This window comes from Chroicocephalus ridibundus, chromosome 3 (genome assembly GCF_963924245.1).
Source record: "Chroicocephalus ridibundus chromosome 3, bChrRid1.1, whole genome shotgun sequence".
NCBI classification, from domain to species: Eukaryota; Metazoa; Chordata; class Aves; order Charadriiformes; family Laridae; genus Chroicocephalus; species Chroicocephalus ridibundus.
Genome location: NC_086286.1, coordinates 23,848,788 through 23,920,876, shown reverse-complemented (window position 1 = coordinate 23,920,876; position 72,089 = coordinate 23,848,788). Strand labels below are relative to the sequence as shown.

The following is a 72,089-nucleotide window of genomic DNA, read 5'->3' as shown; positions in this document are numbered from 1 at the left end:
GTAACACATTCTCCATATAAAAATGCAGTGACATGCCCTATGTACAGAGATCACCTAATACAGTCTTTGAAGATCCTGCATGAGATCAGGAATAACTACAAACAAACACGTGTTCAATACTTAAATGCCTTAAGAGCATGAAGAGAAAGGTGCAGCCTAGATGAGAGAAGCGGTATAAGAATCTGCTTTTATGGGATCACTGAATGCCTACAGGGAAAGAGGGGTGATCTATACCATCTTCTGCTGCTATATCTTCGTACCAAAGCTCGATGTCTAGAAAGGGGGATAGAGAGTTGTTTTTTTAAAGGAAGTGACTTTTTTAGGGGAAAAGCAGTAACTTTCACATTCTATTATATTAATTTTTTGCCTCTGACAAAATACGGTATATTAACGATGCAAAAATTCTGTGGGTTCAGAATCAGAATCTGAGAATCAGAATTAAGACAGTCTAAGGAACAGAAGATTGCCCTACAGTCCTTTAAGAAACTAATCTTGACCTTAAATCATTGTTTATCTCTTGCATAACTTATTTATTCCATAGAATCGGAATTACTCCATTGAATTGTGCCCTGCAATCACAATGAGAAGGGTGATTGCAAACTTTATCAAAACATTTACAAAGGGCCCATTTGTTCTTTAGTTTCTGTCAGACTCTCCAGCCTTCTCTAATGTGAGTGTATCATGACCTGTTATGTCACTAAGAGAAGGCAACCGTCGTTGTGCTATCTTGACTACTCCATCCCTGAAACGGTTATTTTATGTAATTGAGAACTGACCAGGACTGTATTGTTCAGAGCTCATGAAAACTTCCTCCTTGAGGCCACTCCCCAGTTCACATCTAGTCCAGGCAGATCCTGACTGATATTTGAAAGCCCAATGCCAATGGAGGGTCTGACATATGATCTTCAAAGAACTGATAATGGCAAAACTCATCACAAATGCAACATTGGCTACAAGGCAGTCCCATTCCTTCAGGAGATCCGTTTCCACAGATCAGATTCAACTTGCTCAAACACAGAACACAGGGTTTATCAGCACTGCTAGATTTCGTGTCTCTGCCATGTTCCCCTGTGTGGAGTGGGGATCTCTAGAGTTGTATGAGAACATCAGCCAAATATCCCATGCCAGGAAACATGGAATAATTTTGTAAGTATCGTAATGCAAAGTGAATAGTTTTGCTAATCACTCCCCTTACTTGGCTTTCTTGAGGGTGCATTTGGAGTACTATGTCTAATTTTGTTCCTTCCTCCATTCAAGAAAGACATTGACAAACTGAAGTGCAATGGAGAGACACCAAGACAGTTAGACTGGAGCACATGAAGAAAAAGGAGAAACCGAGGGTGTCGGGTTTGTTCAGCCTGGAGAAAAAGAGGCCCAGGGTGGGATTTAACTCCTGCCTGCCACTCTCTTATGAAAGGGTGATCACAGAGGAGACAGAGGCAGACTCTTCTCAAGGTGCACAGCAAAAGGAGAAGAGGTAACACTCCCAGGTCACAGGAAACAAAATTCCGTCTGGACCTTAGAAAAAAAAAAACACAGTGAAGGTAGTGCAGCACTGGAAGAGTCCGCAGGTGTAAAATTAGACACTTTCACCATCGTGAGGGCAGCCCAATCACGTTCACCAGCAGAGATTCTGGTCTGCAGGCCCTGATTTTCTCAGAGGGAGTAAACATCAGCTGTTTCCACTGAAGTCTATAATATTAATGTCACTCTATTACTTTGAGGAAATTAAAGGTAGGTCACTGAAGATTCAATTACCAGATTTTTAAAACTCCTTTATGCAAGGTACTGAACATTGAGGACAATTGCAGACACATCTATCTGTTTAGTGCCCTAAAGCTGTGAATAAAACTCCACAGAAAATTAGGCACTCATTGTTTTACATGTCTCTCTTGTTAGTTACACCGGTCAGATTTCTTTTGCTATCCCACAGTGCTGTGTTTATTTTCCAGGTCAAGTAGTTTCACGCACTGGAAATTTAACTTTGAAGAAATAATGAGGGAAAAAAAAAAAGATAATCTCAAATCTACCAAGTTTAAAGGGAAGAGAAAAAACTTTGGTTCACATGATTAACTGTCATAAGCACAGTTACATACCATCAGAGGTGCCAAAGCCCGACTTGAAAGGTTTTAAATATTTCAAGCTGTGCAAGCATGCGTTTCTTCAAACAGGCAGAACTGATTATGATGATTACAGGCAAAACCTTAGTTAAACAGAGGATGTGCAATTTTTGTAAATCGTTATACAGGGATTACTAACCATTGAAATAAACGGCTTGAATGTTTATTAGCATTAGTCTTTTTTCTCCCCTCTGTATCCCTGGGAAGGATAAGGAATTTTGCAGGTGATGAAGACAATTTTCATCATCACCAAAGGACAGGCAACAAGTTTGGAGAAAATCAAACTTGATCAAGAATTCTTTAGATTTCAAAAAGTTTGGTAAACTCTGGGATAGTTTTAATTTCCGAATAATTCTTTTCTAACAGTTAAGGTCAAATTACTACAAAAATTCTATATTTTTAGGGGTTTTTTTACCCCTTTATTACTTAAAGTATATACATTCTGGTCATACCAAGAAGCTGAATGAACGTCTGTTCCCCACTGTGTCAGGAGCTGTACACACTCCTGTACACTCAACATTTTAGATGAATGAATGGAAAGAAGCACAGGAAATGTTGAAAGTAAGGATAAGGTCACGAAATCCATATTATATTTTACTGTTCATATTTCTAACTCTAAACAAAACCTTACTCAGCTGAGCTATATATACTTTTAAAAAACCATCTTATTTAAACTGGCACAGATCTTTGTTTGGACACTCCTAAATCTTATTTAACTCGTACAAGAGACTGAATTGACAAAAAGGTATGAAGCAAGCTTAGAGTTTAAACAGAGCTTTGCAAGGGATCAATTTTGTCAATTCAAAACTTAAGCTGAACCGGCATAGCTTTAAGACTGCAAAGGTGTATATTATTCTAGCTATGTTGTGCTTGCAAAACCGCTAAATGCTCCCAGCTCACCTCCAAAACACCATCTTCACCATTCACCAGCAGATCAGACAGATAAAAACATCTGGAGGTGGATGACGAAAACACCTGAATAAGGAAAAACTTTACCTAGAAGATGATGTGAGTTTACATCTTTAATTTAGGCCAAGGCTACTTCTCCTCTTCACTGGCAACCTCCTCCCATCACACGGACAAATGAATCAGTAGTTCCCAGGAGCAGAAAGGTCTGCCTGGGCAGATCAGGCTGCAAACTGAGGCTTAAACACGTGCTTGCTATCTTGTGTATGTCAGAGACAGAAAATTTAGGAGCAACATTGTGAACTTCAACCTACCAAAACAACAAACGATCGTTACAATTTACTTTCCAGAGAAAGCTGAGATTTTTTTCCAAAGGGTCTAGTTTTACTGTCCTACCATTTGCTCTTCTAGCTGGAGACACCTGAAAGAGGTCCAATTTTCAATAAATGGTGAGTGCCTGCACTTCTTTTTAAAATGTTGCAGCCATTGCCCTTCTGGATTACAATGCAGCACTCAGGTTGTGATTCACAGAACTGTTCCTTGTTAGGATGGGCCATGCTTAAATCCACAGAAACAAGGAGGTGTTCAAACATTATCCTCATGAAACTACGTTTAATGTTTTCCTGGTGGGGGTTCCTGCCCAGTTAGATTTAGAGTACCTTGAATAAACTGGAATAATTTGCTCCATTTTTTTGAATACTAGCAAATATGATTTGTTCAGGGTGACAAAACATCCTGACCCCTATGCCTGGCTCTTAGTCATAGTTTCTCCTTTCTTTCATTTTATGATTTATTTCGTGAAGTAAGATCTGTAACCAGCAATAAAAGATTGGGTTTGCTTCTTTGTGTAGACTGAGCATCTCATAATGAACCGATGCACCAGTTTGCCAGCATCTCACTGTCTCTCTAAATACAGCCATACACTTTCATCTATCTATACTCAGCTCTTTGTCACAGATGTACCTTTTACAAATATGTATCAATTTCTGCATACGTTATTCAGAAGAATAATATACAACGTATAGTATATTGAGGTTGTTGTTCTACAATATCCTGAAATTTGTAATGGAAAAAGCCAGATCCAAAGGGAAATCTAAGAGGCTGATTAATACCAGAGGAGGAGTAAATAAGATTGGAAACAGAGTGGATGCCTGAAAATCTTACTTGTTTCTACCTAGGGTCACTAATTTAATTTTCTCCTACCGTCCATGTGGTTTTTGTTTTTTCATTTCCAGGAATTCCTGACTGTTTATTCTATAGCAAACCAATGGGATTTTGAGGCCATGGTATGTTGTGGAAAATGTCCCAGTAGTATGTGTTCTTTGTTAAAAGTTTCCGAGGAGCTGCCTTGTGTAATTGAATAAACACTAACTATCCCACTTTTAAAAGGGAGCATAATCTGCACATCAATTAAAGCCAAATGTCTGCTTAATGGCTAAGACCCTGCTATGTATCATCCTCCCAATATTCGGCAAAGAACTGTTCTGTAAGTGCCTTGAAATCAAATTGCCAGCGTTAAAAAAAATCTTCAAATAGATGTGTGAAGGCAGATGGCTTATTTATATACAATTTTAATAAGAATAGTGTTTTTCTAATAAAATCTTGTGTGATTCATCCAACATGTAAAGCACAACAAAGGAAAACAAGGAGTGGGCTATACGCACACACATACCAGGTTCTGATTGTGCAAAGTGCTCCAGCGCCTGCCCCAAGCCTGGCCAGCAACATGCTCCCTCCCTCCATCCCACCCCAACACTCGGGCTGGCTGGAGGAGACGGGGGAGCTGGGGCTTCAGCCCAGCACCTGGTAAGACAATGGCCACCCTACTCAGTTTCCCCTTCCCATATCCTTCTCCACTTCTAACAAAACCTTGACGTTCAATATAGATGTAATCATGAAAGAAATGAGAGGTTCTGACACTGGCAGTTCGTAGATGTCTGTCCCTGGTCTAAGTCCAACCTCACTTGTCCTTCCTTGCCTTCTCCCATTGCTAATATTCCTCCCAGTGATTCACAGATGTTTTCTTATCATGCTACTGAGTAGTTATTTTTCAAGTGATTCTCAGAGCAGATGTTCTACGTGCACGTGCTCTTTAGCCTTCTGTTGACATTATTTCTCTTATAAAAGCGTTACTGCCACGCTACTTTTTAAAAAAGGAAAAATAAACCCCAGAGCTTCAAATAAACAAAAGAATCACTGGTGGTTTTAAATACCTGCTGATAATATTATAAGACATCACTGATGAGCCTGGATGCTGTAGTTACTATTGCACATTTCACAAAGCAGCTCTTTCAAAATGCCTCTTGCGCAGAAAGCTCTAGTCTCGACCTAGTTGCAGGACAACTCCTTTAACACTTAGCAAAAGGCTACATGAGAAATAAAATGTGGCACGCACACATTTACTCTTTAGACATGCATTATTTCACTACTATATTTTTGATTGTTTGCTTTATCAGAAAAGTCTCCAAATAAAATATGCATCATTTGGTTTTATGTAAGCAGGTGAATTAATTCACTCTTAGTGAATCCTGCCTCTGCCCCCTCCACCAAGTTCATACATTGGGGCGTGTTCTGTTATTTACTTGGTCCTAGCATCTTTCTTTCATTCCAGTTACTAACGCAGACGTATTTACTAGCTGCAGTTGTGCTCAGGTTTTCACAGGGTGTTTGGAGGTGCTGCACTTACACCCAGCTAGTTCTCAGGTCAACACTTCAAAACTAGCGAGGAAGAACTCATTGCAGAGAAGTATCGTTGGAGGATGTGTTTCAAAGAAATGTACAACAAAGCAGTCACGTGGAAATTAAACTGGGTTGGAGGCACTATCTGGGTGGAGAAAATAAACAAATATTGTATGAGTTTGGGAGCTACAACCAGTGGCCAGGTTTCCCCCTGTGAGTATAAAACTGGAACTGCTCCATGAATTAAAACTTGGTTTCATGGGAGCTGTGCCAGTTAAAACCAACGCAAGAGGCAGCCCACAGCCCACAGCTTTTGGCTTTGACCAAACTGCACATCCCACTACATGCCCTTGATGTGGAAGCATGGCCTTGAAGAATGAGCACAAGAGCAAAAAATCCTGAGCCACTTCATGCCTCTGCTCCAGTTGGCTTTTCTACACAACCAGTTCATTAAACAATACTTCAAGTGCTTTATTCATCCTCTTTTATGCCAATGAAATTGTTGGATCCAAAACAGCACAAAACTGGAGCCGCACAGGGCTCAATTAAGCCCAAGGATTTTGAAAGGATTGATTAGCTAATGTTTTTTCAGTTCTTGTTAGTATAAAGCACCGAATGTGTTTCTCTTGCAGAGACTTTTTTGACTTCCAGAAACTTAGGACATGAGGCTGGGGGAGAGCGGCAGTGTGACAGTGCCAGGTATCAGGGAATGGGTTTTTGAGACAGTCTATCTACCAGGTAGCCTTCTGTAACTCTGAGACTTCTGCTCTGAAAGGCAGCGTCAGTCCTGCACTCATCAGTTCAGGAAAAATGAATCCAACTTTTTCTGTTTACAGTCTCTCCCTCCTTAGCCTAACATCACTCCTTTCTCACTGTCCTACAAACCACCAAAACATCTGGAGTGGTGGCCCATGCCAGAACTCACACCAAGTTCTCCAGTTGGTTGGATGTTCCCAAGGATACTACAAATGCCTCATATCAGATGTCTCTCCATCCCACTAATAGTTTTGCTACACTAAGAAAATAGTGCAATGGTTTAAAAAAGAAAAAAAAAACAGCAACACCACCCCAAAATACAACAGTGGGATATAAGCGGTTTGGGAGCCAAGGTGAGGAGAGAAAGAAAAAAGCCTAAATACAGTTGTGTGTGTGCATGCATGCGTGCATCTACTCACACGTACACTATATATCGCATTCTCTCAAAATATATAAGATGGCCGAGAAATTTCAAGGGTGAGCACAGAATATTACCAGAAAGCATAAGAGAAATAAAGCAGTTGACTCTGAAAAGAGTGGAAAGTACTTCTGATTGAATTCCTACTAACTGTGGGAAAGCTACTAGGGGAAAAGTGGCAACTGTTGGAAAGAGTGCAGTTGAAATTCTTCCCACTTCAATCTAAACAGGGAAAAGTGCAACATAGGCCATTGTGGTTAGGTAAGGAATGAAATGCAAAGAGTTTTACAAGCAGAGAGCTGAAAGCTTTTAAAAAAGATAAACAAATCTGGTGCAGAGGATTTGGAGGCACTGTATGTAAAAATAAGCAGAAGTAAGTTAAAGGATAAAATTAAAGGAGCAAATGGAATTACTGAATGCTAAACTACATAAATAGTTCAACTGACAACAATGGGCTCTTTAGACATATTCACATTAAAGAAAAGGGAAAATATAATAGTGGGCTCCTAAAAATGCATAAAAATGAGAAACAGGGACAAAGGAAATGGTCTAATAATAATATAGAGAAGGAAGGGAAAAAACAAGGATTGTATTACTGTTCCTGATTTAGAGCCCAGTCCTACAGGAATTGAAATGCATCTCTTTACTCTTTTAGGGGCAGATCTTCATCTGCACCAAGTGGAGGCCAAGACAAACTGTGTCACTTTTTCCACCTTTTCTCCCAGTCATGACTATGGGGCTGGTTCAGGCTGCCGTGCTTGTACAAAGAGGCATGAAACACCTGCAAATTTTGCCTGGCTGCAGTGATCCTAGAAGCACCTTTCTGCTATTTGTGAATCACTGGGAGTCAGCTGTTTTCTGATCGCTCCAGCCAGATAGTCAGCGACCTACATTTTCCGGACCTAGAAGGCTTGCTTTACGTGGCTCTCTTCTGTCATACGGACCTTCAAAGCTGGGCACTTACGCAGAGGAGAATTTACAGGGGGAGTGGGCTAGGAAGGCTATACCCCTCTTTGCTCATCTATGCTCATGCTGTTTGATGGAGAGAGACCTCTGCACTGCTCTGCGGTGGATAAACAAGTATTTTTCTTTCAAGCTCTCTCTCCCCATCTGGCTCCACACCTGTTATGTGTTAAGCTTATTTTCAGTGACGATGAAAAACATTTAGGATGACCTAATAGATGTGTACAAAATAATGAAGGAAGTGATAATGATGCACATGGTAAAACATCCTCCCATCCAAGAGGCCCAACAGCCATGAAATGTGGCAGAAGCATTCTAAATATAAACATGAATAAAATCCAGTAAGAACCTTTCTCATGAACATAAATAAACACCTGGAATAAGTGGTCACACTGGGCAATAAAAACAAATTGCAACAGTGATTTAAGTATTTTCATACTGCAAATAAAAACATAAAACACTGGGAAAGGGAATGAGATAAATAGAACAAGAAAATAAAAAGAAGACACTTGGACGTGTCCATGTGCAGACCGCGTATGGAATAAAAGCAACCATAAAAGAGCAACTGTTTATTATTATTAGAGTTATCATTACTTTGTTCATTCTTCTGACACCAAATGTATGTGAAGCCAAAGTCATATACTTACAGTGTAATTGTAAGTACATACATGCTTACAAGGTTTACAAGAACAAATCCTCATTTCTTATTTTGAGCAATCACTGTTGAAAAAGTTGGCACTGATGTGTTATGCCTGACCACTCACAAAGGATGTTAACCTTTCAGAAGTAAGAAAGACCACTGTTACCAAGAATATTTTCTGCTTTTAAAAACCCACCTGACCTCTCAAACCGATTTGCTCTATTTCAAGTTAGCCCTGAACCTGAACCACAAATTCAAAACCTTAAAGATATGGATCTGTCCCTAAATTTGAAACTTGGACCCTTCTCTGGGCCTGGTTCTCAATAGCTTTATTGGTGACACATTGATTTACATTTGCTGACTATGGGGTTCTCTATGTTTATTCCCTGAAGACGAACTGAAAAAGTACATATACCCTGTGCCCAAAGTATGTATGTTTTGACACAGCCTTTGAAAGTGTAAAAGGGTAGTGTTAAATCCTTAATGTCATTGAAAATATGGAAGTACATTCAATTTCTTCTTCAACAGCTCTGCTCTCTCTCAGTTCTGCCAATTTTTGCCCTGAGGCACAATGCTCACATGTTCAGATATTGCCCAAACACTCTGGATGACAACCCTCTGTTTATACACAGGACAGCTCTCAGCCCAAGTCCCTCTTCTCAGGCTTCAGAAGATGTTTTCATGTTGTTCTCAACAGTGTCCTGGGGCAAGAAGCAACATGGTTTTGTTATTGCTTTGCTTGGATGATTGCTGAATACCGCCCGCTATGAATGTGGGGGTTTCCCCCGTGTATTGGCTCACGTGTGCTGGAGGTCTTGCCCCGTGTCCCATGGCTAAACCAGCAGAAGACGGTGATGACTGTCACTCCCCATTGCCCTCTGCCAGCTTGGAAACCAGACACTGCGAAGCTGCATCTCATTACTGCCGCTGGACAGTGCTGAGCTGCGTTTGCGTACAGTGATTAATTCAATATATTTGGCATGCAGAAAAGACGTGTCTCAAAATTGCATTATTCCAGTGAAAACACCTGGATACCCTTAGGAAACAAATATAATAACACTAGCATTGAGAAAAAAAGAATCACTAGGAATTTTAAAAGGGGGAAATAATTTGAAGTCACAGCTTTTATGTATCAGAACCAGCTTGGTAAAACATCCTTTTGTAGTTTTATCAAATGCTCTGGCACATGGATGACATGCAAACTGCAGGCTTCCCGTTCTGCTAAAGTACTAGGGCAGGACTTCATTCACTGAAGGTTTTGCTTTACTATTAAAAACTTTGATAGGTGCTTTCTATGCTGCTATGAAGCAAAACCATATCAAAAGGAGTTATATTTTTATGCCCCATAAATTAGACCAAAATCTACAACTTTGACTCACAGACAGTAATGTCTCTCTCCTCCTTCCTCCCCTAGCTTTTTGACAAGAGAAGGCATGGGAGAATTTGAGGTTCACTGGTCTTCTTCCTTCTCCCTTAATAAAATATAGTGAAATTGAAAGCTTTAGTAAATCCACACACCCTGTCCTCATGTATCAAAAGGCTGAAAGGTACTGGTAAAACTCAGAAGTCAGGGTGTTTAAACCAGCAACTTTTCTACATCGTTACAACAAAGGCTCTAATATTAAAACACTTCAGCTGATTAAAAAGTGTCGTAGTGGCACAACTTTTTGGAGTCTTTCTGAAACTGAAGTTCAGAATTACAAATGGTCATACAATGCAAGAATCAGCAAAAAAGCTTTGTCTAACCGTTGTCATTTAGTATTTCAAATAGTCACCAAACAGAATCGCAGTGACCAGGACAGAGAAGAGTAGAAGAGAATTTCAGCCCCAAATCTACTCAACAGGATTTTATTTGTTGTTTTAATTAAAAAAATAAAACTCTGCATTCCTGAGCATTGGCACCAGATACATAACAATTGATTGATACTATGTATCTCTCAGTTACCCATTTGTGGACAATATAATCTAATTTCAGTACTATGAGCTAATCAAGAGGGGCGAGTGTTTCCAGTACTTTTCTGAGGAAATCTCCTGTGGACAATTCTGTTAAAAAAATAGAGATTCCTTTTAAAACTATAATTTCTGTATTCGGTCAGTAGAGCTAAGTTCATATATGACCTCATGGAACAAAAGAAAGGGAATGTGATGATGTGACAAAGGTATTTATTTCCCATGTTCCATTGCTATGAAGACCTATCTGTTCAAGATCACTGCCTATAACATCAATTTAAATGAGGTATAACAGGACAATTCAGTCTTGTTCTGCAGCTTTCACCTAGCTTGCAAAATCCTTTCAGTAATTACGATTCCTTATTTACTTTTCAGAACTATTTTTTTCAATTCACCGGTGTGATGAGTAAAGCATCTTCTTCACACCAATGGTCTCTAGAACATTTCTCTATGCTCATAACTTAATTAGGACCAACCATATTCAATAAAAATTCCTGGGTTCAAAACCCACAGGGTTTCTTTAACTGAAGTACAAGAACCATTTCTGCTTACAGTCACTGTGACAGCATACCCAAAGGTGTTATGTGTACATACAAAATACACCATAATCTGAGTTGCACTAGTCTTGCCCACACAATTGTACCTACGCGTATAGATGATAAATGCTTGCCCCATGTTACGGACTTTTACATTCTCTGTATCTGAATAGCAAAATGTGATATAAAAGCAATATCATAATTTGTAACCAAAGCTAAGCTGAAATCCTTACACATTCAAACTGTTGTTTGAGCCCCTGTAAACTAGCATTTTCTTGATTGAGATCTTACTGCAGTATTTTGGATGAGACTCTTCCGTATAAAATACTGATTTTGTTCATTATAAAACAAGAGACCATGACAGAAATCCCTTACCTCATCCTGTACTGAACTTTTGCTTAACTTAAAACTTAGATAGCAGCCACATTTGCTTCCACAGTATCTCTAATAAATAAATACACTCATTTGAAAAAACTTCACCCCAAGTTCGCCTTGGTCCTCTTCTTAAAGAAAAGGCCTATTTTTTCACTCTGACCTCTTTCCTAGCAAAGATAGATAGATTGCGTACAGAGTTTATTACAAGATCGATCAAGATAATTGAGGTATAATTTTCTCAGCTATTTCTGTCATCATTTTTAAAGGCAGAGATGATTATGTTTCTCTTTCACCCATCTGGGAAAACACACTGTGTTCTCATTTAATTTGAACATTTCAGCAAGGATGTGAGACCATCTTTTTGGATGTAGCTAATAGCTCTGCCATTAGGCCATCCTCTCTCAAGACTTCATTTTTCTTATTAATAATTGCCAACACTATCTCTTTTTCAGAAACAACCAACCACGCCTAAGTCTTCTCTTCCTCTCTGGCATGCCACCAGCTAATATTAAGTCCAAAACGTGGCTATGGCTCTGAAGCTCCTTAAAGATTCGCTTGCTCCTTATGAAAAGACATTTCATAGACAATCCCTTTTCTACAGCACACTTTTTCTTTTTAACAATGATTATTGAACATTTATGTGAAAACAAGCTTCTTTTTTTTTAAGGTCACATCAAAATTAAACTCCAAGCTTCATATTTTTGCTGAAGTGGCCATACACAAAATTCTCTTCTCGTTCATGCCAATCTTCCAGTGCCATAATTTAAATGAATTACTCTTAATTGCACCTAACCTTTCAGAGAACAAGATCCTGATTGTTTGCTTTGTTGTTTTTCACTCAGTCCTTTTTTTTTTCCCCTCTGTGCCGTTCTATTTCTGGTAACTGTGATATCAGTTACCACAAGAAGCATTCCTGTTCTGAAATACATTTTTTTTGATTCAATATTAGATAATTTTCAGGATCTGCAATGAGAACACTCTGTTTCACTATGGTCACTTATATTTCAATCTATTTTAACCACCAGTTTTCTACCCAGGAATTTTGTATCAGTCACCTTCAGTCCGTAACACTTGAAAAGGTTAAGACCTCAAGTGAAGGTTTTTGCCTCTGCTTTCCAGTAACAAAAAAACAAGGCATCAAATATGTTAACAACACATGCGTAAGAGTATATTACTGTGTATATCAGTGGTTTGAACCCCGACTTAGTTATTTTTCTAGAACTGGCAAAGATAAAACATTCGTACTGGATTTAAAGCCAGTAAGTTCCAAGCATGTTTGTGACATTAGCATATCTAAGCTTCAGTGTCCACGCCATACCTAAGCACCTGTGCCCAGATTAAACATTCTTGTATATATATATACATATATATACACATATATGTATATCTTTGATGTACCTTCTGCACCAAATCCAGTCATTTTATAAACATAAGCAAATATAGCTGCTTGCTCTACAGTTGGCTTAGAGAAATAATAGTAATAATTAATCCATACTGTTCCAGCTTATCCTTTAACAAGTTTTTTTCTCTACTACCAAAAATAAGGCACCTGAACTAAACAGTTTTGTGAAAATAACTACAAAACTGAAAAATCAAATCAAATCCAATAGTAACCTTTGAATACTGGCTTTTAGCTCAGCAGGACTTTTTTCAGAACTGTCAAAATCTCCTTTAAAATGAACCGCAAATTATTCACTATCTGGAAAGTTCAAAGCACATCAACACTGTAAAATTACCATTACCCACGAGTTTGCCTGTTCTGACTGGCAGCAAAATAAATATGATGGGTGGTCTGTTTAAGGCACCTGTCCAAGTCCAATCACATTACATTTTCATAGCATCAACATTTGAAAACACTATAGCTGTTGCGTTAACAAAAGTGCATGGGAATATCTCCAAAGCAGATGGCAACTAGCACATCACAAAAACATGCAGATTCCTCAGCCAATTTATATAGCAAAACAGCATCTACCACAGAGCAAAGGGAAGAATAATTAGCATATTCAAACGTTCTGAACTTCCCAACATCACATGGTTTATACTAAGGACCATGAAAAGTAATTGCTCTCACGTAATACTGGCTTTCATTTGGACAGGACCAACTTACAGCAGGGTTTATTCAACTGAGTAATTCCCTTTGAATCTGAAAGAATAGACAATTAATTTGAAAATATTGTCTAAATTTTGCATAACAGAAAGCACAGAAATCCAGACAAGGATCGTCTTAATTCAAGCACTTAAGTATTTTGCTGTCAGTTCTTTTAAAGCAATATGTTTCTAATGTCGTTAATGTATCAAATTTTATTTAATTCACAGGTATCTAATAAAGGTCACATTTCAAAACAACAGCGAGCAGTTCGCCGCTATATAATGCATAATGCTTCATGCTGGATTTTCTCACGTAACACATGCTTAGGTCTCCTTGCAATTGTTTCTGAAAACACTCATTACATTACATTAATGCAATGTACATGTTGCACATTGTCTGAAAATCTAATTATTTAATATTCTACATAATTCTCTCTGTGCTAATGGAGAATGGAGTCATCCAGTTATCCACAGGTGGCCCAGTTTTGCAGTTTTCAAAGGTATGAGAATTCATTCAGATATGTAATGGAAAAACTGCTCTACACCCAGGCTTAGAGCAGATCCAACACCCTGGTGGGTAAGCTTTCTACAGTGACCTGTTCATATTTTTCATACTCTAATTCCATAGTTCCTCTACTTCAGGAAACAAAACAAAACCTTGCTATTGCTAGCTTGATGGTGCCGATTTTAAAAATGTAGGTACATTTCAGATGTGACAGAACTGGGTCACAATTAATTTGCTGTCGCACAGCCATCACACTCCAATAAGAGTTAAGAGATCCAAACTGAGACCCAATTACATTTCTCAGAGACATCATTTTCAGAGGCCTGCTAATAATGGTACAGCCATGACCTGCAATCCAACAACACAAAACCAAAGTAGAAATTTAGGATGTGCTTAATCTCACCTAACTTGAGATGTCCAGACTTCAGATGGATATAGCTGAGCTCATCACCACAGGCACCCTTTACTATAGACCATACAGAAGACCCACTGCCTCTACTGACTACAGAAAAGGGCCAGTGTTACTGAACCAGAAAAAGATACCTAATGCCCTTAAAGCCCACTTAAACAAATTAGTAAGGACCAGCTATAGATTTCTTCCTCAGCACATGGGAAAAATAGCACATCCAGAACTTATTATCAGAGATTACGGAACTACTCTTTTTGGGACATATTATCTTTAAGAAAAATAAATAAAACATAGCAAATGGATATATGATAGTCACTCTGCATATTGGTTTTATAGTCAACCATAAATGTTCATGTAGGAAAAATGTATTGATGTATCGTATGTCCGTACGCTATATCTGGTCTCTGATGAAAAAGACACACCACAGCGGTTCAACTTAAGGCATCACAAGCGTTATCTTAAAAGCTTGGAGAACGGTATTGCACCGTTCAGCTTACCTCAATATTAATATTATATGTATGTTTGTGTATATAGATGTTGGACAGTCTCTTTTGGAAGAATTTGGTGCACTGACACTAAAATAATTTAAAAGATAATGTATTCAATTTAAAGAAATGGGGTTTCCATTAATCCACTGTATGAAAGTGGAACTACATATCTTTAGGACACCCTCTGATTTCCAGTCTTCCAAAGGTCTTGGTGGTTGATCTTGTCAAATAGTCACAAAATTGTACTGGAAATGGGAACAAGATACTCATTTTCCCAAATGAAATGCTATAAATTTAGGCCAATATAAACCTGTCAGAATTACCCCTCTATAAGTTTCACACCAGGGTGTGGTGCTGCACAGCTGAGGAGCTGAGCTAATAAGTGCTGAAAAATGAAAAACGCTGCTTTATGGCATCACGTAAATTGGCACCAAAAAAAATGCTTGCACCTACGCCCCAGTTTTGACAAATAAATGCAAAAACATGGAAGCCACACAAAGTCCCACTGGTACGAAAGCAGAAGGAAAGCAACAAATAGGTCTGTCATGGAGTTCTGTATTATACGTTTCCAGTGTTGATATAAATTTCTACGTTTTACCTGCTCAGGCTCAGAAGGAGTAAATTAACCAAAACCAATGTGAACATAGACACTTTCTACTTGCAGATTAAAAAAGCGATACCTGCTATTTCCATGTTCTAATGTCATTACAGCATTGTGAGTCCCAAAGACTCTTTTGTTGGGTTCAATTTATCTTTGGGTCAACCAGAGGGAGTTACTCCAGGCTGACAGTAATGTAACCAAAACCAGATTTTAGCATTAAGAAAGCAAATTTAGATTTTGTTGTGACTGTATAAAGTCTTGCCAATATATTTATATGAGCAAAGCCCTCTTTCAGACTTGCAATTTATACTGGCAAAAGTGCTCCACATTGACATGAGATACTTCGGTTGGATAGATTGCATTCCTACGGAGAAAACGAGAGAGCTTGCTAGCACAGCTATGTTATTTGAAAGCGTGATATGTTTAACACTTCCGATTCACATACATACACATGAACACAGAACCGGGCAGCACAGATCTGGGCACACTCATGTATGAACTCCAGTGCAGCAATCTCACTAGAGCACTCCTGTTAATTTCAAGAGATGCTAATTCATAAGTCAGAACTCAAAAAAATGACTCAAAATTATGAGAGTTTTAAAATAGGAATCTTGGGGTTCTTTTTCTTGTATGTCTGGATTTTAAGGTTCATGTTTTCACAGCTTTTTCCTCCATTCAAAAGCACTTATGTCCTTTTAAAATAACAAGAACCTGAGATTAGTATTCAGTAACATATATGCAAGAACACTGGTCCTCAAGAGAAATACCAAAGCACACAACAAAATCACAAAGTGTAATACACTTGACAGATGCACAGTTTAAATGGATGAAGGATCCTTCATTCCGAGTCCAGAAATTTTACTGAAGACTGGAATAATATTGTAGTCCCAGTACCAACACCTTCCCACAGGCGCAGCTCCAATGGGGCCAAACCCTCCCATGGCACTTTAAACTTCCCCTAAAAGTCTTGAACTCGCATTTCCTACGGCCAAGGTGAGATCACTACCCAGGGTAAGCATCTTTGAAATACTCTCTGCTATATAAAGCTGCTTTGCTAGAAATTGTCAAGTCAATGTAAAACCAGCCATACCAGTTAGCAGCCACAGCTCTAATCACCAACAAATTAAATAAAAGAGAGACACCACCAGTCCACATATTACTAGAAAACAGCTTTGCTATTTGCTGAGAATACTGTTAATGTGCTTTTGGTAAGCCCTGAGCACGTCTGTGAGATTCCTTAGGGGATTCTGGTTGAGGAACATCCCTCCAGGCTCCATCAGGCTGTAAGCTGAACAAGACAGGCCAAGGAGCTTGCCTGGGATGCAGCAGCTGAGTGGACGTCCAAATGACTCAGAAGTAGCAAACCCGCTGCAAAGAACAAGCAGAAGAAACACACAGGCACCAGTAATGCAGCCAAGCCTGGATTTGTTTTGGCAGGGTGTTGGCGAGTTGCAGGCTCAGATTTCTGAAGAAAGGAACTGCCACCTGTTGTCCCTGGGATTGCGCCCTTATTTTTAAACAAGTTGCATGGCATGCAGTAAATATCTGTCTCCTGCTAGCAAAATTATCTCACAAGGCCCTAAATACCAATTATCTCTTAGGCCAAAAAGAACATGATTTGTTTATTTATTATTTGTTTACCTTGCTGTGGTAACCAGAAACATTGGGTCAAGATCTCATTGTGCCAAACAATACTCATACTGCGTTCTACAGAACGCAGCCTGCTTTTCTCTTTGTGTATTGGTTTCCCCCACCCAACTCCCACCTTAAATCATATCTGTGATGCACAATATTGGGGATGTAGCCTAGCCAGGAAGCCTTTTTTCTAGTAAGGAACTGGGGAACTCGGCATCAAAATATATTTGTCACTGGACAGGAAAACAACTTTTCAAAATCTACATATTTTGAACATTGATCACTTGCAAAAACTCAGTTTTCTAAATAAAAAATATGAATGGAAATACATATTTATTTGGCTTGGTAAGGCTATGCATAGTTCAGCATGATCAACAGACCACTAGGTTGCGTGCCTGAATAGCAGCCCCTATAGCACTTCCTACCTCAACTGTAGCAGTTGTGCAGGGAACTGTTTACAAGAACTTTTTTAGAATAAACTATGTCAAGATGTACACTTAAAGAGGAGACCTAAAAAAACCCCATGCCATATAAATTCTACATCAAAGCACTGCCACTGATTTCCAGTGAATGAAACCACCTGCAAATTTGAGGATAGCTGCTTATTTTTATCAGATCACAGTAACCAGTATGACAGTCTTAAAAATAGTGGACGTACCCTTCAGCACGTAAGAAATTGGAAGAAGGATAAGAGAGGGAAGGAATGTACAAAAGAGTCAAATCATTTCAGCGTTTAATTTCAATGCCTTAATAATGAAGAAAGTATAGGATAGTTATCACTCAAACCATAAAGACTAGATATTAATGATGTTATCTTCTAATATGGTGATGACAATGTCATGATACCGAGAAAGAAATAAAGGGTGTGTGTAGAAAGATCAAAATACTTGATATTTGTATTTACATACCAAAATCCCTGCTTCTGTCAAAACCATCTAAATGTGAATATAATCAACTACAAATCAGATATACTTCTTTGCAACCATCGTCCCAAGTAACAGGTGATAGGACAAGCCGAAACGGCCTCAAGTTACACCAGGGGTGATTTAGACTGGATATTAGGAAAAATTTTTCCACTGAAAGGGTTATCAAGCATTGGAACAGGCTGCCCAGGGAAGTGGTTGAGGCACCATCCCTGGAGGTTTTAAAAGATGGGTAGACATAGTGCTTAGAGATATGGTTTAGTGATGGTTTTTGTCAGAGTTAGGTTGATGGTTGGACTAGATGATCTGAAAGGTCCCTTCCAAGCCAGGCGATTCTATGATTCTATGAAGCATCTGTGGAATAACTCACCTACCAAAAAAACCCAACAGCAACTGTACAATACCTACGAACTATTTTTCAATGTGGATTGCAAGAGCCTTAGTTCTGCATACACAGTTATAATAGTATTTCTGGATGTTATATATGTACACATGCTGGACATAAAAATTACTCTGCATCATACTGTTTTCAGCTAAAGTTAATTTTAAAGTGCACAGCCATTTTAATGAGAAAAATATCAAAATGGCTGCGAGTAAATTAAACTCTTCTGGTTTCTTCTAAACAGAGTCAGTGTGAGAGAACGGAGTCGGAACAGAGAGCACTGTGAGACAGAGCCTATCCTAAGGAACAAAAAGCAGCTCACACTTAACATTTACTTTCTTTAGAAAACTTAAATATGGCCACATATTTACATTTCAATACTTATTTAGCATTTAAATCAAAATTTAATCTGTTTATTTCATTAAGCCCAGGGGAAAAATTAAAAAGAGAAGCAATTGCAACAGAATATGTTTTTAAGGGTGTGGGAGGACATTTTATTGACACTGTGAAATGTAATAAATTCCTTTTGGAGATGTCAGCAGTGAAAGACTTGTAAAAAACCATAAGCATCAGAACTTGAGCATATGTTAGTTTAACAAAATTTGCAAGCTATTTTCATATTGCCTATAATTTTCTACACTTATTAACATACTGTTAATTCATTCAGGATAGTTCTTCCAGTTAGTAAGGCTAAGTTTTAGCAGCAGCCATGATTTTCATGGTGTTCATGGGTTACATCTGTCTGCTTCACATTCTTCATAGGTTTGGCCCAGGGAAATACTTATAACCCTTTTCCAGTTCCTACTCCAAGCACGTTCCCTCTTTCAGGTAGATGCCAGAAGACTGGCATCACCCCTTTAACAACAGAAAACTCCCAGAAACAACAGAATCATCTCCTGGCCATTTCTGAGCACTTGATTCAGACCTATCACGGTTACAAGGTTCTTTTGCTGTGGTTTGTGGGATTTTTTTATTTCAATGTCATTAAATTATATTTTTAATATCATTAAATATAATTAATATACTTAAACACACTCCAAGAAAATATTTTCCTCTGGTATAAATAACAAGTTATTACAGTAAATTTGTTGTCATCAGAACTTTAACTCAGCTCTTTTCCCTTTGTTTGTTCAGAGCTCCTATTCTTTCACAAGTTTCTATTCAGTTGTCTATTTTGTCTTTAATTTTTTAAAAATACTAGTCTTTCCCGTCAAGCCCTGGAGTCCTCTCCACTCAGGGAAAGACAAAGATAGCCCTTTGCTAGTTTTTTAATGGAAAAGAAAGAATAAATCTTATGCCTTGACAGTTTATTAAAAAAAAACCAAACACAAAAAAAACCAAAAAAAAACCCAAAAAACAAAACAAACAAACAAAAAAACAACAACAAAAAATTCTCCAAACCTAGAGTACTATTTTTGCATCGTCTGATATTTTAGCCTTTGTTTTATTCCTGGCATCAAGTTTTATTTATTGGCACAAGGAAACCTTGTACCTCTGAGTTTGTAACTCAGAGGCAGGGAATGACAAACTATAAGCTTTAAAAAGGCTTGATCATGGTTTGTTGCCCTAACTGTGCAGAAGAGTTTGTCCAAAGCCACATGTCACTGTTGTACCTTTGTTCAGTCACCCTTCACATATAATAGCCCTAAAAAGTTACAAAGCTCATGAAAGATGGCAAGATAAATTAAAATATAACAAGTAAGTACAACTAAATGAGTATGTCCTATAATCATGATTAAACTGTCCTGCTAAGTTGATTTTGAAAAAAAAAAAAAAGAGCCTTTATGTCTCAAATACCACAATTATTTTCACATACTGCGAAAATAATAGCTAGTGCTATTAGGCACCAGCAATACTGACTTGTTCATGGTGGCACTACTTTGCTGAGATTTTGTATTCTTCAATCGGGCAACTGACACTAGAAATTTTTAGATAGATCTTTCATCCCTCCCCACGATGCAATTTTCTCATTTCCCCAACAATCAGATTTTTTTACTTCTATTTACTTCTTGGACCCACTGCAGAATGTTCCTAGATACAGCTGCATACATTCTGAAGTGGCAATATAACATGCCATTTGTCAGTCTACGTTTAACTGGTGCCCTAAGATTTCATGGCCTAAATACATAGGAAAATAGTAGTCAGGACAGTAATTTGAACAGAAATACAAGCACAGCATGCTCTTCATATTACACACACACTGATGTTTCATCTACTTAACCCACAGGCCATTCTGAAGCTAATAACATGCTACCTCAAGGGGCTAAGGTTTCATTACATTTTTAAGGACTAACAGGTGTGCCCCTATGGCTTGCCAAAATACTTCATGATGAACTGCAAAACTAATCTGTAAACTTGCTGCTCACCCCCTGGCTCGCCCTGCACCTGGCTAGTGAAATGACAATGGCGGAGTTTATGCCTGGTAATCCTTGTTTCCACTGCCACAGAACTCAAAGCACCAAGGCAGGTGGTTAACTGACACACCACCAGGGGAAAAAAAAAAAAAAAAAAAAAAAAGTCTTACAACTTTGAAAGTGTTTAGGTTACCTAAAAGTGCAAAAGAAAGCTCCTACTCCTTATCCCCCTACAGCAGTTCAGTAAACACTGCCAGGAGCACCAGAGTAGCTGTGCTCAGACGCGGATTAAGAACAGACAAGCTTTCAAATGTCTTTGACTTTCCCAGCCTTGGGCCTTGCAGGCCAGTCGATTCCTGAAGTGCCTGGCAGGAGCCTTGGGAGCCCCCCCGTCACCTGCCTCCCTCAGTTCCCCGACCAGTAGGGCCTTCGCTCCTGACAGTGAGCACCTGGCCAGGCCAAAGCCTCATTGCTTTTCCAAACGCATATTAGGACATGAGAGGGGCGACACCCGCCACTTCACCATTTGATCCCCCGTTCGATCACCATATGGGGCCTGTAGGGATGCAGCACTTTCTATACATAGATTTTTGGTAACGGCGCGGCCATTAAACGCGAGAACTTTTCGGGTTTGGGTCCAGGAGAGCTGCTGCTGGGCGCAAGGGCGCCCGAGGAAAGACGGAGGCGGGAGACAAGGCCCCGCGGCCGGCAAGCGCCGGAGGAGGCCCGACTCTCCTTCCCGGCCCGGAGCTGCCTCTGCGCCGGCGCAGTGGGCCGCGCTACAGGCCAGGCCAGGCCAGGCCGGAGCGGGAGGAGGAGAAAGAGAGTGAGAGTGCTGGGTATGGCGGCGCCCGCAGCTTTGCAAAGGAGCGTGGTGTTCCCCGCGGGCAGGCACACCGCCTCCCTCATCTTCCTGCACGGCTCAGGTGGCTGCTTCTCCCCCCTACACTCCCTTCTTTCCCCTGCTACCCTGCGGCGGGGCCGGGGCTTGGGGCTCGGGGTTCGGCGGGGCCGGGGGAGGCCGCCCTCTGACCGCGGGGCCGGGGTGGCTGCCGCCGCCTCCTCCTGCGCGGCGGGGCCCTGCCGGCAACCTGGCCTCTCGGTGGCGGCCCGGCGCTTTGTGAGGGGATCAGCGGGACACGGCCAGCGCGGCAGCCGGCAGGCTCGGCGCGGCTGGAAAGCGAGGAGGAGGCGAGTGAGGTGTCCCCGTCCCTGCGGCTCTGTCCTCCCCCGGGGACAGCGCGGCGACGGCCGGCCAGTAGGAGCCTCAGTGAGCAAAAAAAAAAAACGGTGTGCGAGGACTGGGTCCGGCGTTTGGGCCGCCCCGGGGCTGAGGTGGGTCGGCGGTGTGCGGCTTAGGGACGGTGCCGGTACGCACCGGCCCGGCCTTCTTTGCCATGAGAACTGCTTTTCCAGAAGATGTTCCCTTAATCCCTCCACTCTCAGGGTAGCCACGTGCGATTTACAGAATTAAAATGGCTCTTGGCCTTTTTAGGCTCAGGGTGAAAGTATTGTTGGCGCCTGTTAAAAGCCAGTGTTGATAGACTGACTTCTCTCCATCCAGAAGGATCCTGGCCACGTCCAAACTGGCTTCATGGCCACCATCTGCAGGAGGCAGCCACTTGTATCAGTGACCAGACCGAGGGCAGGAGGGGAGTGTGTGCTTTGTCAGGGTTTTTTCTTAAAGGTTATTTCTAAAATGCTAAATAACAACAACAAAGTCCACATGACTTTGAAAAAACCCCACACAACAAACAAACCCTGAAAAAAACCAGTCATCGTAGGTCTTTATTACATCAAGGCCCTGGGAATCAATTCTATTGAGCTGCCCCCGTGCATGTGGCAACATGCTCAACTCTTTCAGTGTCTTTCTCTTAGTTTTGCTTTTAGCTGATGCTTCTGTTTAACAGAGATGTACGTGCTTATTAAATTAGTTTCATTTTTATAATCTAGTTTAATTTTGCTTTTCTCAAGTTCTGTGAGTTAAAGAATGAAAGTTCACTAGATGTGTTCAGCCCTCTTGGTAATGCTAATGCTTTTAATGCTTGAGGAAATAATTTTCTGTCATGTTGGAGGAGTAAGGGAAGATTATGGTTAGAGGTTGATTCCACATGTGGTTAAAGTACTCTACAATTTTTCATGTTTGATATGATTTCATTCATAATGTTTGCAATGGGGAAGTACAAGACCGCTGTTACTTGGTTTTGTTTAGCAGTTCTGCAGAGTAGAATTTAAAACAGAAATAGCCGCAGTGCCGTTGCTGTGGCTGGCCTGTGAACCTGAATTGTAAACCTTCTGTACAGTGGTTGTGGTGGAAAGTGGCAGTCAAATGGCATGAATCCTTTTTGTTCATAATGGTTGCTCCAGATAAATTATAACAAGTGGAGAATGTTTTAGAAAGAAAATGTTTTAGAAAAATATTAGAGAATTCCTGTGCATCAAATTTAGGTAGAGGATCCATTTAGTAGGTCATGAGGTAAGGCAAATGGAAGTAACAAATGTATAATAATTGTTTAGACTTAGATTTACAACTTTGTATCTTGTAACATGCAAAGAATCATAGAATCCTTTAGGCTGGAAAAGGACCATAAAGATCATTGAGTCCAACCGTTGACCTAGCACTGCCAAATCTACCACTGAAATGTGTCCCTAAGCACCATATCTACATGTCTTTTAAATACCTCCAGGGATGGTGACTCAACCACTTCCCTGGGCAGCCTGTTTCAATGTTTGACAACCCTTTCGGTGAAGAATTTTTTCCTAATATCCAGTCTACATCTAACATGTTTTTAAGTTTAAACTTTGCACTGAAAAAAAAATTGGAAATTCAAGCTGTATTTGAAAGGAAAATAATTCGACTCAAAGCAGAATTTTCTGTGCACTCTTTTTAGTAGTGTTCAGAAGAGCATATAATGCTAAAATCTAAGAACAGCCTGAAAGACAAGCTTTTCAGAAGGTTGTTGAGTTTTGTTTGGTGTCACAGTCTCCCCTCTTTTCCCCTCCCCTTCAAATTCTATTCTTACCAAATCAAAATACAAATGCTCTACAGCAGTTGCAGAGCATTTGGACCATGGTGACTCTTGACACACAGAAGGTCGTAGTTAAATTTTCTCTTAATGAGTTTTCTATGAACTTTTCATAGACAAACTAGCTTCGTTAACTGTAAATGTTTCTGCTGATCTTGGCAAAGCTAAGAGTGAGACTTCTTAAGTAGTCTGTTTCTAAGAAGTTTTGAGTCTGTTTTCATTGAAAAGGGGATTGAGGTTATTCTAGAAAGTGATTTGAGGATTAACTTTGTGATTTAGAAATTAGGTCAATCTGGTTTAAATATGTTTTATATTGTATAGTTTCTTTTCTAAATGCACTGAATAATTCTTGTTGTACTCTTGTGTGATACAGGTGATACTGGCCAAGGAGCAAGAGCATGGATAAAACAAATTTTGAATCAAGACATGGCTTTTCAACATATAAAAGTAATTTACCCAACAGCTCCTACCAGGTATTGTTTTATATATGATAACTGTAGTATTAAGTTAGTCTATTCCAGTACTGTAAAATACATTTATGAATGTTGGTACGAACTGTCATAAGACTTCCTCCTTCTTTCTCATGTATATGTTTTTTGGCAAAACTGGAGTTCCATAGTGCATTGCTGCCCAAGGACTGTGATTTTTAAGTGTTTAAGACTCTAAAGGATTAAGACTTCATGGAAGTCACAGTCTCTAATTCAAATTCAGGTATTGTCCTCATAGTATCTTTCCATCTCCTTGATATGAAGAGAAGAAGATACTCCAGTGTGTGTTGTAATGGCATTATAGAGCCATGTTCTGGATCACAGTCTTACCTAATATTAATTCCCATAAATTAACCACTAAATTATTCTGTTGTATTTAGTGTCAGGTTTCAGTTCTGACGGTGGTCAGTGTTTTTGGCAAGTAGGACATGAAAGATCTTCAGCTGTTGGAGAAAGGACTGGGAATTTAGAATTACACATTTCCTCTACTTCGAATCCTGACCCAACTGTTTCAAAGATAATTGAGTTCAGCATTTGCTGTAGGCACAAATCTCATTATTAAATGACACCCTGTGTTCGGTGTTAGACCGGAAATACAGAAAAATATATTTACCCCTAGTGAAAGTTAATGAGGTCAAACCTAAAGGCTAAAAATTGGGCACCTACCTCCATATTTAGCTGTCTAAAGACATGATGTATATTTCAGAGATGTTTAATTTTTCATAATATAAATTCATTTTTAAGGTGTCTGTGACTAAGTCAGGAAAATGTTTCCTTGAAAGGCAATGGGGCTTAAGTTTCTGAGTTTGTGTGTAAGCATGGATGAATGCTGAAAAGAAAAGGAAACTGTGACATTCTACATGGACTGTCGAGGTACAGGTTTGAAAGTCAGAAAAAATTTTCTTGGAGGGTATAAACAAGTATAATAGCAGATTTTGTCTGGCATTCACTAATACATGAAAAAAAACTTTCCCATGTATTTTTTTATGATCTACTTAGGCAGGAAAAGCAATTGAGAGATTGCAGTGTGAATGTACTCACTGTGTAACAGAAAATCACGCCTGTGAGTGGAAGTCTTTGAAGCAGTGTGTTTTGGGTTAGCAGGTAGTGAATATGATTTTCTGTAAATAACATGCTCATTACTTCATTGATGACAGGCTAAAGTGATGGCTAGAGTTATCAGTGGCACATCACACGTACTGGCAGGCTCCATTTCTTCCCTATCAGCACAGCAGTTACTGGAGAAATGCAGGAGTTTTTGCTTCCCTATGAAATAGTCTTTCTTCGCATGTTATATGCAGCCAGAGCAGCTCAGGCCACATCTGTTATGCCAGTGCTTCATTTTTCTATCCTGCTGCACTTCTGGGGTCCATTTGTTTTCTCGTTTGTTTTGGTTTCTTTGTATAACTACAGATGTAAACTATGTATAAATGATTAACCAGCAAGATCTCCTGACTCAAATGAGTGGTGTTTGTGGGGAGTTTGTTGTTATCTTCAGACTTTGGATTTCAGTATTTTAGTAAACAGATGGGAAGACAGATAGTGTTGTAATTAAAAGATGTGAATAAACAGTTAATTCCACTTCTTTGCTTTTTTTTTTTTTTAAGTCAAGGTTACTCTTCTTTCCTAGAGCAGACAGAGGTCATGCATGAGTTGATTCAGAAGTGGTTTTTAACAAAACTGTGAAAAGTTGTATATTCAAAGAATAAAAAGTACCCACACTGTTTGTCTTTGACTGGCAATATGAAGTACGCTTGGGAATATTACTGTACAGCCCTCTGTTGCTGATAAGCACCATTAGCTGACATATTGAAATAAAGCAGATACCCTTAAGTACAATAATATTTGCCACTGTTTGCAGCAATGCTGAAGTGAAGTTTGTGAAGATATGCATTATTGGTTGAAACCAAAATAACAGGAGCCTTTACAGACCCATTTCATTCAAGTCCAAAACACAGTATGCTTTTTGAAGCATTTGTAATGGTTGCTCTCCTTTCTTCAATAGAAAGGAAAAACAAGGCCTAGAACATCCAACCTTGAATGGCAGACATTAAAATAATTATATGTGCATTAGGAACTTAAATATATGGTCTGTTTTTGTGTGCGTATGTATATATGTTTTGATAAGAATTCATAAATGCTTCTGGCACCAATGAGGGAATTCAGCATCCTTGATAATAAGACCTGTAGCTAGATGGTTACAGGTGTGTAGATATACTGAAGAAGGTTCTGATCCAGTCTTTTGGTCATGTAGAGACAGAGCGATATGGAGGGAGAAAGCTGCACTGGTGTGAGTGGGAGTTTCTGTGGGTGGCACAACCTGCCACTGCATTGTCCATTATAGGAGCAGAGTGCAAAGCTTTGCCAGCTGGTTTTTACACTGATGATGCAAAGAAAAGCTTGAAGTCAAGCAAGACCGTACTAGGATTGCTCGGCTAATACACTCTTCTGGCGAAATACTGTTAATGTGGATGTAGTTCATACTCTATAAACTCCTGTCTTTTCCAGCATAACTTACCACATACACATTGAATGCTCTCCATCAAAGCAGTTATGCCAGTAAAAGCAGGTTTGATGATATTACTGCAACATTAGAGGCTTTGGCAGAGTAAACTGCAGGTTGGGAGTATCTCTTCACGTTTTTGATGGATATAAATGATAGCTCTGACTATAGATCTATAGATTTGGCCTTATACATTCTTCATGTCTATTAAATAGAGTTCTGAAAAGCAATGGAATTCATGCTTTTCAACAAAACATTGAATTTTATTTTTTTTACTTTGTGGAGGGTGGATGGGGTTTTGTTTACGTTTTGTTTAAATTTTATCCCAGGCGCTGAAACATACATACTTTTCATTTACTAAAACATCAGAGGTTCAGACGTGTTTTGATTCAGGAGTCCGTATGTTTGAAAATTATTTTGGAAAACCAGCCTAGCATATAATCTAGGAGAATTCTAAAATATGTTCTCTGGCTTCATTAGCATTGATTTCGGCAAACACTAGAGAGGATACTTCCATTTTATGGGTAAAAGCAATAGAACATTATTGAACTACATTTTATAAAACTGTTTTTTTGTTTTGGTTTTTTTTTTACTCTTCTCTATAGGTCTATTAAAAAAGTTACACTTTTTAAAAAAGATTTACTTTTCTTTAATCATTTTTATAATGTGCAGGGTATGATCATTAGATGTCCCCTGGACAGGTAAAGTCTTTGCAGTGTTTTGTCACACTCATCCCCCATCACTTTGGAAAGTCCTGAGTCTCGTATTTGTTTGTTTCCTGAGCAAAAATAACAGAATGTAGACAGTGCAATTTATATCAAAAAAAGAAAAAGTTGCAAAATTTCTAAGTAAAAAGCTTGTGGTAAAAAGCATGCTTAAATAAAAAAGGGAAAAATATGTGGATTTGAAGTCTCAGTGTGATGTAGTAAGGGAAGTGGCACCTGAATTTGCAATATGTTTGGAAATTAAATACAGGTATCTAGTACATGCAAATTTTGCCTTACAAATGAAAATGTTTAGACATAGCTTAGAGAGGTTTTGTTTTTTCTCTGGTAACATAGGCAACTGAGATACTTGAATAGAGAACTTGTTTTAGTAGGTTGTTCTTTTAACTTTATCTAGCTTTCTTTCAACATCAGTGCATCCGTACATAGATTAAACTTGTTAAACACAACAGAATTCCATTTCTTCTCCCTCATAATGCTAATGTGTATCTTTCAATTAAAAATGAGAAGCTGAAATCATAGTCCCAGCAGCTGATGCAATCCCTAAAGCCACATCTACAGTAATAGTTTTAAAGGAAAGAGTTTCCTTTTTCCTTTTTTATTTGGGTCAGGACGTATACAGCTTTAAATACTGTTTCAGCTGCTACAACTGTGACTTAAACATTGGATGTCTATTGAGTTTCTAAATCAGAACTGAATACCACCCAATTTAACCTTCTTTTTTTTTTTTTTTTTTTTAAATAGAAAGCGATAGTTTAAATTGGCATTGCAGGAGCTAACGTGGTAAAGTTAAAACGATTTAGGCTCCACTTGTTTTAATAAGTATACCTTACCTTCTATAATTCCCTTAAAAAATCTAGGTCAAAGATTCTTTGCGTTGTCTAGCATTCCATTCTGACAGTCTTTCTCTTTTGCAAGTCAGAAAGTAAACTTCTGAAATTAATAGTTCTTCGGCTATTTTATGGATCTTTTTGACATTCACTCAATGTACCTTTCTGTGGCCAGTAAGTCTCTAAGCAGAATTCGTTGTCTGGTTTTTTTGTTTGTTTTTTTTTTTTTTCTCAATTTATTCTAATTTCCCTTGTCTCTAAGTACGTGGCTTGTAAGGACTGCTCAGCTTTATATGGCCTGGCACTCCAGCCTTTCCTTTAAGTTCACATCTTTGCTCAGCTCATGGGTGGAAATGAGTTTCAGCTCATCGTAGTCCCCATTTGGCTGTGTCACAAAACCACCAGACAGTTTGGCACCGCTCAGCTACATTGGCAGTCTGTACTTGCGAGAGGCCTAGGACTGGAAAAGCAGCAGGGGTACTGCAGGTCAGACTGGAGATGGATTGGCGGAGCTGTGTAGGGGAGCGTGCACCGTGCCTATCATACTGTTTTTGGCTCAAGCAAGTGTTATTAATCCTTCACTTTTGTAAGCCCTAACCTCATTCATAAATTTAACACAAAGTCTTTCTAGAGGTGGAAATTTGAGGGACAAATGGGAAGGGTTTTGGTTGATGTCATGGGGTGGTTCTTTCATCTCCCGTAAGTCGAAATTTAACATATTTTGCATAATGAAGATGGAAGCGTGCTTGGATAAACTTCTTATTTTCCTTTTATTTCTCCTCTTGCATTAAGTGAGGAAAACATATGAATATACATACATGTAATGCTTACGTCATGTACTAAATGCCATGTGGAATGCAATAAGTACTTGTCAGAGATACTTTAGTCACGCTTGGGGAAAACCAAGTAGAATATAATGGCAATAATCTTGGATTTCTAATCCCTTTAGCTACCTCATGCTCTTAGACATCCTTCCTCTTGTTTTTCTTCTCTCAACCATTTTCCAATACAGAAGAGCTGGAGACAGTGGTTTTTATATGGCCCCTCCAGCAAGCAGTTTTGGGTTCTAAGTTATGCGTTGTTCTGTGCTCTTGTTTTACAGCCTTTTCAGGGGTTTCTGTGCTTAGCTAGTGTCATTCATCCATACTCAGTGTTGTTTGCCACCAGCTTGTGAAAGATACCACTTTGAATCCCAGAGTGTCTTTTAAACCCCGTAATGGAGAACTGATGCAGATTGAACCCTGATTTGCCTCTTGTCACTTTCTTTCAGTGAATTTGTAAAGCAGCCACTGTTAGCTGGTTGCCGAAGAACTGGCAGTGTGTAGAAAAGGTCATTTATGGTCTTTTGTCAATCATAACGTTATTGACATTTCTCTGATTAGTACAAATCCACACAATTTATACCCCTACCCCCCAAAAAAACCCACAACCCAACAACCAAATAGAAACAAAGAAACAGGAACAAACTTGGAATTTGTCCTGCTGAGTTTTTTGTCAGCTTCTATTGCAGCTTCCTTTGTCTTGAATAAATAAGATACTGTCCCAAGTAACAAAAGCTGCCAACATTGTATTTCTTCAGGTGACCATTCTGTACTGGCTCAGGTAGCTCTCATTTCAGGCAATATATATCCAGAACAACTCTATCAAAAGCATTTGCATGTGTTTAAGTGAACAGGCACAGCCTTTTCTGAGGAGCAGGTGAAACTACTCCTCATGGAGATGACTTTTGCCTTCATTTTTAAAACTTTTTAAAGTATACTTCCAAGTTTAAGCAGTTTGAATTTCTGACACATCTTATGCTCTGTTACCATACTGCAAAGCTTCGTTATTAAGATATGTTGAACCTCAGTATAACATAAGATCTACCTTGGACTAGAGCGTTGAATTAACACTTCTGATTTGAATAGGTGGATTCTCTGCCTTCCCCCTCTTTTCTTTTAAAATTCACTTTCTGCTTCTAGCAGATAGTGGGAATTAAAAAGCAGAATTATGGACCAGATTTTCTACTGCGGTGTACTAGTATCAGCAGTGAGATTATGCTAGGAGAGAATTTGGGAGTGGGAAATAAATTTGCTTTCATTGGAAAAACCTGCTATCAGCTTTAGGAGAGTCAAGACTTGCTTATAGAATAGTTTGAGTTGGAAGGGATCTTTAAAGGTCATCTAATCCAACCCCCCTGCAATGAGCAGGGACATCTTGAACTAGATCAGGTTGCTCAGAGCCCCGTCCAACCTGACCTTGAATGTTTTCAGGGATGGGGCATCTACCACCTCGTCAGGCAACCTACTTCAGAGTTTCATAACCCTCCTGATAAAAAATTTCTTCCTTGTATCTAGTTGAAATCTACCCTCCTTTAGTTTAAAGCCATTACCCCTTGTCCTGTCATAGCAGGCCCTGCTAAAAAGTTTGTCCCCATCTTTCTTATAAGCCCCCTTTAAGTACTGAAAGGCCTCAATAAAGTCTCCCCGGAGCCTTCTCTTCTCCAGGCTGAACAACCCAACTCTCTCAGCCTGTCTTTGTAGGAGAGGTGCTCCAGCCCTCTGATCGTTTTTGTGGTCCTCCTCTGGACCTGCTTCCACAGGTCCATGTCTGAGGGCTCCAGAGCTGGACGCAGTACTCCAGGTGGGATCTCACCAGAGCAAAGTACAACTTAAGCAGTCTGGCAGTGTGCTCTGTAGATTTTCTTGAAGGGCTCCACAGTCTTCCAAAAGTCTTCTTACAGTGTCTCGTGCAACTCTGTGCCTCCTAACTGAGAGGAGATGGGTTTGAGCTGAAAGCAAAAGTAAGGATTTAAAAATTTTTGATCTTTTTCTTTCTTTCTTTGATTCTTGAAGCCTAACTTCACTATAAATTCCCAGTTCTGTCTGACATCTCAGGAAGTGCTGTCTGGAACTTCAAGAAAGCTGTAAGCCAGCACCAGTGGTCTGGGTTTTATGTGACTGCATTAGCAGGGTGATCATAGCACTGAGTGTGAAGGTAGCACTACAATTGTGCATCAGGAGAAAGAGTTGGGGGAAGAATATTTACTATTTATCAACATGCTGTCTGCTACTCTTATGTTTCTTATTTACAGCAGCTAGAAGTGCTTGCTTGTCTTTTAACTTAAAATGTTGGACAGGGACAGTGATTTATTGGATAAAGAACAAAAACAGCTGTAGTTTTATGTGAATTGCTATGCTATAATAGCATCATTTTGGAGATAGGATTTGACATGTTTTTAGAGCTGAATTTGAACCTTGTGTAGCATCATTCAGTTGTTCTCCACTTCTGTTAACTTAAGATAATTTCAAACTATTTAGCAGACTTCTAAATGTGATTAAGAAGGTCTTGAGTATATAATCTTCAGGAAGGCAGAAAAAGATGATGTTATTGCTTCCTGCTTTGATTATGTTTTCGTGGTTAGTATATAACTCACATTAGCAGAAGCTAACCTATTTTCAATTTTTGAAAACTTGAATGATCTGTATTACTTTGAAATTTTACAGTGAAATCAACAGTGAAAATTACTTCTATCTGAACACATGTTTAAAAGATTGAAAGGATGCTAAATACTTTCAGAGATATTACAGGATCTATTTTCCTCTTAAGACATTGAAATGTTAGGTATGTAGGATCTTCTTGAAACTGCAGTCTCATCCACACCCTTAAAAAATAAGACCTATAAAGTAAGCAGAAAGCATGGTCTAGAGTGATTAGAGGATGTTGGGAAGCATTTTAAAGATTCTTTTCCTCAGGGTGCCAGCAGTTTCTTAAATCCTGTTTAATATTATCCATGTCTCCTTTACGTCCTCTTTTCTCTTTTACTTTTAAGTGTTAAGAGTTAGTTCAATTCATAGGAAATTGTTTCAAATGTCTCTTAAATATGAGTACAAGTTTTGAAGTTGTATATCCCAGTAGAGAGGGTTCTTGATTCTTGTTTTGTTATACGGGTTTGAATCTTTTGTGTGCTTCAGAGCAAGCAAAACAAAAACACATACCCCTGTTAAAACTAAACAACAACAACAAAAAACACCCCCACAGAACTTGGGGGCTATATATTCATTCCGAGTTTCAACAGCACACATTTTAGAGACGTGGAGCTTTATTTTTAGTATCATTTTAAAAAGAGAATAATGGAAGTGAGGCACAGAGGAAAAAATCATTGGGACTAATGTTTCAAGTTTTGATTAAACTTAAGAAAACAAAAACCACACAGACTTAAAGGTCTGACACTGTCCTTAACAGACCATGCTGATGTTAGCGGATGGAGTTTTAACTCCACTCTGTATTTCTTTGCTTTTGTGTATTTTAGTTCAGCCTCTCGTGTCACTGTAACATAGGGATTCTTTTTATTTTTTCTTTTGTGGTTTAATTGTATGAAAAAATTTTGTGCTGTATTCTTGGAGCTGTACAGATGGTTCCATGCCAAACATATTTGTTTACCGTGGTAATGTCTGAGTTGTAGTGTGCCAGCTAATAAAGGGATTTATTTAAGGAACAAGGTGAATGACTTAAACAGATGTGCCAGTTGGGTGAACCATTAAAAGAATCTTACTTCTCGGCTTTATGTAAAGGTTATTTTTAATGCATTTTTGAGAAATCAAGAGTGGTTGCAAGGATGTTTTTGAGACAGCTGAAAGCATCTTGTCCAATTTCTTGGGGGTCTTTTCCTGTGGGGTTAAGAAACGTTAGTCTTTCATCTATCTCGCTGAAGAATTTGCAAAGACAGTGGGTAAAAGTCCTGACTTTCATTGCCTGATCAAGTATTATAATCTTATCATGGGTTTTGTCCTGTTTATAAATTGTATGATTCTGCCTTTCAGTTGTGGGGAAACACATTTTAATATTTCTGTAATGTAATACAAATATGTATCTTCCTTCCATGGAAATCCTGAGACAACCTGCTGTAATAATAAAACCTTACACATCTTTTCTCACACAAATATAAGGTACTCTGGGTTTACCAGAAAATGAAGCACTCTGACTGCTAAACATTTTAACCAGGATTGATGTAAAAATGTTTGAGAGAAACTAAAACCATGAATTAAATGCCGTTTGCCCAAGTGCTTAGTCTGTTGTACATCACATCATCCCAGTGACTTCCAGAAACTCTACTGATTCTGCTGTTGTTGATATTTTTGGCTGGAATGTCTCCTCTTAGAAATTGATTTTTGTTAACTAGAGACCTTTTTTCTTAGGTGTTGATCAATTAATTGTGAAGAATCCTGGAGAACAGTGGTAATGCTAAGGAGAAATTAAAAAAGGAAAAGAAAAGCACTTTTTAAACTTAGCTTTAACTTGTTGGGTATACAAAATATTTCCACTTTAATTTAGGAGTTACCTTTTTTTAATAAACAAGTAAGGCTTAACTTGAAAAAAAAATATTGTTAATTCTGGTGCTTAATTATATGGTTCGGTTTGAATTAAGCAAATGAGGGGCTACTTAAGGCACACACAGTACTAAACTTGACTACATAACTTGTGTGCCATTTTGAATAACATTTGATTTTAGGTACTCATTCTTGAAGCTGTGCTCAAAAAGATGAAACAGTGTAGTCTGTCTGTACCTATCGTTGCTGTTTATTGCCTCTTTCTTTCTATTTGGCTTACCAGCTTCTAAGTCATGGACTTTATTTCATGTTCATGGCACCGGGCAGAAGAAAATCTGTGTTCTCTCATTTTTGACTTGTGTGACTGAGTAATGCAAATAGTATACTGCCTCTTGTACACTCATACTAGTGGCAGTATTTCTGGTTAGAAATAGCCATTTACATATGTGAAGCCTCTCTGATATTAATAAAGGCAGAATTTGTTCCTTCATTAAGAATAATTGAAATAGTGGCTCTTTCATTTTAGCTTAGTTGTGTTTTTGTTTAATCCTAGTACTGAAAGAAACCACAGAGACAGCACAGAAGTCAATTGAGCGTTTTCAGTGGGTTCCCATTCAGACAAATTTATCAAAGGCCGTCTGTTTATCAGCAGTGATTGTAATCTGATCTGAGCTTAAGTAAAAATGAAAAATGTGCCCCCTGATTAAACATTGCAATTAAGGATTTTAGGGGGCTTGGGTTTGGGATGAAGCATTGATCTCAAAGTAGTGAGTTTGGTATTAAATTGTAGGGCCATTGCAAGGCAATTAGATCACCTTTCTTGGGATTTCAGGGCTCTATTCATCTTCTTTATTTAAAAACAAAGAAAAGGCTGCTTTGAATTGCAGTTTCCCTGATTATCTGAGGATTGATCAGCATGTTGAAGTACTTGAAATACTAATATGACAGCACAGTATTATGGGGGGTAAGTATCATTATGTCTCTGATTTGTGTCTGTGCACCAATCCAATAAGGAACATGGCATTTCTTTGAGTTATTTTTATGAGATACCTGCCCCATTAAGGTGAGGATGGCTGTATGTAAGGAAAAGAAAATAAGACAGAGAAGAAATTTTTGTAAATGGATATAGGTTTATGATACCCATCTTCAGTCAATTTCAACAAGAATAAGACAACTGAATGCCATAAAGTTAGTTCCTGCAAAGCTGTCTTGTTTAGCAGTTTCTTCAGTTTGTCCTTTTCCAAGGTGGGTCTCAACCTTAATTTTGTTTAGGTTTAAGAACTTCTTGACAGGGTTAGGATTTAATATGTTTAACTGACCTGATCAACCTTGACAAACAAACTTGTATTTTATACAGCTTCCAAATGTTGTCTTCATCCTTGAAGGACAGTGTTTTGAATGCAAGACAACGCAATGTGACTGGATGTGAATTGAGTTAGAGCCAAAAGAGGTTCCTTCTTCTTTGCTGGAGAGAAACTGAATTGTTTTTATTTATCGGGTATGCTGAAGGCTTTAGGTCTTATGCTTGGTTAATCATTTTTTTTCTTTCCTTCAACCACTCCAGGCCATATACACCTATGAAGGGAGCGTTATCCACTGTGTGGTTTGACAGGTATAAGATCTCTAATGACTGTCCAGAACACATCGAAAGTATTGATTCTATGTGCCGGCGACTTACGGACTTGATCAATGATGAGATTAAAAATGACATTGCAAAAAATAGGATACTAATAGGTAAGATAGACTTATTTTTAATGTGTTTGTTTTAATTTTTTTTAATCCTTAAGAGATCCTCTACTTTGAATTTAGTCCATCCTGAGAGCTCACGAGCGTGCCTTGCAACTGCTGAACAACGCCTTCAGCAGCCAGTCCTCAAGAATATTGAATCACTGTTTAAACCTGTATCAGGTGGGAAATGTGGCTAACTGGCAGCAGTGTCCTCAAAAATGTATCTTAAAACTGTGTTTATTGTAAATAGTCATTTGTAATAATTATTTAAAATACAGAGTGGGCAATTATTTATTTTAAAAAGGACATAATTTCATGTTTTCCTTTTAGCTCCTTTTCAGGATGGAAAAGCATACTCTCCCAAAATGACTTGTAGCACATAAATGTGTAGCATATAAAATGACATGTGGCATATAAATAATCATGAGGTTTTCCTTACTGCTCTAATCATTTAGGGTTAAGTTAATTCATGGGGAAAAATTCATGTTACACATCATGAAGGCTCAACACTTGATAACAAATGAAGTATTAGCTGTCATAATTCTTACGTGTCTGTCTTCCTGTCCCTCTTAATTTCCACAAATTTCCAGTGACTTTCACAGTACTTCTGTGAAACAGTGGGATTTTGATGCAGAGGAGTTGAGGGGATGGAGTAGCTTGTGTCAGAGGAGGAATAAGAATTCGCAAGTCTTTGGCTCCCTGTCCCATCCCTAGACCACAGACTATTTCAGGTTGGGGAGAAAAAAACTCTTAATGTGGGAACTTACAAATTTATGGCCAGCTGAGTCAAGCCAACAAAATCCTGCGTGGTGGAGCCACTACCATGCAGCCTACACGTTTTCTTGGTCCAGCCCATGTTGCTCTTTGAAGACCTCTGCTTACTTTCCCTTTCTGGCTTATTGCCCTGGCTGCAGAATGCATTGTTTTGGATGGCTGTCAGCGCAGTCTCTTTGGTCTGTCTTTCCTGTATTATACCTGCTGGCTTGGAAACAACTGAAGAAGCGCAGGTGCTTTTCTGTAGGCTGTGCTGGGAGGTGTGCTATGTACAGATCCAGCTTGCTACTAGGCTTTTCTCCTTTTTCGGTAGCCTTCAAAATTAGATCTACTGAGACTGCAGTTGATCTGCAGTTGATGAAAGTTGTTTTACAAATCATAAGCAGAGTAAGGAAGTTGGTATGCACCAATTGTTTCAGCCCGTAGATTCTTTGGAAGTCCCCTTCTCTGTGTATTTGCATTCCTTATCTGTAAATCAGAAATAATTATGCTTATTTTCTCACTCTTGAAAGCTTTGATTTCAGGCTTCTATAGTAAGGCACTGTTTCCTTGCCTCTGTGACAGAGACTATGTGCATACATGCTCACAGTTGAGTCTAAGATTCGTGCAACAAGCAAAATAAGGCAGCCTTGAATTAGCTCCAGCCAAAGTGCAAAAGGGGAACCATGTGGATGCATAAGAAATTCACTAGTGGAAAATTAATTGTGTCACTTGTGGCTGCACAAGATTAAGTGTTCTTCCATGAGAACTTTGTGCCTTCTCTGCACTGGTTTTGATGATTAACCAGTGTGTGATGCAGTGGAGAATGAAGGTTAGAAGTCCTGTAAGGTTTTTGTGCGTAAGGGTTGGGTTTAGTATTTATCTGAGTCAGCATAATGTGACATTCTTAATTGTTCTAGATGTGACTTCATGCAAATAATTGCCCATCTTCTGACATTGTTTCTTACAGGAAATCAGGAATTTTGTAAAGGTACCTGGCAGCTTTATAACATTTTGATCGAAAGACAATATGAAGCCAAGGTTTGGTTATGAAGATGTAGTCAGTATGTCTGCACCAAACTGTAATGTCCACTGGAAAGGGAGAAGTGTGTGGCCTGAAATTTTTCAGAGTTTGAGAAAGATTGGTGTGCAGAAGATGATGGAAGATATGGTCACTTGCTTAGAATGTCTTAAGAACTAACTCCTGTGAGATGTTTTTAGGTTTCTCCTTGAAAAAGTCAAGAATATTCATCTGGTACGAGAAGAGAAAGCTTGAGGTAATGGGTAGGGAGGAGACATCAGATTTGTGAGTGCTAGTGTGATAGAGTTGGAGGAGGCAGCCTTCTTGAGGTGAAGGGAAAAATAAGACTATTATAGCAGAGGAAACCACGGTGAAATGTTGCTATGAATATTTCCCCAGTGCATTCAGCGATGTTGAGTTGTGTTGAAGATGCATAATGGGAATACTGGTATTTATCTTATTATGGAAAAGAGACAAAATAGTTGACAGAAGAGACTGGAGGACTTGGGAGTCTGTAAAGGGCAGTGGGGACCTTTTCAGGTAGGTCACAGAAGCCAAGAGAGCAGAGCAGTTGCATGAAGAGCGAGTTACAGGGAATGAGACGGTAAAGGGTTAAGGAGAACTGGGTTGTGGGACTGTCTATTTTGTCATGAGTGGGAGTTTTAATGAGTGGAAAGAAAATGAGGAGGGTAACAAGATTGAAGGTTATGGTTTTATATGGAATAGCGGACTAGAAATTACAGGCTGAGGATGAGTGTCAGATATTGTTAGATGAGGGTGAGAGAGGTGTTAGGCAAGCAGTAAGGTGGGTAGCTGCTGACAGCTCAGAGGTGTGGGATAAGAAGGCAAGATCTGAGGGAGCACTGTGCAAAGGAGAGCAAGTGGGAAGACGGGAAGCAGGAGCAGGCTCTCAAACAGTGGAAAATGAGAAGCCCAACACCTGGTGTTCTCGGGGGTGATTCTCCTTCTGGAGCCATTCAAACTTTCCACAAGGCTCAATATTGTGGACACAGTAAGATCGTTTGTTCTGAAAGACATTATAGCCTGCACTGTTTGTTTCGGTAGCACAGTTAAGCTCTGAAATCTGCAAGTGGCTGTTTGTAGGGCAGAACTCTAAAGCTGAGGATGGAGTCCAGGTTGTGCAATTCCACTCCTCTTTTTCTATATCAAGAAAAATATTGGTGCAGCCTTGTTTCTAACAGCTGCTCTATGAATCTACTTCTGAAGAATTAAATTACTTAATTTACTGGACCTAAATAAAGTCTTATCATTAAAACCTTGATATCAATTTAGTGTAACAACCAGCACACAGCACACCAGCACACATGGCTTATCTACCCATTCCTATTTCCTGACAGTTTCTGAGTTGCTTTCCTAATAATACAGAAGTCTTTTGAAGGAAGTGGACTTCTGGTTTATTAAGGCTTAGTTCCCCTGACCTTGGAAAAGGAAGGAAAGGAGACTGACTGATAATTATATCATCCCCAGAATTTGATAATGGAAGTCACTTTTTAGTTAAACATTCTTGTTGAGTTACTTTTACTGGTCTTCCTGGCTAAAGCACTTCTTGCAAGTAATCCTGTAAGTAGGTTTATATTGACTTTGGAGATAAAAGAGGATGATAAAATCAGTCAAATTCTGACACTTGGAGCTTTGATAGTGTCCCTTCCTAAAAACTGGATGTATCCCTTCTGTATAAATGCCTGAATTCATTGCTAAATTAGCTAAACAAGCAAATAACCACAGTTTGAAATGTGTGATGGTCATTTCCTTTTCTGTTTAAAGGTGAGTTGGTTTTTCAGGTGGTGGTGGTTTTGCTTTGTTTTGTTTTCTTGTATTTGGTTTTGTCGGTGTTTTTGCACTGCTTCCATAGTGATAGCGCACTACAAAATAACTCCACTTAGGTGGAAATTGTCAAAGATTTCAACAATCTTATTCAAGAATATGTTAGAAACTCTTGAAAGAAATGGCCACTTCACATTTGGAGCCTTCCGATAGTGCTCAGTTCAGTCAACTACACTTCAGTGAAAGGCAGTCCTTTTGTTCTATTTTCTTTGTTCTTAATTTAGTGCTAGTTTCGTACTTTTACAGGTCACTTTTTGTATAGCACAGAAATGCTGATCCAAGCGTGTTGGTCTCTGCCACCTGTAGTCACTTGTGTAAGCAGCCAGTGAAAATAAACTTTCCATAACAGTCCTGTAGATTTGACTGTATGCCAAGAAACACATACATGATTCCTGACCCCTTGTATTGTAACAATAACACAAGACAAACAACCACTTTTTGTTTATTGCTACAATTTTTACATAGCTACTGAACCATGGTGGAAGTAACATGAAAGCTCTGTGCTTCTTGTAAATATTAGCATTGCCATCTCTCTCAGTGTGTGTGAGAATGGGATGAGGAGGAAATATCTTGGTTTTGACATCTCAGAGAAAGACGATGATTTAAGTATGGGAAGATAAAAAAAATCACAAATAAATAGTTAAAATGTTAGGCAAACTAATTCACCTATAATCTTGGTATTTTATGTCTTTGGCTTCTAAGTCTTTTGCTGTCACTCATACAATCTTATATCTCCTGTCTTTATTAGGAAATAATTGTCTGTCATTTAAAGGCGCTTACTACCTTGCTGTCACAGAGTAAATTAATGGGTTTATATTGCCATTTGTCACTGCAATTCAAATGAGATTTCTCTTCCTGTAGCACCCATTACATGGCTTTGGGGTTTATCTGAATTATGCCTGAGATGCTGGTCTCAAAACAATGGTGTTGGTTCATCTCCTCATAATACCAACAAACATTTTCTTCATTTTCTTTATGTCAGTGTAAATTTGCATTGCATTTGTACTTTGGGGAAAATGTTTGCTCCTCTTGTTTGTTTGCACACGAACTGGCCATTTATTTTTCTTTTGGATCTCTACTACTCTTTTTACTTCCTGATGCGCAAGCAAGAGACGTTAACAAATGAGTTTCTGTTACCTTCATAAATCATTCAGTAGGAGGTTCAAATGTTAATAATTTTAACCAGAGAGTAGGATCCACCACTTGTCACTTTGTTTCCTGGATCTTGACGATGTCCACACTAATGTATCTAGAAACAAGGGTTTTTGAAAGGTGGCACATTCTCAGTTTCGATCTGCATGGTGAATGACAAGTTTAGCAAACGATAGTGAAGATTAGGAGTAAATAAGGCTCACAGCAATAAAATCAAAAATAATTTAATCATGATATTGTCATCATATATTATCATCAGATAATGGCTTTGGGAAGAAAAGAATTATGAAGTGAATCAAATTCTCATCTTTTCAGCTTAGTAGAAACTCTGTTGAAAACATATGCTTACTCATCTTTAATATATGCCTGAATTCTGTGCAAAATTAAACAGGTGGATGGGCTGTTAGAATGCTTGAGAGTCATGCGTAGACATGCCACAGGGCGCACATTAACCTGTACTTTCTTCACAGTCGTGCCTATAAGATCATAGAAGAGTGAGGCTTAACAGCATTCGCTAATCCATCTTCATGTGTTGGTGCAGGTTCAGCTCTATTTAGGCAAATCCTTACCATTGCTTTTCTGACTTGTTCTAAAATATCTACATTAATGGAAGGTTCACAGCTTTCCAAGGCAACCTGTTCCTGTGATTTACTATTCTTTGCTTTAAAGAGCCTTTTTTCTAGTTTCTTTTCTGTGATTCAGTTTAAAATCATTAGTACTGTGAGCATAAAAAATAGGCTATTCCTTCCTTTTTCCATGTTGTGCAGTTATGCTGACTGTGAAAATGAGAGGTAAGTGTTGCAGCAGCTGTGCTGTCATCCTCAGAGACAACCAAGAAAGCGCACTAGGTAAATAAAGCGAGCTCTAGATTTGATAGAGTAACATCTTGATTTGAGAATTTTCATGGATTTTATTTTCCTTCTGGTACTAAAAATTCCTTGGGTACACATGTTGGGTTCTGCTCTACTACCCATATCAGTTGAAAATAAAACCATAACTCGGTCTGGTTTTTACAGTGAGTTGATACATTAGAAACTATTGTATACTTGCTTTTACAAGAAAGTGGTAAAACTTGTACCACTTAAATACGCATTTCAAAATGTGTTTTGGCTGGTGAGAAAGTTGGATGGCAAATTGGCTCATGTTCCTAACAAGAGGAAGTGGCTGAGCGAGTCCAGGGAAGTTGCCTTTGTTCTTGTAAAGACTCAGTTACTGAGTAACAAACAGAATAAAAAGGCTATCAAAGGTGGAAACCATTCATTGCAGTTTTGCTAGTGTGTAAGGTTGGTGCTTAGTGAAGTTTCATGAATAGATTAAAAGGAGAAAATCACTGCCGTGAGGAAATTTACTTGAGATAAAGTGCATGTTTGAGCGCTTACACAGGAGCAGTGTTCAGGGAGTTCTGTGGAGAAGGGAATTTGCAATTCCACTGGCATTTGTGCTCTTCACTGATCTTGATATATGAACACTGTTAAATGTATATAATACTTACATTCATGGTTGAAAAGGGAAGGTCAAAGCAGAAAGTCAGCTTCTTCGCAGATGATGCGTAGAACAAGGTTTTGCTGTTACCATTAATGGAAGGTAAATCCCAGAAAGTCCCTGGGGAGACCAGAACGTAAACTGAAACGTAGATTTAGGTAAAAATTCCTGATAACAAGCTGATTAAAGTATACTCTAAGTTGAAATACGTAAAGAAAGGAGAAATTGAGAATGAAAAGTGCTGGGAGAATGCAAAGAAAATGAGGCAAGAATATGTAATGTATTGTGATGATAACAGAATGGGCAGACAATTTCTGTGTTAGTGGAGCCTTATACAATAGGAGAGTATTTGTCTCTCCTTGCAGTGTTCTGGCACAGGCACTGTACACTGTAGCATTTATCTCTTGCCACTCTGTTACAAAAGCTGTACTGACGTATTTGAAGAAATACAGGGAAGATGAAGAACAACTAGTAGGGAGAAACTAGTAAAGAAATGGTGCTCAAAATAAACACCCCAAAACTCACCCCTAAACCCAAGTCCCAGTCCTTATCACATCAAAGTCGGGATCTTAGCTTCTTCTCTTTCTCTTTTGGTTCTGTGCTGTAATGAAGCAGTTTCTACCTCTGCCACTCAAATTCATGCAAGAACAGCTCAAGGTCTGTCTCTGCAAGGAGCAGAAGATCTGTACTCCATGCAGATCCCAGAATTCATGCACTAAATGTGATTAAAAACTAAAATTTGTTTCCTACGTCTGATTTCTAGTGTGGAAAACAGCTTTGATCATGTATTAAAATTATACTGGAAAGACCAAAAAAGTGATCTAGTTTGTTGCTTCCTAAGTCCATAATTGGTATCTATAACAAATTGACTAAGGCATTTTGCAGTCAGATCTATATATATAAGGAAGCAATTGGCAATGTCAGACCTATGTTTGTTGGAGAGGTGTTTTTTCTGTAAAGAAAAATGAAAACCTAAAGAGCTTTCTGAACTTAGGAATAGGTCATTGTAGGCACTAAAGTGGAGCATGGGGGAGAAGGCAGCGTTTTTAGCATGCTCTCATGTATACGGGACACGAGAGAGACTAAATAAAGAAACCTTTGTGGTAGATAATAAAGCTAGTCATTTTCTGAGATACAAACTCAAACATTGTTAGACCAAGTACAAAGAAATGAATAAAGCTGAAGTTTGACAGTAGGTAAATATTTGGTTTCCTGAACTGATATAATGTTGAAGTGTCATCGTGGACCAGATTATCATTTCAGACAGATACAAAGGAGGGGCAAATTAATATAAATCAAGATCTTTACCAGAAGTGAGCTCAAGGTTTTATACAAACACTATGATGTTTAAAAGTCTCCTAAAGCCATTTACAAGCTCTGTAAAGAAAGTTTTGTCACTGAAAAATGGCATCTGTGATGAGGGTTTCTATTTTATTCAAGCAGAATTAAATTACATATGAGAACTTCAGTCTCTCTTCACTCTGTGTTACATCATCGTATGGCTGGGATTACCTTAACATAGTTACAGATGATATTCCAGCAAAGAATGTTTTGGTTTTAGTAAGTATTACATGGGAGTTTTCTTCCGAGTCAAATTCTTTAATTTGGAAGTGTGACGATCCTGTGATTTCAGCCAGTCTTTCTCAACTAGCAAAGCAAGTTACAAGCAGCTTTCTTCTCACTGCAACAGGGCTATTGCCTAGAAACTAGCACACAGAAGCAGATTTGAGGTCATAAATATGTACTTGAGTGAAGTTTCTTTGCAACTGAAAGAGTGCTTTACGTAATTGAGTCTGATTTGTATGTGCTTACCTTTTAGACTGTGTGTAAACCACCTTTGTAAGGCAGGAGAGTTAATGCGAATAGTTAGATGCTTTCCTGAACTGGTATCCTGAGTATTGTAGCACCAACACTCATAACTGTTTAGAAGCATTATTCATAGATCTCTTTAAAAATAGAGATAAAGTCAAAAACGGAAAATGAACGTAGCTTTTATGTGAAACCTTTTGGAAAATTCTGAACTTCTATGCACACGTTTTGCCTGTTGGAAGTAGATTGGTCTCAAGCAAAGGGTTTGCTATATTCAGCCCATGTAAGGTTGAAATGTTGCCGTGTCATTTTTGATCTTGATTAACACTCCTGACACAATCTTCTTAGCAATGATCTGAGATTTACGTATTCTTTATGCTGAGAACGTTTGTGTACGTAAGCATACTTGCACTTTTCTTTTGTGTTTTGCTTACGTTCTGGCTGTCATTTCGTGCTTTTGTTTTGTGTAATATCTGTGCCTGACTCTTATTTTTCCTTAATCTAAAATTTGAATTCTTATACAAGTCCTTGACTGAGTATGCTTTTTATGTGTTATGTCAAATTTACACTTATACCGAAATATTTCTTGTAATTGAAAAAGTTTGTCTCCAACTACAAATGCTTATTCCAACTGTTGTTTCTGAAGGATCTACTCTATGGCGCTTACTTAGAGGTTGTTGCGGTATCAAGTGATAAACTTCAGGCTTTCCCCAGAAAACCAAATTCAAAGAACTAGTCCTTTGTATTACATTTTCTCATAGTGGTATGAGCCACATAAAAGAACCATTACCTAATATTCTTCTAAACAGAAGGTGACTGCATTGTCAAAGACTGCTGGTGAGTAATTGCAGATAGTGTTGCCAGATTGTGACTAACTGGGTACAAAATTTTAGATTAAATCATTTACAAACTAGTAATGAGTTTTCAATGCAGCTTTTTTCCTGTACTCTAAAATACTTGAAATGAACTTCATTTTATATCTGGACAAAGTATATCTGTATGTCTTTGTAAACAAATGCAAAATGGTCTCTTAAAGTATAAGTGCTACTTTTTGGGTTTGGGGATGACAGCATCATTCAGAATGATCAAAATGAAATGAGGAAGTAAATGATCGGATCCCACAGAAGAGAATAAAGGAAACATTAGCACAAGATGTTGTTGTTTACATAGTAACTTTGTGTAATGTTTGTGTTTTATATACTTTCTCAGAATGCTGTATCTTTCCCTCTCTCTCTCTGAATGTGGGGTCAATGATGCTGAATTTTTGTGATTACTATGACACTTGTGCAATATATTTACTTTTTTTTTATTGTAGAATTCTTGTACATGTGACAGAAGAACATGTCTGGTAGGAAATAGTGATGCAGATGAAAAGTTTGCATTAGAATTTTCATTGTTTTTATTTTTGTGAAAACAAGTTTATTCAAAATTTCATGGGATGTGCGCTGTGTGAGTTTAAGGTGTGCTGTGAACCTGTTTACCCACATTCCCACTTTTTCTCGACTACCTTTATTTCTGAACAGCCACTGGGCACTTAGACATACTACATCTTACTTTGAACTGGTTAAAGATTGATTCGTAGTGTAAATAGCAGGCCCTGGTTTTATTTACCAAAGATAAATATCAGGGTATTATCAGCCTCCTGGCTGCATAGCTAGGGAATCCCAGTTATATCTCCTAGTTTGAGGACACAACTCTCCTTATTCTGTTAAGCACTGTGTTTGAAATAGGAAAGCAAGACTCCAGTCTTCCACGTTGTGTGGTCTTGTTCTTTTTCCCTGAGATCCAAGTTCTGTAAGTCAGGAACCTGCAGTTACAGCTTTTGGCCATAATCATCTCTTAAGACTGCAAGGTGAAAGTAAGTAGAAAGAAGAATCAGAAATTCAGTAGAAGTTCTGATCAGAAATTCATCAGAAATCAAAAAATAATGTTGTATGGGAGAAAGTAAGAAAACACTTCGTGTCTGTGTTAGTCTAGTGTTTTCAGGAAAATTTCCTACACAGATCCAGCCAAGTCTTCCAGTCATGACGTGGGATGGAGTGTGAGCTAGAAGGGCCTCGGACCTGCTGGGACTTGCAGATAAACATGCTGGAAGAGGATTCCCCATTAGGAATGGTTTCACCGTGACCCGGCTAATATTTATGAAGTGTATTGTTTTCTGCTTCTGAGCTTGTGTGCGCCAGAGATTTCCTCTATGGTGCCAGGATACAGTGAAGTACCAAAGTTGCAGTGTGTCGTTGGGCTCAGTTTCAGTGGTGCAGGGGCACTGCGTCCTGGTTGGGTTTTGTTTAGCACCCATGTCAAACTTCTGCGCAGCATAGAAATCAGCCCCAGAGGGCTTACATAGTAGCCCTTGAAAAAGAGCTGTTCCCACTCTGGAGTCTCATTTTAATCACTTAAAAAAGATAGGAAGCTGAAGTGTTTTGGTATTTTGTCTACTACTTTTGCATTTCTTCTTCAATCCCTTATTTCATGTCTCTTGCGTGAAAAGGTCTGGGCTCAGAACTTTGCAACTAATTAACACCAGTTAATTACCTGGTACAAATGACTTGTATCACCAGTATAATGCTGCTTGAAGTAGAGCTGCAGTCATAACCTTTTTGCTGATTACCGTCTCTGTGCTAGAAGAGATTTCAGCAGCCAGTCATTCTTCACCCTGGTCATTATCTGGATACAGTCAGTATGTACTGTGTTCTTGTGAAGTAATGTGGTAGTCTGGATTTCTTTCCTAATGAATAAGCGTTTGTCATGTAAAAATCATCCCTGAAGAATTACCTCGTGTAAGGAATTAGTGCAGCTGAAGAGACATCCAGAACACAGAATGCCATTAATTCAGAGATCCTTTTAGAGCGCAGGTGGGGTACATTGCAATTTTTCCCTATTTATTACATATCCTAAGGTGTAACAACAAAACAGAACCTCTGTGTACTAGTCTGAAGTGGTGAGTGTTCACTGATTATGTACAGTAGTGCTACAGATCTTTCACATGTGAATGCTACTAGCCTAGGAGAAAAATAAATTGAATAAAAAAGCAGTGAGAATTACCTGTTCATAGAGTTTTGCTTACTTGAATCATGCTTTGATTTAAGATTATTGTTACCTTTATATTCCTCAAGATGTTTTTTGATTGCATTGTGTATAAAAAGAGAAGTCTGAAGATAAAAATAAATTGGACGCTGGGTTACAAAGACACATAGCAAAATCCAATCTTTGTTTCTTTTGTTGCATCCTAGGAGGCTTTTCGATGGGAGGTGGAATGGCAATGCATTTAGCATATAGGTTTCATCAAGATCTGGCAGGAGTCTTTGCTTTGTCTAGTTTTCTCAATAAAGACTCTGCGGTTTACCAGGTGAGTGTGTGGTAGAGTTTACTGAAGAACTGTGTAGCTAAAAGAAAAATGTGATAATTTAAATCAAGTATAGAATGTTTATTCCTCTGAAGCAGTTGATTAATATTCTAAACTTGTGACATTTCCTAGAAATAAACAGAGTATTAGGGAAGTGAGACTTTAAAGCTGTCCTTACATGATGTTTCGTTGCTTTTTTGCACAGAGAGTACAATTATTTTATTCAAAGTAAGTCAGCGTAGAAGGCAGATTAACAAATGAAAGGCTTTGCAAGTTTGTCCTTAGTTGTTAGAGAGTCCACATAAGTGTAACTATTCTTTGAAAGTTTGTGATGAATTACAATACTCATGGGCTCCATCTACTGTCATGAATTTTTTCTATTTCTCTTATTTGGAGAGGGATATAGATCTTAAAGTAAACCCTATCATTTGTCAGGAGTTTGCACATTTGAATTAGAAGTGCAGGGTTTTTTCCAGTATTTTTTTGTTTGGTTTTGTAAAGATAGTAGAATATGACCACTAAAACACAGGTTAATAAACGAAATTCTATGTAAAATGTCACCATGTAATTGTAACTATTGTTTAAAAATTTTTAGTGGTGTGTCTGACAGTGTTTCTTCTTCATTTAGGCTTTGAAAAAAAATGAAAGTGTTCTTCCAGAATTATTTCAGTGTCATGGAACAGCTGATGAACTAGTTCTCTACTCATGGGGTGAAGAGACCAACAAGATGTTAAAGTCACTGGGAGTACCAACATCACTTCATACTTTTCCAAACCTTAATCATGAGTTGAGCAGAACTGAAATAGAAAAGCTAAAAACCTGGATTGTAAAGAAATTACCTGTTGAAGCAACAAACGAATAAAAGAAGATGCAGTTTTCATATACTTTCTGATTTTTGTGGCTTTAAGATCATGCATGGCATGTATATGGGTGTCCCATATACATTATATAAGCACAGCTTCAGGTAGACACTGTTGTATTCCATAAAGTTCATTTAAGTGGTGTCATGATGGTGCTGACGATTAACACTCATTTTATCATGTAGGTTTCTTTTTCTGTTTTCTCATCCAGTTTTTAAATAAACATCCACATCAGCCTGTGGAAATTAATGACTGATAAGTATGAAAACCATTCCTAAGTAATCACAACAGTATGCAGGAAGCATTATTTTGTGTGTGTGTGTGTGTTACAAGATGGAAAAATATACAGTGGTGCGGTTGTCTTTCTAATGGCATTACAGCAGAAGGCAGCCAGTCATTAAAACAATGGACTTTTACTTGTAGGAACACATGCATCTATTCAAGTTAGTTCACAGAGAGGAACAGCATTGGCTTCAATTGGATTCTCAGCATGCGGGAATGAACCTGCATCAAAGCAGAGTTTTATGTCACCTCAAAATTAGCTGAGGTTTGACCTGTATTTTTAAAAGTCATAAGTAGCTGTGTCTAGCAGTACCACAGGCGCTTGTTATTACCCATTCTCATTGTTTTGTTACTCAGAGACCTAGCTTTATGTGAGTTGCTTGATCCTTGTGTGGTTTATAGTGTAGGTTTAAAAAAAAAAAAAGTGCCCTCATAATTGCTGAGATCTGTTCTGTTTTTGAAGAAATCATTCCTTGGGCACTGCTCCTGTAGAAATTTATTTTTGCCAACAGTTTTATTTTGGTCTGCAAGATCACATTTTAAATTAAAAGATGAGGATACTTGACTCCTCCGTGAATATTTAAGAGTTGTAAATAATGATTGTGATATAAAGAAAACTTGTATCCCGTTATTTTAATGGTGGATGATTCATCTCCATGTCAGTTTGATAAATTAACTCAGAGTATAAATATCTATTCTTATGTAATTTAAATGCTTTTTTTTATTTCCCCCCCTCTGCCCCATTTTCTCCTCCCCAAATTCAGTAATTTTATTAGCATGACAAGGTATTCAGCATTTTGCCAAAGTCAATAGATCCAAGTCTCTTGCTTAATCTTCTCCTTCCCCCTTTTCTGAAGAGTGGATCTAGGACACTGTTGTTTGCTCTGTCACAGCAGAGTGCTGCCAGTATTGGCTATGACTCCAGAAGTGTCGGCCAGCTCCAGGGGACTAAGTTTTGTTCGAGTCCTCATGCACCGAGACCTAAGCCAGCTTTTACCTATCTTGAAAAATAAGCAAAGGGGAAAAAATTTCACTGTTCAAGTACAAGGCATGTAATTGGCAGTAGCAAGTAACAACTTCCTGCTGCTAAAAATATTTTGCTTTATTTCATTTTGCTAGCATTAGCAAGTCAGCAGTCTGTTCTGAAAAACAGGATTTTAAATGGCACATGAAAACTTAGCTATTTGAAACAGTAACTGGAAAGTGTTTTTTCCTGGTGCCCTAGGCTTCCTAATTACTACAAATTAAATTGAAACAGGTGTGTTCAGAGGCAGCTGAGCTAACATTGCCTTGGCCTAACTCTAATTACAATCCTTGACAACTGAAGTTACAGCATTTTAGCGATAATACATCATTTTGAGTTTTGCACCATTTTTCTGCTCTTCCTGCAGTTCCTATTAATTTGAATCACTAATGCAAGGGAGTAATTCATTTTGGTGACAAGTGTATTCAGATGGGAAAGTGGCGGGCTCCTGGCAAGGTGGCTTTTAACAAGCAATGAGGATAGCATAAAACAGTTGAAATAAGGTCAGGGAGGGAATAGAAATCATTACTAAGACAAACCCAGTTCTTTCAATTGTTTTTGTGGTCTCAATACTTGCAAATACAATGGATACAGAGTTTGGTTTTGTTCCCTTGATACAGGCTGAGAAGCAATTACAGAGATTTTATGACATTCTCGGAAAACAGTGAAGTCCCCAGTTTGCATCTGTCTTCTTCCATCTTCCTCAGCTTGTGAGTGAAACGCAAACTAGTTGTGACATAAGATTGGAAATCTGTTAGATATATGCTGCAAAGGGGTCCCAAATCTCAAGAGCTTTCAGGTCATTTTGGGGATGTTAGAGAACATCTCAGTTTGAGGTTTTCCTTCAGTCTGCAGGTAGCTACAGGGAGGAGAGTGTAACTGGCCTAGCCCATTTGCTGCGGGTGGTGTGGCTCTGTCTCCCAGGTGGTGCCTAGCTCAAGTTGGACAAACCGATTGAAGTTTATCCCAGAGAAAGCTGGACTGCTGGTTGGTATTGAGAAGCAGCCAGAGGCAATATTAGTCCTTGAAGACAGTGGGCCTGCTGTTAGATCTCTAGTCAAGTGAAAACTTGAATAGTCAAAATTAGCCCAGCTGCTTGACAGCATGTTTCAGAAAGTTATCCATATAGGTTTTTGACTGACGGGCCCCTTTTTACTACACTTAAAAAAAATTCATTTTCAAATTGATACTGGAGCACAAGGTAGGGGTTCATTTGCCGAAAGGGCATCTGAACAATGTTTATGGCACTACAGCTCCAGGATCTACCTGTTGATTGCTGGGTGGACTGTGAAGTACTTCGTAGAATCTTTAAGGATCAAAAGGAGTTCTGTTTTGACTAACTACTTGCTTGTTGTTGGGACAGTTACAGTGGCAGGTGCTGGGGCATATAGAGCCCTGAACTGGTCTGTCTTGTCAGTTGTATCTAGAATTAGATGAAGAGAATGCAGCTATTTTCATTCATCCCTCATCTTTCACTTCTGATATCGTTAGGGATGTTTACATGTCACTTGAAGACGTAAAGGAGATAGACGCCATGTCTTCCTAGGAGAAGCAAACTTGGGGCTCTGGGTTTTTTTCCTTGTACGTAGGATTTCTTCTGTTTCTTTCTTACAGATTGAAGGAGAAAAAACATATTCATCTGTATCACTTGAGGTACTGAAGATACAAGAACACAAACTAGAAAGAAGGCAGCTCTGTGCTGTGCTGATCCAGGGGAGGCAGGAGCAATTAGTTGTCATGCTGTTTATGTTTCTACTGTAACTCTTTCAAGATCTCAAGGTTTTTGTTTTGTTTTTTTTTTTTTCTTTGAAACTTAGAGGAGAGTTTGGCATTTAAGCACAAACTTTTAGTACCATTTAAAAATATAACTGAAATAAGTGGGTGGGTAAATCCATTCAGATTCATGTTAATTTGTTGGAGCTTGGTACTGTTTTGGTGAAAAATACAATTCAGTAAGCAAAAGAAAACTGGTTTAAATTAAACTTTAATGCTCTTGGTCTCATTTAGTGTGTTCTATACTGCTTCCGAAACAAAGCAGTAGTGTTTGGTGAGGTGATTTTTTCCTTTCTAATTTTCTGATATTACACGTTTGTATTTCAGATGTTTGAAATTTGTGACTAAGTCATTGCTGTGAACTTGGGTGCCTTCTGAGTTATTACTGTGCTAGTACAGACATACAGAGCCAGAGAACAAATGTAAGGCAGAAATCAGCTGATCAATGTGGGAAGCCAGAAGTCATTGGTAATGTAATTTTGACATTAAAATAACAAGTTCTCTATTTAAATTAATCTCTTTTCATGTTAAATCTTTAACTCTAGCGTTTTCAGTAAATCATCTTTAAAGCCACTTAACAAGTCTCTACAGATGAAGTGAGCCAAGTGGGTGAATGTAACTTGTATTTATAAAGATGAGATCCAGGTGGCAAAACATGGAAATGGGAACGTAGTGGACGATACTAGAATGAAATTTGTTAAGACATAGGTGGAGGAGAGCTTTCCAGTTGACACGCCTTCTAGGACAACTGAGAATGTTGTTTAAGAGATCTTAGAAGAAAAACCTATTCTGGGAGTTTTCCACCTTGAGACAACCTTCATTTGTGATGCAGCTGGTTAAAGGTGCTCTAGAGAAAGGAAATAACACAATTACCAATTCCTGTAGTATCCTACTTTTGTTTGTTTGTTTTCCAAACCCCCTTTCATTGTGGGAACTTGATATCGCTACTCAGAAGAAACAGCAGCTGGCGGTTGTCTTTTCAGTACCAGATTGTCTGCTCAAATGTTTCTCTACACATGCAATGGGACTTAGCAGCATCCTATTCCTGTCTTAGTTACAGACTGATCGGTAGCACTCGCCCAGCCATGTAAGAGACAAGCGCTTTTCCGCTACAGAGCTGTGAGTGAGAATATTTGTATTTACAAATGAGAGCCAGAGAAAAAGGCAATGGTTCCCCCCCCACCACTTCAGTGGCTAATGTTAACTGGGGATGTGAGACACCTGGGTTTAATTCCTCTGTCCATCTGAGCATGTTCACCTGTGTGCCAGGCCTTAAAACGTTACTAATGTAGTCAATTTATCTTGTATCTTTTTAGTATAGACTGTATTCATTAGAACAGAAAAGGTATTCCAGATTTGCCTTTGTTTAGGTGAGTACCTGCAAAAGAGTTACGCCTGTTCTCTACCTCTCTCTTAAGGAGTGTTTAGCTGTTGCAGATGAAATAGAGGACATAGAGCGTCCTACATCAGTTTACTGATCACTGGTTTGAGTAATTGCCTGTGAGTGTGGAATACCAACCCGCACCCTCTCAGGTAGAGGAGGGGAATGAGCTTGTTCCCTGTGTCTTGAGTGAGCACTGTGTTTACTGAACAGTTAGAGTTAAAATAATTAACATTTTAGAAGAGCCAGTGGCGTGGATCTAGTAAGGCCCCATATTCCCCAGGGCACAGCAGTGAGCCTGACTACCTTAGCTAACCTGCCGTTGTCGAAATAGGTTCCATTTCAAGTACAGAAATTCCACTCCTTGTTAAGCATGTGAGGGCTGTAGATGCTGCTTTGGTGAGGAGGCACCTGAAGGCTTTTGTGGGTTCATTGTGCAAATCTCTAGGCTCCTTTGAAAATGCAAGCAAAAGCTGGTTGCTCTTATATTAAGTTCTCAAAAACAGTTGTGTAATGAGTGTTAAATATTATTCTTGGATCATTAATTGCTAGTGACAAGGAAGTTAGATTCCTGAGAACAAAGCCAATGAGACTTTGTAACCTGGGCCTTAAAACATAGTGAAGACAGTCAAAATAGAGTAGGGAGTATACTTACAACTTTTCCACTACTTCACAGGGCCGGTATTTTGTGGTTGGAGGATATGTTGCTCAGAGTTCTTGAAAGTGCTTATTGTTTTAAATTAAATGCAACATGAAGGAGTAATAATCTAATGCTCTGAAGCTCAGAATAAAATGACAGAAGAATTAATTGGTTGCTTCTGCTCTCTTGATTTAATTAAAGGTGTTTTTCAGGATGTGTATTGGTAGACATCAAGCACATCAGGTTGTAGTTTGCAATTAAAAAGCCATAAAGAGATGTTACTGTCATGTATACAGTAGATAATTTATAAAAACATGACCTTGCTGATTCTTGGCCTTTAAAATATGCAGAATTAAATCTGACTGCAGGGCTTACCTGCTGTCATAGTTGGTCTTAACGTAAAAATCCTTTCTGCAGCGCGTTTCGGACAAATCCTGATATTCAAGCATGTGAACAACCTCTGCTGCCGTAGAGCCTATGGTTCCCACTGATGGATCTATGTAGAAAGTCTGGCTTCAAAGATGGAGTTTATTTTGTTTGAGTTTGGAGGGTTTGGAGTGAAGTTCTTGATGTAGCCAAGGTCTTGTGGGGGGCAGCCAAAACAGTTACGAACCTTAGTCACGGTAGTATGCCAAAAATGTAAAGGCTGTGATTTAGTACTTCCAGAGTAATAAGAATGGTTGAATGCTCAACCATCCTTCTCTTCCATGGCTAATCTCTAGCCCAGTTAAAGTATGCTTATATCCGAAGAAGGTATCTCTTTTGGGTTTACTTTTTTTATGAAGTGTAACTTAGAATAATTTGCAGGGGAATGTGATACACCATTCTGGCAGCAAACTTCATTTATACGTAAAGGAAAATGAGCTTCCCTTTATTTTCTTTGCACTGCAGAAATAGTAATGGCTGATTGATGACCTTCTGGGCAAGAACTATTGCGTTATCATCAATAGGATTTTTCCAAATATGCAATAATTTAAATTAGTTTTATCCGTAGACCCATCTTGACTTAAGCCTTGATCCTGTACCTTTCAGAGAAATTAATATATTTCAGGTTTCATTGAACAAGTTACGGTGTAAATCTGCTAAATAAATGCCCAATGAGGACCTTAGGGTTTGGAAACGGGATGAACCCTTTCTTTGGTATGTGTCAGAGTATTTTCCGGTTAGGACTTAGAGGTGCCTGACTGCCACCTTTCCTTCCCCACTGGTTTGGGAAGGGAGAGGAAGCTTGTTTAGAAGTAGGTTCCCTCTCCTATTGGGCAATAAGCTTGTAGAGAAATGTTTGATCCCATGACACATCACATCAGATTTACGCTTAGAATCATTCAGATTTTTCTTTACAGGAAGAGATTTTTGTACTGTGGACACCCACAGCATGTAAAAAGGTGGAGTGCCATGTGCTAATTTAAAATAATTTCCTCAGTAATGAACTGGATCAAAAATGAAGGATGGTACTACCAGTATTTTTAATAATATGTTGACATATTTTTTGGAAACAATGTGGCCCATGCCACATTATTATGATTTAGCATGGCTCATAACCAGCAGTCAGAACTGTCCTGGTGAAAAGAAAAGAATGGATATTAGGATTACAAGTGCCAAGGCAGATTTTGTGTATCGAAAGCTGACAAAAATGACAATTTTCATAGGTTTCAGTAAGTGCATCATTAAATCATCCTTGGCTCCTTCTCAATTGTTTTTTTAAAACAATGCTTCTCTAGGCAAAAATATAAACATGCGAAACACTGAAGGTGACTTTCTTGGAAGAACTGGGTTTTTTCCCCACTAAGGAAATATATTTTTTCTGAAGATGTCCAATTGATTAATGCCAGACTACACGGAATTACTAAGTGAAATCCTCAAGATGTTCTTTTGTTTTTATAGCACAACTCAGTTTCCAGTGTTTTTCTGCATGTGAAAATATTTGGCAGCTTTGTTGACCAGATAGGCAATGGTATGTGAATTTTGCATTTTATATAAAGGCCCTTGGTTTTACATCTAGAATTTAGGGGTTTGATGTTTATCTAAAAGAGCGGGTAAGTGATTGCCTTCATAATTTCTGTGGAGTGTCATGAGAAAGGAGAGCCTCATGTCATACTCCATTCCACCGGGACTGGACATACATGTTTGGTTTTCCTGAAAGCGTTTTCGGATGCAGCAAGCTCTCAAGCCTGGAATTGCCTGTGGTCCTGCTGGCCTCAGCAGCTCTCCCCATGGCCTGTGAGCAGACTTAGGTCTGCTCACCCAAGGTTCCAAGCAAGTTCCATCTTCATAGCAGAACCCCCTTACTGTGTTTGCCATAAGCAGCCCTGGGAAGCATACGCATTATATAAATTCCCTTCTTGAAGCACTACCAGTACTTTGGTTAAGCCACTGTAAAACTACTGGTATGTATTTGTTCATAGTTTGGAAAATACTGTTTTCATTACAGTAAACCAATATAAACATCAGCAATATTCCTATCAAACAAATTAGTTCTCATGTGAAATGTATGGTGAGTAAATTTGTTGTGTAGCTGAATACAGTGTTATTTAATGGAACTTGATTTGGTGCCAAACAAACATATGGATTTTAAATGCATTTCCCCTTGTGTCTATGTTGAAATCATCCACCAATAACATGTGCTGAATTCCCTTCCAAACTTGCAGGCTGCCTGCCCTTATTGTATGAGGTTTTGAAATGCAACAGATAGTTTTGGTAAGGGGGGGAAAATGCAGTGCAACAATTCCTGTTTTGTTAGTTATTAAAAAAATATATAAATTGCTTCACTAAAGCTTTTCTTCTCTCACTTCCCTTTCCTTTCAGCCTGGAAAATAGTTTTGTTTTGTCTTCAAAAGCCATAAAGGCTCTTCATTCCTTTAAGGATTTTTGTCTCCATTTCTTTTCTACTGCTTTCCTTTTTACCAAGGAAAACTGACGAAAGAGAAAAGGGGGTATAAATGGAAGACAGGGAAAAACTATTTTCCTTGCCTTTTTACAATATTAAAATTAATACTATAGGAATATATATTTCTGAAAAAATAATTTTTCAGAAAACACTGCCTTTTTTTTTTTTTTCTTTTTGTTGTGACAGTCTATGTTCTTTGACAGGAAGCAGTATTGGGAAAGCTACTTCAGCCATCACTTTCTTAACCACAGAACTTTAATGGGCTAACAGAATAGATTACATTACTCTTGCAGCAGAAGTAATAGCATAGATCTTTGTCTCCCAAATGCTTCAGTGCGTACTTACATTTATTGCTGTGTGTAGTAGCATCTGACATCAGTGTCATTCCCTTCTTGTAGTGAAACACATACACAAGTGTCAGAAAGTTTAGTACAGTGTTCCTCCATAGCAGTCAGTGCATTAAGGTGGGCTTTAAAAATTACTGTACTGTAATTACCTCAAGTCATTTAAATTTAACTCACTGCAATTTCTTTAAAACTTTCCCTTTGTACTTAATCAAATGCTGAAGTGATGCTAAGAAGGATGGGCCTCATTTTACTTTGTTGAATTGCTTCCAGTGCTTTAACCACAGTGTATAACATCTGCATGCGCTGATGTCTCTTGTAGTCGAAATTGTGTTTTGGCTTACTGAGGCAATTAAATGGCACAAATCGTGTTCTCGAATATGTGCCCAGCATCGTATTCAGAGCTTTGAAAGCGTTTAACTTCTGGCTGGCTGGCCAAACCTGGTAAGGTTGCCTGACGGTGGCACACACAACTTGCAGGCATTCAAAAATAGCTTAACATCCAGCTGTAGGCACTGGATTGAGACCACCTTGGAGGGACTTGGCTTTAGAGCACATCAGGAAAATAAAACGTTCTTTCAATAAATAATTAGGAGGACCTGTTAATGCTATATGGAGTAGAGCGGAGTTGTCTGTGCCAGTTCGTTCTGTAAATTGATGTAGCCCCTTTGGGACTGGTTGACCTATGCCAATATGCATCAGCCGAGGACCTGACATGAGTGGAGTTACTGGGGGTTTGACCCTGTTCCAGCTGAGGAGCCTCTTCTCCCGAATGGTACCTCAAGTAGAGGAGGATGTCGAAGGGGCAGTTCAGCTGTGTGGTTTTTTTACCACACAGGGAAAATGTCGGTGAAATGGTGGCATGATGCTGGCAGCTGGGAGGGGGCACTTGTGTTGCAGTTAATACAGCAACCAGTGGCAAGCTGAAAGATGTTCTTACTCTCACAAAAACAAAGTTAGGGGCTAATTATAGACCCGCTGGTGTAATGGGAACATTCTGACCCACCGTTATTGTCATAATCACAGTTGTAAGTTTGGTAAATTAAAAGGTCTGTTTTCCTTGCTTTCTGCGTACAAATTTAATTTCATAACATTCTGGGCTATTTCAGGGAGGTTACAGGGCTCCGTAGGTGATTAAACTTACTCAGTCATCAGCAGCTTGACTTGTAACCCACCCAAGGACTGCTTATAATAGTATTGCTTCATTTCGTTATTTCTCTTGAAAATTTCGTAGCTGAAGGTGAGATGTGGCCTAGAGAACATCAAGTGCCAGACCGAAAAATGAGAGTTCTGTGCAGCTAATACATTCTGCTGTCTGTTTTGTTAAAATCTTGGTGGGAAGGGGATGATGAGGAGAGGAGACGGTCTGGGGGTGAATGAGTTTTCTGTGTTGTCCTCTTACGGTGCAGCATGGAGCAGTGTGTGTACAGCGCGCCATCCAGAGCAGGACCAAGAATGGGGGGGATCACCTGTGCCCTTCTGTGTGGCTTCAGTGTGTTAATCCAAGCTCAGCCAGACGTCTGCTGACACATGGGCTTCATGCCCTTTTTTTCCCAGGTGTGTGCATCAAGTCTGTTCGCAACCTTATATTTAGGCCCATGTTTCTAGAAGAAAACTGTGGCTCATGTCTCAGGCTCTCTCTAGTGGCAACTGACTCCTGAATTGTTTCAAGGCAAAATCAGACCTTCAGTGCAATCTGCCCCATCACAGATCACTTAAACTGATTTGATCAACTTTGTTCTGAAATGGTTTTGAGGTGCTCACCCTGAGCTCTGTTTGGTCTTACCTGGGAAGAGATGTCTAGTCCCTTCCTTAGTGTTTTCAGATGGGACCCCAGCTCTCTCCATGTCCATTCGGTGAGAGCGGTGGTTTGGACTTAGTGTAGAAGGGGCAGGAGCCAAATGCTCAAGAAGTTTCTTCTGCCTGCAGGGGCATGTTTGCCATATGGATGACAAGGGTATCATGTGTCTGGGCAGCATCAGACTAATGTGAGCCTGTCAACATGCTGTTAGGTTGGCTGGCTGCGAGTAGGTTATGATCTTACCCATTCAGTCAGCAGTAAGCTGGGCTTAACTTGCACAAGCCAGATGCAGAGACAAAAACGTCTAGGTCTTGAGTGTGTTTGGATCTGGTGTTGCAACGTGAGGTGTACCGAGTGCGGTGGTGTTGTAGCAGCACGCAGAGATGAGAAACACGGTGCTGGAGGATTTGATCTTCTGGAAAGAAAAATGATGTTATCCTGTGTTTCATATCATTAATGAAGACACATGACTTTTTTTTTTTTTTTTTTTTTTTTATTCAAAAGCAATATATAATGTGGTGAGCCAACATAGTGTTTGAAGTTGACAGTCAGTACTTGGGAAGCAGATATCAGAGGTACAGGCATGATGCAATCCAATGAGACGTGACTGGAGAGGGTGAGGGAGGACAGCAGAGATGGTGAATAACCTGCAAAGGAAAGACCCTGGGGCCCATAACCTCAGTTCAGAGAAGACGTAATACTTAAAGGGGCCAAAGGTGGAGTATAAAATGTCAGAAGACTTTGAGAGGGGCAGAAGGTTATGATCGGTTCCCCAGCCACCACTTGGAGATAAGCTTCTCTTTAGGAAAGAATCAGCAATATTTAAAATTTATGCGATGTGCATAAAATAAAATGCTTTCTCAGCTGATCCCTCAGCCAAATGTAATACATAGTCAGAAGCTTTGAAAAGCTTCATTATCTTTTAAATTATAAATCAATGTTTTTACACTGTATTAAAATTACCATAAACTCCCAGCCTTTGTGATAAGCTACCACAGAAAGGACTATAAGCCAACAAATATTTCTTGCTAATAATCTCAGAAGAAACTCCTAATTCTTTCCCAAAAGACTGAAAAAATTGGTTCCCAAATTCTGTTCAAACTGGTGTAGATGACTCTGGCGCTTTGGTTATGTAGGGAATAACTCTTTAGGTAAAGGTTAGAAGATTGCTAGTTAAAAGACACTCAAAATTATGTTAGTTTAGCAAAGTGAAACAAATGTCACACTGTAAAAAAGAGAAACTGCTCTGTCTAGTTTCTCTGTCCCAAATAAAATGTGAAAAGAAAACCAACAGCGTAATGGAATAAATGTAGAGCTAAAACCTCATTGTTTGGGTGAAAATGTCATGATTTTGTGCTGTATTTCATAAAGCTGTAGCTCATATAGAGTCATGATTATGTGAGAATTTTTGCTTATTAGCATATCAAGTTTTTAGTCTGGATTGCACGGAAACTGAAGATACACTCTTAAAACTCTAGAAAATCAACAGAAAGGGGAAAACCCCTCCACATTATCTTAAGTAAAAAAGATAATGTGTGGGTTTTTAAGCTGGTCATGCAACTTCAGGTTAGATATCTGAGTGCTATATTTGAGTAAACTGTATTTGAGTGCTGTGTTTCACCACCAACTTCAAAATAATTATCCAAACTCAAAATAAATATTTGCTAAGTAATATGACCAGACCAAGATGAGGGTGATTCCACTGCATGACTTCACTGCCATGTGAATTTACAGGCATGTAACTTAAAACTTCATTCTTGCAGATAAACTTTTTCTTAGTCTTTATGAAGTAAATCCGGAAAGCGTCTGATCACCATTCTCCTTACATTTTTATTTTTTTTTTTCAAATTGGGAAACTATTGCCACGTATCCCTTGATATTCTGTTCCTAGGTGAAATCTAAGCTCTTCAGTCTTTCCTTATGTCGTGTTTTGTAGGTCTGCATAATTTTTATTGTTCTTCTGTGGCTTACTCCTTTTTAACACGTGATGCTCAAATTGGGTAGAGTGCTCTGGATGAGACCTCACCATTGCAAAGTTGCACAGAATAACTACTGCCTGTCTCTTAGGATGGTGTTCACATTTTTAATGCAAACCAGAAAGACCTCTGCCTTCTTGCAGCATAATGATATTGACATGTATTTCACGTGTCATCCGCTATAACCTCAATCCTTCTAAGTTTATCTATATTTTGTAATAGTACGAAAAGTGTCAAAAAATTATCTTTTTTTAACTGCGCTGTCTTAAAAATAAGCAAATTTAAATTAACTCTCTCCTTCAAAAAAAAAAAAGGAGGGGGGAAGAACTAGTTTTTGGATGGAGAGCTTTTATTTCTAGTTTCATCCCAAAACAAATTTTTAGACTGAGTTATAAACCCCTGAAAATTGCAGTTCATAATGGAAACGTTGGCAGACCTTGAACGGCGCCACTGTAAAGTAGTATAAAGCTTTAAGTTTTTCCACTTTTAGACCTGGAATAAAACTAAATTACAACACTTTCCATACAGGCATTTGATTTTCCCCCCAGTAATTTCTGCTGGATCTGCCCAGTGTTTCCTGACTTCCTATGTTGCCATTGGACTTCTTCCTATTGACTAGGCCGTTGGTTTCATTCAATCAGTAGATTTACCAATGGAGATACTCGAACAAAGTGTTTGTTACTGGGGCAGAGGGTGTGAGGAAATGTAATGCTGGCTTGAGGAAAGTTACAGTGCAGATTTATGGAAGACATTTTCAGCAAATGGGGCTGTAACGAGTGTTATGGGACTCACAAAACATGTGAAATGATAAGGGTTCCTACAATGTTGTTCTGCAGAATAGAAATGTTCTTCCGGACTCCATCCAAAGCAATTGACAAAGTGGAGGCAAAGGCACTCTAAGAAGAGAATATCAAGATTGTTTTCCTTTCCCAGGAAAGGAGAAATAGAGCAGCAATGTGATTTTTCATAGCATTGCAATATTCTAGGGTATTCCAACAGGAGCAATTTTATCTGAAAGTGGATGTGAAAGCAAAAGGCAGAATGGAAGTCAGCAAGTGGACAGGGCTTTTTTCTGGAATTATTCCTGGAGTCATTTCTCATACTGGTGCAGGCTACAGGAAGCCAAAGATCATCATATGGGTTATTTATAGCCATTTTCTAAATTACTTCAGTGCAAATGATCTGTTTAGCTACTTCAGTCCCTAGGGCAAGAGTTGCAACGCCCCTCATTTGGGCCCCATGGTGTTCCTCTTACAAATTATGGAACCAGGGAGTAAGAAAACAATGTACCCTTGTTTTTTGTTTCGGGTCCCTCCTTGAAGATGACTTTTTTTGTTTATTATTGTTGTTATTGAATCCCGATGGATCTCTGGTGGTTCCTGGCATGAACAGCTGAGAGCTATGATACATTCATAGTAGGTTTGTATTTAGCAGCTTTGTCCAGGCAATTTTGCCTTCAGCCCTGTGACAACTCCCCAGGCTGTCAAGGTGTTTGGGATTTTGGCATGTGGATGTCCTCATTGTTTCTGGACTTCTCCAGGGGCAGCAGGTAGATTTCTTTGGGCCATAATGGGAATGATTCTACCACAAGATATGGGAGGCAGGTGTCTGAAAATTAGCCTTAAGGTAGAATCATAGAATGGTTTAGGTTGGAAGGAACCTTAAAGATCACCTAGTTCCAACCCCTCTGCCATGGGCAGGGACACGTCCCAATAGACCAGGTTGCTCAAAGCCCCATCCAGCCTGGCCTTGAACACTTCCAGGGATGGGGGATCTGCAACTTCCATGGGCAACCTGATCCAGTGTCTCACCACCCTCAGAGTAAAGAATTTCTTCCTAATATCTAATCTAAATCTACTCTCTTCCAGTTTGAAGCCATTACCCCTTGTCCTATCACTACATGCCCTTGTAAAAAGTCCCTCCTAGCTTTCTTGTAGGCCCCCTTTAAGTACTGGAAGGCTGCTATAAGGTCTTCCTGGAGCCTTCTCTTCTCAAGGCTGAACAGCTCCAACTCTCTCAGCCAGTCCTCATAGGAGAGGTGCTGCAGACCTCTGATCATCTTTGTGGTCCTCCTCTGGACCCATTCCAACAGGTCCATGTCCTTCTTGCGCTGAGGGCTCCAGAGCTGGACGCAGTACTCCAGGTGGGGTCTCACCAGAGTGGAGCAGAGGGACAGAATCCCCTCCCTTGACCTGCTGGCCACACTTTTGATGCAGCCCATCATACATATAAGTTGTCTCTACAACCCCTGGGTGACTGAGAATCGTTTCCAAATAGTAAATTAGCTTAGGCTGGATTAGCATGCCTACTGAAGGCTTTGTCCATACTATTTCTGCACTTGCGTTTTCCTGGATGTAGAGGGAAAGCATTTCGTTCTAGTGAAAAACCCAGTTGTTCTTTCCCAGTTAACCAGAAAATTTTCTGCCTTTATGGGGGAATTATAGTAATGACATTGAGCAACTAAGAAACTGGGCAACTCTGCTTTTCCTTACTGTGTTTGGATGTGAGGAATGTATTCTTCATCATGGGAGTGGCTAAGCACCATAAAAAGTCACTTTTTGGAGGTTTTTGAACCTCAACTGGACCTAATCTCACTTCAAAAGCTTTGAAGCTGGCAATGCACTGAGGAGGATGGAGCAGGTGACCTCATGAGGTCCCTTCCAAACTAATTTTTCCTATGAATGTGAATTCATTTTATCAGAAGTAGCATCAATATGGAAGGGGGGAAAAAAAAAGTACCAGAAATGAGGATTTGAGAAACAGGTGTGTATAGATATACATGCGTGTATAGTATATGACATACTGAGAGAAACAGATTTCCATCTATTTACCTTTAGTGGTTTAGTTTTCCTTTGGAAAATAAAATCGGGAATAGTCGAGTCTGAAAGTGAGAAATTCAGTTATAATCAGAAGAGCTTAATATTTTTAGCTCCTGTTTTTCAAAAGGAAAACATCATTAAAGTGTATATTTCCACTGCAAAGCAGAGAAAGACTGTAATGTTTCTTAATATGCATTGAGAAGTATCAGTCACATTCTCCAAGTGTGTTTGCGTGTGTATGTGTATATTAAATACATATAAAATTTGATTTATACATTTGTCAGTCACTTAATGTACATCATTTTGCATTTTAAAAATAGTGAGCATGGAGTTGTCACATAGGATGTTTTGGAACACAATGCTCTCAAAAAATTATTTAGCCTTATGAAAAGCTAAGGTGATTTACACTTACTACTGACTTTTTTTTGTTTCCTTCAGCTGAAGCACAACTCTGGAAGGCAAGAAATTTGAAGAACTGGCCTTTTGCTAATATATCACCTGTAGAGGAATCAATGTCTTGTCACTTTACATTAGCTTTACTTTAAAGCTCACCAAAAAGATCACCTGCCCTGTAAAACAGTTTAACTTGACCAGATGAATAGCAACCAGGGACACAGTAATTGATGCTCCACAGTGATCTTTGTGAAGCCTCTGTTGTGCAGCCTCTGTTGTGCAGGAAGCCAGGAGACAGATTTGGGATCAGAAACCAGGTCTTCTGTACTCTGGGCTAGTCCAGCTTACATTTCTCTGTCCCACTCAGTGCTTTTGTTGTTAACACAGGAACCCAAATCAACCAAAAGCAGATAACCTCTGTTATAGGATCGTGATTGTTTTTAAACACTGATAAGGGCACTTTGTAAGATCAGCTTTTGATTTGTAGCTGTTTACATTTGGAATAGCCTGAGAGATGCTAATGTCCCTTCTGGCATTTGTAGCTATTTTGCTTTCTGAAGATTTGTGGGTTTTACATGGCATAAGATCAAGCAATAACAAAGCTGTGAGAGACAGGATGGCTGTTGAGGTACAGAATGAGTCTTTCGGCTCCGAACACATTGCCTACTTTGCAAGTCAGTGTCTACTCACTCCAGTGACTCCTTTTGCTTAAGGGTCATCACTTCAGATGTGAGATTCTGAAAAAAAAATACACAATTGGGTTGCATCTGTGAGTGGATGAAAGAAGGCTCTGAGCTGGGATTTCTTTTCTGCTCAGGTAGGCTTTTTCCTGCGCCATAGATGTCCTCACAAGACAAGCAAACATAGTCTCTGTTATTAAGCCAAAAGGAGCAGATAAATTTGACAGATTTTGCTCTTCTGCTGTTTTTCTCTTCTTGGTTTATAAAAGGTCACAGTGTGAAACACTTCAATGCCTTCCACTGTTTTCTTTTACATTTTATAGTGCTTGCATGATCTCAGCGAGGGAGTGTATTTATTGTGCATGCCATTCAATTTAGATTCAACTGCAGCACATGATTACAGCAACTTAGAGGGAAAAACTGGAAAATAAGTCCCTGATGTAAAACTGGTAACCGAGCCAAAACAGTAGTGCCAGTTATTTCAATGCCTCACACAGTGATTTACGAATTCACTGCAAACACATTTAACAATTTATTGGGACAACTGTGCATATTAACCAGCTCTTTCAAAACCTTGGATGCGAACTTCTTTTGATGATAATTTTTCCTTTTAATATTTTACAGAGAAGCATTAGAAGGTGGCAGTAGGGAAAGCTGGTGTTTGCATCATACTTTTCAATGCCACCCGTGAGTTTATCCCTTCAGTCTCCACTGTATTATTTTAATTGGGAAAACATATGCAATGTCTCGTGGAAGAATGAATACCTACAGGGCCGATCTAAATCCTATAGATAATTAGTAAGCTGATGCATAACCCATTATTTTCACACACGTGTATTACACTTTCATGTGCTTACATGGCTATTTTAGGCTGCTGAAGAGCATGAGAAGCGATTTGTAACTGGCATCACTGGTTTTCTTCCAGCCTTTGCCTGCTCTTTCCTAATTTACACAAATTAAACCTGCAGGTTTTACAAGGACACAGTTGAATGGAGGATGGAGGGTTGCAAGTAAGGACAAAATAATTTTTAGGAAATGTCTGCTAGCATTTACTTAGCATTATAATAAGTTTCTATCACAAGCTTCTGGTCCAAGAAAGATACTTCCAAATTGTGCTTGTGTTGATGGTAAATGCAGAAGCTCTGTCAAACCTTTCAGACCATGTATGAGACCCCAAAATACCTTTTTACTAAAGAATATTACAGCTCCCATCTTCCTACTAAGCCTGCCGTGAGGAATGACTAAATGCCACATACAAAATTTTTTAAAGGTAAATTAAATCAGTGAAAGCTCCAGGTTATTTCTTTATGTTCAGTTTAGAGGCTAAGAGATGCTAAACCTCAGGGTTTTTTCATCCAATAAGGTCCTGTCTCACAACCTTATCTACATGATGGTAAGGTAAACACAGAGCCAAGGGTCAGCACAAAGTAGATAGTAAGAATGGTCTAAGGGTTGTAGGAGGAGGTTTGATGTAAAGACTTGTTTTTCACACAGTGTGAAAGCTTAATCTTTATCATCCCATCTGGCTGATTACCTGCAAATAAGATAAATAACATTAAAATCACTTGGGAAGATATTCTTATTTTTGTAAATGTTCAGCGGGGCTTGGGTGGTAATGACAGTAGAAAAGATCATAGAATCACAGAATGGTTTGGGTTGGAAGGGACCTTAAAGGTCATGTAGTTCCAACCCCCCTGCCATGGCCAGGGACAACTCCCACGAGACCAGGCTGCTCAAAGCGCCATCCAGCCTGGTCTTGAACACCTCCAGGGATGGGGCATCCACAACTTCTCTGGGTAAAGAATTTCTTCCTAATATCTAATCTAAATCTCCCCCCTTTCAGTTTAAAACCGTTACCCCTCGTCCTATCACTTCACTCCCTGATAAAGAGTCCCTCCCGAGCTTTCCTGTAGGCCCCCTTTAGGTACTGGAAGGCTGCTATGAGGTCTCCCTGGAGCCTTCTCTTCTCCAGAGACAACTCCAGCTCTCTCAGCCTGCATACATACTGCATGTGTCTAGGGCTCAAGTATCTCAGTCCTGTTGCAGATCTATTTTTAAAAGCTATATTTTTTATAACTTACATACAGAGTCTCCAAAGCACATTTATGTGCTACAATGAGGTCATTTTTCTGGATAATTGGGAAAGTTAAGTAATTGCTTGAAAAAGTAAACATTTCTTTTAACGTCCATGAACCAAGTCTTAGAGCTGTTTGATACCTATACTCCTGAAGTTAAACAGTGGTTTACATCAACATGAAATCCATCTTGAGCTATCCTATGAAGTCATATGGCACTGCCAGGGCATGTGCAGGCTACTTCAATACCCTTCGTTCATGATGGGGAGCCTCATTGTGATTTCACTTTTCCCTTAGACAGGGAAAGGCAATATATAAAATGTGGTATCCATATGATTTGTGTGTATTCGTAGTGTACCTGTTGACAGCTTAAGACACCAGTGTGACAGATAGGCAGCGTTTTCTCTCTATCTTTTATTGCCTTTATGCTCCCTAAAGCATGACCTTGTGGCTTTAAAGTAATCTACCTGTTGGCATACTCATGTGGCAGCAAGATGCTTCGAAACAACCCCCTTTATTTTTGTGTGTGATTGTCATATTTATTCAGGACCAAACAGAACAATCTTGGTCTGTGTCTAGGCTTCCTTATTTTGTGTGGTTTAGGGTCATAATTTCCCATTTCAGCCCTGCTGATTGCAACTTCTATGCTGATATGCCCAGCTTTCTCTGGGACACTTTTGTACCTTCTTCAGTAGAATTTCCCATAAAAGTTTGCTAATTCATCAGTCTCTGGATAGGATTTAATTATAAGATCAAGATTTGTCTTTGCATGCCAGAAATGTTGATTCTGCTTCTAATGTAGCATTACAGTCTAATCACTTCTTGCTTCCACCCACTCTTTGTAGTTTTTACTACCTTATGTCATTTGCCAAACTCTTAGACTCAAGCTCCATCAGACAAGACTCATCTTTTTGTCATCTCAGTTTGATGACCCAAGCTCTGACTGGGATGTCAGTTAATAACCCACAGTTATTAACTGTGTATTAACACAGTCTACTGTGGTTATTCCCAGTAAACAGTAGTATTCAAGACATTGAGACAGGGATGAATTTAGGTAGCAAAAAGCCAAATGCCAGTTCGATAAGAGAAGGGCAAAGTTTGTGATCTAAATATGAAAGGAAGGGAACAGATTTTAAATTTTGTTGCAATAAAGATGGGTGCACTGTATGGGAAGAAGGGAAATAATCTGGTCTCAGAGGCTGAGATTCTGCATAATGGAGTAGACAGTGGAGCCCTCAGTTACACTATGAAGTCTGAGAACAAATACAGACTTGGGAGGTTTTGACAGTGTGGAAAAATAAAACGTCCAGGATGACTTACCACAAAGGCCAATGAAGGGGAACCATGGCTTTAGTAATCATTCTTGACAAGAGGGAGCAAAAAGCAAGAGGAGAAACAGAAAATAAGTGCCAGATGTAGATCCTCAGCAGAAGTTACTGATAAACTCAGCCCTCTGATGGGAGGTTACATATTCTGTAATACTTCAGAGGATGCTGATGTGTCCATCAGCTCCTTAGTCTCTTTGATTAGTTCTGAATAGTTCTTAGGTTAATATTTGGAAGCTTTGACTTCGTTTGAATTCTTTTTGAAAAACCTGAATGTAATAGACAGTTGTTGATTTGTATGCTTGATGTAGCTTCAGTTACTTTCTCCAAGGGAATCAAAACCTCCCAGTTTTTCAACAAGTCTGGGTGGATCTTTCTGCTGGTGATAGAAATCAGTCACCTTAATTTTGTTTTTCTGAAATATCAGAAATGTCTGTTATAGACTAAGTAAGCTTGTGTTGCCCTTTGCACACATCACCTTCCAACCCTGCATAGATTTACCTTTCAAACCCACACGTTCCCTCAAAAACATTAATTAGATTTGCCACTGTACCTTACCACACTTCTCAAACTATTTGGTATGAGTTTCTAGGTCATTGCTTCAGGAAATGAGTGCATAATAAGCTCACAGCTGTTAAACTATGGTCGGCTTCTTCTGACACTTAGTGGCACCATCAGCGCTATGATGTATTAGGATAGGCAATACAGAAAATAAAATTATGTGATTGTTAAGTGCTCTGTTTTGAAACAGATTTACACATAAGGAGTGTAAGTTATCAAATAGCATCTAATGATAAGTTGACCAAAAAATATTTCTAATAAGAGAGCTAGAAAACATCACCATAGACATACTACATTTTTTGTAGAGTTGTAGAAAAGCAGAAAGTATAAATGCCCCAATTTTCCAAAACAGAGCCACACAGTCTCTGAGGTCTCTGAGGTGAATCAACAAAGAACAACAATTAAGGTTGATTCTGCATTCAGTTAGAGGTCGAGCTGTGCAACATCTATGGATACTGCACCCTTCCACTTCAGGTGACAGCTGGATTTTTTAGTTTGCAAGAATGGGGGGCAGGAGTGGGGACGAATATCATATACTTAATGACCTATTGTCAGATAAAGAGTGAAGCCTTCAAAGTTGCGGACAGCCCCTGAACACTAGCTGTTAGCCCAGTTGTGTGAAGTGCTGTCTTTGGTGCATATCAGTAAGTGGGGCAATGAGGTTATACATAGCAATGGACTCAAGAGTTTGGGGGTTTTAATTATAGAGAGAAAAAATGAAACTTATTTTGCACAGTAAAGTGTGTAATGAGAGAAAGCATTAAAGTTAATATGATATTTAGAGACTTAGAAAAGAAAGTCCTTCAGTTATAAATGCGTTATAAATTTATGTGCACTCTCTCTAGCAGCATCATTGGATGACGGAATCTCACTTTTTAATAGCTTTGGGTCATCATGAAGCAATTGTTCTGTCTGTCATCAGTCTTACAAATGTAAGCCAAAGGCATGGTTTAAGTGTAGGACTTCTCTAGCAAAAAAAGAAATTAGAATTAATTCTAATTAATTGCAACAGCCATGTTACCAACAGTTCTACAGGGCTGAAATCTTTTGCCAGCAGTTAGCACTAATGGGGTGGCTCTCAGAGTTGGATATTTTCTTCATTGCTTGACCAAAACGAATTTTAATTTTAACCTATTGAATATTTTTACTGGGGAACAATATTTTAAAACCAAAACACATTCATCCACTTGTAATAAACTTTCAAAGCAGTAAGGTCTATGGAACAGGATCTTGTAGGTTAGCTAGTCGCGCTCCCTTCTATTGTTAAGTTACGGTGCAACCTATATATTTAAAAGAAAGCATTGACAACCGTAGAAGCACCACCGTAGACCATATGCTGGTGGTGATGATCTTCATCATAATGAACAGGCATCTCACTAGTTTTCCCTCATTCCAGGGATGATTAGGGCCTGCATTTTAAAAACGGCCGGAGAAGGCTTACTTTAATTTGGTATGTGTCCTTTTACCTCCTTATTTCATCAAGGGGCTAATTCAGACATGGGCTTAGCCATGTTTGATTTTGACTTTAGTTTCTCTTCCATTTCAGTCAGTGATAGTCTGTTTTGTGTTAAAGTTTATGGTGGAAAGTCTGTGCTTTTTGCTTTCCTCAAGGACAAATGGAAGTCACGAAGGAATCTTTAGCAAGTATTTCAGTATCTTGGTTGGAGATGTGAAGTTTTGAAACTTATGAGAAGTTTCCTGTGTTGAAATGCCTCTCTCTAGGAAAACAATAGAGGTCTAAACAGCAGTGTAGAAATCCATAGCTCCTGAGGCTTTGTTGCAGTAAATTAGGAAAGAAGGGAACAAAGCACAAGCAGCTTTAGAAAGAAAAAAAAAGTTACAAATGATCAAGAAATGCAATCCAATCTACTTTCAAGCTTCCTCTGAGATGGATGTCTCTGTAAGAATAAAGATGAAGATAAACCAGGACGAATGAAAATGTTTAAAACCTCTTTTGCATAGTAATAACTGCAATTACAAGTCATGCCTGTGTTTATTTTATATTTCTACACATGTAAAAGTGTGTTCATAATCCATTTGTTCATTCAGACGCCAATCAAACCTGACTTACATACTGACCAAGCAGTTTTCATAAAACCTGTGATCATGAGCACCAGAGAGCCAAATATAAATCTTTTTTTTACTGGGTTAGTTTTTTTTTAATCCTACAGCCATTAGAAAAGTGTTAATAAAGCATTTATTACGGCACTTCAGTATATATATTTAAATTAGGGACAATATGTAATTTTTTTCCAAAAGAAATAACAGAACAAATTATCTTCCAGATGATGTTATAGCTAATTTCTAATCAGACCCTTCCAAATATTTTTATAGTTCATTTCAAGACCCAGACTTAACCAAATCTCGAGAGAACCTGTGCTGGCTCTCTTGGCACAGAACTGAGTTTGCTCATTAACAGTTAAAGCCTTTGAAGAACAGCCATATCCTGACTCCGAGCAGTCAGTTCACTGATCAAAATATGAGTGTTTTTCTCATGCTCTCGGGGTAACCCCCCAGCTGTGCAGGCTGCCTGCAGAAGAACCTGCCTCAGGTGCTTTGTACCCACATTTGCAAACTTCTCCAACTGCAGAGATCTTGGAACAGGAGGGAAGTGTGTGCTTGAAGTCAGGTGTAAAATTCCATTACCTTGAAGTTTGGTTGCTTTGCCCTGCCCTCATTATAGGTGAGCGATTGGATTTTTTGCACACACTTTTGATCCCAAAGAGGGCAGAAATTATTTAGAAAACATTCAAGTGCTTCACTATGAAAGTTTTTAAATGCCGGATTTTCTTTCAGGAATGCCTTTTTTTACATTCCTTTTTAAGTTGCTAGCCATTTTTTGTGACTAACTCATTACCAAGGTTCAGTTAAAAATTTACCTCAGCTCTTAGAGGAAAATAACGTCTTAAAAACTTAGCTGAAGAATGAAGCGATGCACCTTGCTTTTTGTGTGAACAAAATGTTCTCAGTTGAAGTTGGATTATTTTTTTGAATATTATTTTTTATTTAAACAAATTAGAGAAAGATATTAATGCTTGCTTGGAATCTCTTGGCCTTTTAACTCTTTTTTTTTTTTTTAAGTTCAGCTGCTGACCTAAGAAGAGGGCTGGATGCAGAACAGATTTTTGACTGTTATTGTGCAACTACCTTAATTCAGATGAATCCCTGAACTTGTTCCAAACAATGCTGCTGCTGGAGCATCGCAGAATCAGTAAAAAACTTGCTTTCCAAATTCTGGCCCCAGCTAAATAATGGGGGTAAAACTGAAAATAAGTATTAAATTGCTTAGGATAGAAGTAGTTAATCAGTCAAATACAGGTCTGATTAGGACCATGCCTATTTCGTCTTATACAAATAACTTTCAATAAAGTAGGGATTCACATTTCTGAAATTTCCTAGAATGTAAGGAACTGGTTGATTTCCTTTAAACTTTTTGGGGAAGTTTTCAACCTTCCTTGCTTTACTAGATTTCAAAAAGAGAAGGAACAATGCCGTTGTGAAGGGTGCTGGTGAGATAGCATCAAAACTGCACTACACAGTTCTGGTCATCTGTGCTCTGGAAGGATTAACTAAATTAAAGCATGTGTCTCCTGTGAAGGGAGGGTAAACACTTGGTTTTCTGGTATAGAAAAATGAGAAAGATGACTGATCTATGTGAGCCAGTCATGGGGATTAAGGGGAAAGGAAAGAATTACTTAAACTAAAGGATACTCTTGGCCCATGAACAAATGAGCTTGAAGAATTCAAGAATAAATGAAGCTTTCAGAGGAGGCTTAAGTACAGGATCTGGAACAGTCTTGTAGTCAGGAGAAATGGGTGAAAAACTGACCTACTTTCAGTTGGAGCATTGTTAGTTATGAAAGGAGCTTGTATAATGCAGTTATTGAGTGGCCCAAAGAGCCCTGGAGGTCCCTCCCCAGCCTGTGGTCCCGTATTGCAGGGAGCACAAAAACAATAGCAGCATCCTGACAGGGATGTCGATGACTATCGCTTTCCGCAATGTTCTCATTGCTTTTCATATGTACCTTTATTCTTCTTTGAATAAACAAAAAACAAATTAACAAAATCCCCGCACTTCAAAGATTTTGACTGTAAAACATTTGAATAAGGCAGCAAGAAACGGAACTACTTGTTGAAAGAAGAAAAAATATGGTAGAACTGTCTCTTTCTTATCCGTCTTAAGTTTTTCTGTTCCTTGTGCATGTTTGTTATCTCACCAAGAGCCTGTGTTGTTGGCCAAGTGTCTTCAGTTTTTAGTAAAGTAAAATAAGGGTAAGGGTCAAAGATACTTGCATGATACAGCTTTTTTAAAGATTCTAATTTTTTTGAGAATGTGGCATTAAAACTTTCTACTCTGATTATGATGACTAAAGTTCAATTTGCATTGTGGATGACGATGATTTCCATCTAGTATTGCAGGTGCCTTCTGTCTAATGATCCTAATCAACTTTCTTACTGGATAAATGGCAGGATCACAAATTCAGTTCTGTGCAAAATGCTGATTAACACCCTTCAAAGCAATA

The 72,089-nt window shown here is 38.8% G+C and overlaps 1 protein-coding gene across 3 annotated transcripts; it reads left to right on the top strand.

The window, feature by feature from the left end:
• Nucleotides 1-21,475: 21,475 nt before the first annotated feature.
• On the top strand, nucleotides 21,476-47,858 carry LYPLAL1 (lysophospholipase like 1). Of its 3 annotated transcripts, none has more exons than XM_063328426.1 (5): nucleotides 21,476-21,654; nucleotides 24,128-24,227; nucleotides 35,174-35,343; nucleotides 46,633-46,748; nucleotides 47,374-47,858. In XM_063328426.1, the coding sequence occupies exons 1-5, from the start codon at nucleotides 21,570-21,572 to the stop codon at nucleotides 47,605-47,607; spliced, it is 705 nt and encodes a 234-aa protein (XP_063184496.1). In that variant the 5' UTR covers nucleotides 21,476-21,569; the 3' UTR covers nucleotides 47,608-47,858. The 3 variants fall into 3 exon arrangements, with proteins under 3 accessions (XP_063184496.1, XP_063184495.1, XP_063184494.1); XM_063328425.1 differs by lacking the exon at nucleotides 21,476-21,654 and adding an exon at nucleotides 21,935-22,063; XM_063328424.1 differs by lacking the exon at nucleotides 21,476-21,654 and adding an exon at nucleotides 23,993-24,040.
• Nucleotides 47,859-72,089: the final 24,231 nt, after the last annotated feature.

Coding starts and splice junctions, on each gene's coding strand:
- LYPLAL1 (XM_063328426.1), top strand. CDS start 21,570: ATGGCGGCGCCCGCAGCTTTGCAAAGGAGCGTGGTGTTCCCCGCGGGC. Junction 21,655..24,127: donor CATCTTCCTGCACGGCTCAG/GTGGCTGCTTCT, acceptor TGTGTGATACAG/GTGATACTGGCCAAGGAGCA. Junction 35,344..46,632: donor AAAAAATAGGATACTAATAG/GTAAGATAGACT, acceptor GTTGCATCCTAG/GAGGCTTTTCGATGGGAGGT.